This window comes from Podarcis filfolensis, assembly GCF_964270895.1.
Source record: "Podarcis filfolensis genome assembly, chromosome: 3".
In the NCBI taxonomy this organism is placed as follows: Eukaryota; Metazoa; Chordata; class Lepidosauria; order Squamata; family Lacertidae; genus Podarcis; species Podarcis filfolensis.
The window spans coordinates 122,071,069-122,140,911 of NC_139606.1; the positions used below are offsets into that span (position 1 = coordinate 122,071,069).

The window sequence follows — 69,843 nt, forward strand, 5'->3', positions numbered from 1 at the left end:
ACAGATCTTTCTATTACACTTATAGTCAGTATAGCGTTTTCCCAATTAGTCCCACAAGTTCACTTCTCTCCGATCTGGTTATCTCTCAGCCAGCTGTTCTTCTCGCCTCCAAACAGGCTAATCCGCGCAATTGAGCAGGGACTCAGGTACAGTTAGTAGCAGTATCGCATAACAGCAAAGGGAGGGGAGAAAAAGGGGGAGGAAAGATAAACAATAAAAATAACAAATAGGGGAGGTAGGGGGGATAGGGAGAGGTAGGAGGGATAGGGAGAGGAAGGAGGAAGAGGAACCAGCCGAAAAAAATTAAGCAATCTCCATCCCAACGCTGGGCGACATCAAGTTCTTAAATAAACATTAATTTTCTGATATCTCAGTTCTACCTCAAAGACAACTAGCAATCCAAGTCTCTTTCTGAAGTATATCTGTATCTTTTCTGAAGATATAACTTAGATCACCAAATCTTAGTTCGTCAAGTCTTAGTTACTCATATGAGTCAGCATTTAGCATTTTCGTCTCCAATTGAAAGAGAAAAGAAGTCAAACGCCTCACAGGGAAAAAGGGAGACACCTACAGTGGGGTGGTGTCCACGCTAACTTACTTCGCCTTCTCCTCTTTTTTCCCTTTCTTCTTTCACCGTTTTCACACTGAGGCGGTTTCTAATGGCGACGGGGCTTCTCTTCCGGCTCGAAATCCTTTGCGTTCTTTCATGCAAAACCGAGAAGCACCTCCCCTCTTCTCCTCCCCTCCGTTTCGCCAAGGACCTTTTAATCCAACAAGTTTTTCTCTGGCCCCTCTTCTTCTCTCCTATTGCAACAATATTACTTCCCTTAGAAAGATTCTCTCTCGTCCTGAGAGAGCAGCCGAAGGGCAGTGTTTTATCCGCCAGGGCAGCTCACTTTCACTTTCCCCCTGCACTGACGTTGCGCTGCGTCTGCGTTGATTTCGGGATTCAGCTAAACTCCGTTTACTCCTTTTATTCCTCCGAGACTTCCTTGTTAGTATTTGGGCTCTTGGCCACCAAATTCAAGTATTTTCCTTTTTTTTTTTGTGTCGGAGTTCTTGGTTTTGAGAGCGGACCGCTGTTCTCTGCAAGCTCAGGGCTTCGCTAATTGGAGGTGGATAATGGCGTCCCTCGACCTGCAAGATCTCTCCGCCACTCTCTTCACCTCTCTCGAGGCTACCTGGCAGCCGGGTTGATCTTTTTCTGGTCACGCTGGGAACCGGACCTTCTGAACACCCTCCAGAAGTATTTTTGGGGGGTCTCCGCGCCCTGGAGTTGCCCCCTCCCTCCAAAATAGCTCAGGCTCTCACTCCCGGTAAGAACCTTGCTTGCGTCGAGCTCGCGGCACACCGGAAGTCTCCAACATCATTCTAACTTTCATTAATTTTGTAATATTTCTTTAAATAGTCCTTGAACTTTTTCCATTCTTCTTGCGCTGCTTCTCTTCCCTGGTTTCGGATTCTGCTCGTCATTTCTGCCAGGCCCATATAGTCTATCACCTTCATCTGCCATTCTTCCAGTGTGGGTAGTTCTTGTGTCTTCCAGTACTTCGCAATAAGCATTCTAGCTGCTGTTGTAGCGTACAAAAAGAAAGTTATATCCATCTTTAACACCCCCTGTCCGACAATACCCAAGAGAAAGGCCTCTGGTTTCTTAGGGAAAGTATATTTAAATACCTTTTTAAGTTCATTGTAGATCATTTCCCAGAATGCCTTAATCTTCGGGCACGTCCACCAAAGGTGAAAAAATGTACCCTCCTTTTCTTTACATTTCCAACATTTATTATCAGGCAAGTGGTAAATCTTTGCAAGCTTGACTGGGGTTATGTACCACCTATATATCATTTTCATAATGTTTTCTCTTAGAGCATTACATGCCGTAAATTTCATCCCGGTGGTCCACAACTTTTCCCAATCAGCAAACAAAATATTATGACCAATGTCCTGAGCCCATTTAATCATAGCTGATTTAACCGTTTCGTCTTGTGTATTCCATTTCAGCAGCAAGTTGTACATTTTTGACAAATTCTTAGTACTGGGTTCTAACAATTCTGTCTCCAATTTTGATTTTTCCACCTGGAAGCCAATTTTACTGTCCAATTTAAACGCTTCATTTATTTGATGATAGTGCAGCCAATCTCTCACCTTCCCTTTTAATTTCTCAAAACTCTGCAATCTCAATTTGTCCCCTTCCTTTTCCAAAATTTCCCAGTATCTTGGCCACTTCGACTCCATGTTTAACTTTTTAACTGCCTTAGCTTCCATTGGCAACAGCCACCTTGGAGTTTTATTTTCCAGCAGATCTTTATATCTAATCCAAACATTTAATAATGCTTTTCTGACAATATGGTTTTTAAAACTTTTGTGTGCTTTAACCTTGTCATACCACAAATATGCATGCCACCCAAAAATGTTATTAAAACCTTCCAAATCCAAAATGTCTGTGTTTTCAAGAAGTAGCCATTCTTTCAGCCAGCAGAAAGCTGCCGCTTCATAGTAGAGTTTAAAGTCTGGCAGGGCAAACCCCCCCCCCCAATTTATTCTAAATGTTTGTAATTGTTTGTAAGTTTTTAATTTAATATTTCCATCGGCTTCCTCTAATATTTCCTTATATGTTGGCCAAGTCTCTTTTACATTACTCTTTAATGTTGTAGTTGCTTTCACTGGCGAAACCCATTGGGGAGTTTTCTCAATAATTTTTCCTTTTGTTCTTTCCCAGACATCCAATAGAGCCTTTCTTACTATGTGGTTTGTAAAATTTTTGTGTTGTTCTTTTTTATCATAGAATAAGTAGCCGCGCCATCCATATATTTTGTCCCAGCCCTCTAACGTTAGGACTTCATTATCTTTTAATAATATCCATTTTTTTATCCAGCACCAACACGCTGCCTCAAAATACTTCCTTAAATCTATGATTCTATGAATATTACATAGAATCATAGAATTGCAGAGGTCTAATGGTCTTAGTGGACCACAAGCTGAACATGAGTCAACCGTCTGATGGCATCCAGCATGGAATGTGTCCCTCCGTTTTTCAGCATTTTTAGTAGTCTAGCAGTCTCTGCTCTTTTTGCCTTCCCTGGGAGGAAGGTGGAGTGGATGTCTGAAACTCAATGTCAAACTGAAACTCAATCCAGTTAAGACTCAGGCAGTTAGTGGGTGGTGCCCTAGACCAGATGGCTGGGAGATGGCCAGCTCTTAAAAAATTTAAATTGGTTTTACATAAAGTTATACACAATAACTGTAACCTTTCCAAAACATAAACAGTAACAAGGTTCTTTCAGACCTTCCCCCACATGGGTTCCAGTTCTAAAGATGTTCTCTTTTCCCTTTTCCCCGCATCTTTTACCATTATCCATCTATTATGTAACCATAGTAACCAAAGTTCAGTTCACATTACAAGTGTCCTTGTATCCCTGCCCATGATTTTAACTGTCTACAGTGGTCTTTCAAGCATACAGTAAAATTATTCCAGTCTTTTAAAAATACTTGTTCTTCCTGGTTTCTGATCTTTCCCCTTAGTCTCGCCATTTCTGCGCATTCCATCAGTTTGGTCTGCCGCTCTTCTTTAGTCGGTACTTCACCTTCTTTCCATCTCTGGGCCAAAAACATTCTGCCGTCGTTGCGTACATAAACAGTCTCTTATTTTCTTTGGTAATGCATCACATATTATAACAGAAAAGCCTCTGGTTTTCTGACAAAGGGTGAGGGGAGAGACTCCATCAGGCAAGGCCTCCTTCCACCTGCCTTGCCCAACCCTCTGCTTCTCAATGTGTATTGTATTGTTTTGTGTACTGTGGCTTGCCGTTATAGTTTAGATATTATTGTAACCGTTGAGTGGATTTCTGTTTAACTTTTATATGTTATCATTATGTTATACTATTCTAAGTAATAGTTGAATGTTGCTATTTTGATGCAGGCTGCCAATTTTAAAGTTATGTATTATTATCACATTTTTCTATTGCATTAGATTGTTAGAAGATGTACATTTTCTGTTTCTTCAGGTTGTAAACTGCCTTGAGTATTGTAAGATAGAAAGACAGTATACAAATTAAAATTGATCATGTTGATGATGACAAAGGTTTTCTTAAACGCTTTCTTCAACTCAGTATATATCATTTCCCAGAACGCTTTTACCACTCCACAGGACCACCACATATGATAAAAGATTCTATACATTTGAGCTGGTTCTATACATTTTTGCAGGGTTACGTACCAACAGTACATCATTTTCATATAGTTTTCTTTCAACAAACAGCAAGCCGTAAACTTCAAATCCTCATTCCATGACTTTTCCCATGATAAAAATTGTATATTATAACCATCACTGCCCATCACTGATCTAACTTCATCATTTTTAGTATACCATTCTAGGGAGATGGCCTGCTCTTGATGGGGTTACACTTCCTCTGAAGGAGCAGCTTCATAGCTTGGGGGTTCTCCTGGATCCTTTGCTGTCACTCAAGACTCAGGTGGCCTCCGTGGCCCAGAGTGCCTTCCATCAGCTTCGGCTGGTGGCCCAACTACGCCTCTGTCTGGACAGGGATCACCTAACTACTGCTGTTTATGCTCTGGCAACCTCAAGGTTAGCTTACTGCAATGCGTTACACGTTGGGCTGCCTCTGAAGACGGTTCGGAAACTGCAGCTGGTGCAGAATTCAGCGGCCAGGTTGCTCACCGGAGCAAGACGGTTTGAACATATTGCACCAATCCTGGTCCGACAGCACTAGCTGCCAATTCAGTGTGCTGGTTTTGACCTATTAAGCCTTAAACAGCTGAGGACCGGAATTCCTCAAGGACCGCCTCTCTCCATATGAACCTACCCGGACCCTGAGATCATCTGAGGCCCTTCTTCATGTCCCTCCTCTCTGAGAGGTCCAGAGGGCGGCAGCACAGGAACGGGGCCTTCTCTGCAGTGGCTCCCCATTTGAAGAATGCTCTCCCCAGTGAGGTTTGCCGGGTGCCTTTTGTTATACACCTTTAGGCACTGGGCAAAAACATTCCTTTTTAACTAGACCTTTGGTTGATTTGATTGACATCCTATGTCCTTTTAAAATGTAGTTGGGGGGAGGGTTTATTGGGTTGTTGTTTTTATTTTGATGACTCTGTGGTTTTATATTCTGGTTTTATTTTGTGAATTGTCCTGAAAGCCTGTGGGCATAGGGTGGTATGTAAATTTAATAAATAAGTAAAATGCCTCCTCCCAGGATTGTTTCTTCCTCTGGATAAACAGCTCCTGCTGAAGTTGGAGAGGGGTAGCGAGAGCGGCAGTAGCAGACCCAGCACCCCCCTCTTGCGCCCCAGAGGCGCTTGCTCTAAAGGGGAAGGGGAGGCCAAGGCAGCCCCCCTTTTCCTGCTCACACCAACATGTGGACCTTCCCTTCCCCTATTTGGTGAGGCAAGGACCCCTGGAAGGTCAGGTCCCGTCAAAGGCGAGTGGGGTGCAGAGCCCATCTCGCTTCAGGCTGAGGGAGCCAGCAGCGTTGGTCCGCAGACAGCTTTAGGCGGCAGGACTGAACCGCTTCTGGTGCAATGGGACACCATGAGAAGTGCCAGAGCGCACAGAAACACCACAGTGGTACCTATTTCTCTACTTGCGCTGGTGTGCTTTCGAACTGCTAGGTTGGCAGGAGCTGGGACAGAGGAAGGGGAGCTCAGTCATGGGGGTTGGAAGCACAGACCTTCCGCTGGGCAGCCCAAGTCTCAGTGGCTTATAGACCACAGAACCCCCTGCGCCCCACGACCTTCCCTTTTTTGGCGGGAAATTCCCTTATTCCAGCGCCATTTCCCTCTGCTATCGCTGATTGTTAGATATCCCATAGACTGTCCCTGGGACAGGTGAGGCTGCTGATCCCTTCTTTTCAAATCTGAAACGTGACAGCTATGGCAGGATCCTGGGCCGGATGGGTCCCTTTGGCGCGATGCACCTTCCTCAGAGCTCTTCCTGCATGGAGCCTCCAGGGCCAGAGCCAGTCTACCTTAGAGGGCAAAAGGCGCTCTCCTCCTGCTTGGGGGTGCCTGGGTGCCACTGTGGGCGCAGGATCCTGGGCCGGATGGGCCCCTTTGGCGCGATGCACCTTCCTCAGAGCTCTTCCTGCATGGAGCCTCCAGGGGCAGAGCCAGTCTTCCTTAGAGGGCAAAAGGCGCTCTCCTCCTGCTTGGGGGCGCCTGGGTGCCACTGTGGGCGCAGGATCCTGGGCCGGATGGGTCCCCTTTGGCGCGAGGCACCTTCCTCAGAGCTCTTCCTGCATGGAGCCTCCAGGGGCAGAGCCAGTCTACCATAGAGGGCAAAAGGCGCTCTCCTCCTGCTTGGGGGCGCCTGGGTGCCACTGTGGGCGCAGGATCCTGGGCCGGATGGGTCCCTTTGGCATGATGCAGCTGCCTCAGAGCTCTCCCTGGTTTCTGAGGAGTCCTGCATGGAGCCTCCAGGGGCAGAGCCAGTCTACCTTAGAGGGCAAAAGGCGCTCTCCTCCTGCTTGGGGGTGCCTGGGTGCCACTGTGGGCGCAGGATCCTGGGCCGGATGGGTCCCTTTGGCGCGATGCACCTTCCTCAGAGCTCTTCCTGCATGGAGCCTCCAGGGCCAGAGCCAGTCTACCTTAGAGGGCAAAAGGCGCTCTCCTCCTGCTTGGGGGCGCCTGGGTGCCACTGTGGGCGCAGGATCCTGGGCCGGATGGGTCCCTTTGGCATGATGCAGCTGCTTCAGAGCTCTTCCTGCATGGAGCCTCCAGGGGCAGAGCCAGTCTACCTTAGAGGGCAAAAGGCGCTCTCCTCCTGCTTGGGGGAGCCTGGGTGCCACTGTGGGCGCAGGATCCTGGGCCGGATGGGTCCCTTTGGCGCGATGCACCTTCCTCAGAGCTCTTCCTGCATGGAGCCTCCATGGACAGAGCCAGTCTACCTTAGAGGGCAAAAGGCGCTCTCCTCCTGCTTGGGGGTGCCTGGGTGCCACTGTGGGCGCAGGATCCTGGGCCGGATGGGTCCCTTTGGCGCGATGCACCTTCCTCGGAGCTCTTCCTGCATGGAGCCTCCAGGGCCAGAGCCAGTCTACCTTAGAGGGCCAAAGGCGCTCTCCTCCTGCTTGGGGCACCTGAGTGCCACTGTGGGCGCAGGATCCTGGGCCGGATGGGTCCCTTTGGCGCGATGCAGCTGCCTCAGGGCTCTTCCTGGTTTCTGAGGAGTCCTGCATGGAGCCTCCATGGACAGAGCCAGTCTACCTTAGAGGGCCAAAGGCGCTCTCCTCCTGCTTGGGGGCGCCTGGGTGCCACTGTGGGCGCAGGATCCTGGGCCGGATGGGTCCCCTTTGGCGCGATGCAGCTGCCTCAGGGCTCTTCCTGGTTTCCGAGGAGTCCTGCATGGAGCCTCCAGGGCCAGAGCCAGTCTACCTTAGAGGGCAAAAGGCGCTCTCCTCCTGCTTGGGGATGCCTGGGTGCCACTGTGGGCGCAGGATCCTGGGCCGGATGGGTCCCTTTGGCGCGATGCACCTTCCTCAGAGCTCTTCCTGCATGGAGCCTCCAGGGGCAGAGCCAGTCTACCTTAGAGGGCAAAAGGCGCTCTCCTCCTGCTTGGGGATGCCTGGGTGCCACTGTGGGCGCAGGATCCTGGGCCGGATGGGTCCCTTTGGCGCGATGCACCTTCCTCAGAGCTCTTCCTGCATGGAGCCTCCATGGACGGAGCCAGTCTACCTTAGATGGCAAAAGGCGCTCTCCTCCTGCATGGAGCCTCCAGGGGCAGAGCCAGTCTACCTTAGAGGGCAAAAGGCGCTCTCCTCCTGCTTGGGGGCGCCTGGGTGCCACTGTGGGCGCAGGATCCTGGGCTGGATGAGTCCCTTTGGCGCGATGCACCTTCCTCAGAGCTCTTCCTGCATGGAGCCTCCAGGGCCAGAGCCAGTCTACCTTAGAGGGCCAAAGGCGCTCTCCTCCTGCATGCAGCCTCCCACTGCTCTCCCAGATTGTTAGACATCCCGTCGACTGTCCCCGGGACAGGGGAGGCTGCTGGTCCCTTGACAGCTCTGGCCCTGCCTGCCTTGAGCCCTGGCCCCAGAGGCCAGAAAGTGCCAGCCCTCCAGGCCCCCCCGCCCTGCCTTCTGCCCTGCCCATCCTCTTTCCCCCTCCGGCCCCCAGGCTCCCCCCAAAGGAGGTCAGCTGGGCGCGCCCGGCTAGGCAAGGGTTTAGAGCAGCTGAGCCGCCCTCCTAGAGAGGAGGGGAAACGGCGGAGGCGGGTCTTCCGGAGCCCCTCCCTGGCCCCTCTGGCCTCCTCCGGTGAGTCTCCTCTCTCCCCTCGGGTCCTCTAGGGGGGGCTCCTGCAGGGAGGGGCAGGCAGGGCTTGGCCAAGGGGGGCAGCGAGGGGGTTTCTCCAGCTGGGGGTCCCCAGATGGTCTTGGACTACAACTCCCATCATCCCTGAGCCCTGGCCTGGCTAGCGGGGGGTGATGGGAGTTGTAGTCCAGCCACATCTGGGGACCCCCAGCTGGAGAAAGGCTGGTCCAGATGCTGGACTGAGGACCCCGCGGGTCCCCCCCTTCCAGCTCCGCCATGAAACGGAAAACTGCAGCCCAGACCGAAATCGCTCAGATCTGCCTCCCCCAGACTGAGGAGGAAGCCTTGGGGACTCGGAGGGGACCCAAAGGACATCTAGTCCAGCCCTGCAATGCAGGAATCTCAGCTCAGTTCCCCATTGCAGGCGCCATCCACCTTCTGCTCAGAAACCTCCAAGGAAGGAGAGGCCGCCATCTCTCCTGGGGGTGACAGGGCCCAAGAGCTTAGTCGGGATCTCCTTTCTCCAGGAGGGGGGCTCAGGAGGTCTTGCATCCAAGAGGAGAGGCCATGGTGGGAAGGAGGGGCAGGGTGGTCTAATGGTTGGAGTGCCGGACTGAGACAGGGTTCGGTTCGCCACTCAGCCATGAAGCTCCCTGGGGGACCTTGGGTCAATCACCATCTCTTCGCCTCGCCTTCCTCACAGGGTGAAATAGGGAGGAGGAGAATCACGTATTCCACCTTGAGATCCTGGGAAGATGAAAGTGGTCTGTCCATGGGTTAAATCGATCCCAGGGTGCGGGTGGGGTGAAAGAGGCAGCCCCCTCCGAGGGCTGAGAGCAATCGGGGGACCCTCTCTCGGCCCCCTCTGCTCAAGCTCCAGTTCCCCAAGGCCCCTGGCAAGGAGGCTGGGTTGTTAAAGCACTCTAGGAATTGCGGGACAGAGCGCTTTCCTGTCCACTCACCGCATCCTGAAGAAACTACGGTTCCCAGGATTCTGGGGAGGAAGCCGTAGCTCTGGAAAGGGCTCTGGTCGTGCTTGGCAGATGCCCCACAGGTGGAGCCTGGGTGGGGGTCCGGGGTCGTCTTCTTCTCCTGCTTTATAATATAATAATAATAATAATTTAAAGGGCTCTGGTCGTGCTTGGCAGATGCCCCACAGGTGGAGCCTGGGTGGGGGTCCGGGGTCGTCTTCTTCTCCTGCTTTATAATATAATAATAATAATAATTTAAAGGGCTCTGGTCGTGCTTGGCAGATGCCCCACAGGTGGAGCCTGGGTGGGGGTCCGGGGTCGTCTTCTTCTCCTGCTTTATAATATAATAATAATAATAATTTAAAGGGCTCTGGTCCTGCTTGGCGGATGCCCCACAGGTGGAGCCTGGGTGGGGGTCCGGGGTCGTCTTCTTCTCCTGCTTTATAATATAATAATAATAATAATTTAAAGGGCTCTGGTCCTGCTTGGCAGATGCGCGACGGGGTCCGGGGTCTTCTTATGGGCTTTATAATAATAATATTAATTTATACCCAGCCCACCTGGCCGGGTTTCCCCAGCCACTCTGGGCGGCTTCCAACAAAAGATTAAGAATACTTTAAAACATTAGTGAGTAAAAACTTCCCTAAACAGGCCTGCCTTTAGAAACAAGGATCTTTGGAATAATAGGCCCAAATAAATAGGCTGTCTTCTTGTTTCATTTGTGCATCACAAAATGGGCAGAGATGTCCGCAGCCGGGGCTCAGGATGCGGGTTCTTGGTTCGTGAATGGATTTAAACCAAAGCAGGAACAAAGAGGCAGGAGGACAGAAGTGAGTGAGAGCGGTCCCTGTGACCCCCCATGCGCCAGGTCAGGAGCGCCTCTGGCTGGGCTGGGATTCAGCCTCCTCGAGAGTCATTTTCCTCCTCTTCCATCTGAAGTCTCTGGGTGAAGGCGGGAGGAGCCTGTGATTGACAGCAGAGCCAGGCCGGAGTGGGGGTGCAGTTCCTCCGAAAGGCCACCAGGGGCCGGAGCCTCTCTCTCTCTCTCTGATTGGCTGCCCAGCCAGTCAAAGGGGGCGGAGCCAGCACTTTGGGCGGGAAAATAAAAGGAGCCCTTTCTGAGGGAGTTTTTAGTCAGGGACAGAGAAGAGCAAATTATTGATCATTATTATGATTATTTTATCATTTATACCCCTCCCATCCGGCTGGGCTCCCCCAGCCACTCTGGGCAGCTTCCAGCACATATAAAGCCATAGTAAAACGTCGACCCTGAAAAGCGAAGCTTCCCCAAAGAGGGCCTTAAAGTGAGACAGGGCTCCTTTGGAAAGGGGGCAGAAATAGGGATCCGGAGAGGCCTGGACTGAGGGAGGAGAAGTGGCTCTGGATGGAGCCTCTCTGAGGAGAATCTGGTCTCTGGACAGAGGAAGAGCCGCTGGAGCCTCTGGGGAAGGCAGGCAGACAGGCAGACGGATGGACAGACGGGCGGCACATGGGGGGCTGAGTCTGGGGCAGGAGAGGGAGAAGCCGTGGGAAGACCCTCTGAACCAGAGCTGTCCACTTTCAGATTGGAAAAGAAGGGATCCGCAGCCTCCCCTGTCCCGGGGACAGTCGACGGGATATCTAACAATCCGGGATCGCAGCGGGAAGCGGCGCTGGAATAAGGGAATTTCCTGCAAAAAAAGGAAAGGTTGACAGCTATGCTCTGACCGGGGTCTCCTTCCCGTCTGGAGGGGAGAGGTCTTCCCGAAGGAGAAGGGGACCCCGAGGTCGGTAATCTTATTTGGAAAGACCTAAGAGTGTCGGGTCAAGGACGAAAAGGTCCCTTCTAACAATCCGTCTGGAGGGGAGAGGTCTTCCCGAAGGAGAAGGGGATCCCGAGGTCGGTAATCTTATTTGGAAAGACCTCTGCAGTGGCATTGCTCAGAGAATCGGGTCAAGGACGAAACAATATTGTGGAACAATAATGAACATTCAAATTTAAAGAGACCATTCAACATGTACTACTCTGTTTAGGCCTGTGACAGCTTTCTGTTTAGTTTAATAATAACTTAACTTCTGCCTGAAAGAATGCCTCTCCTGACCCAACTTTCTCTCACCAACTTTTTGTGTTAAAAAAAAGCTTTTCTGGTTTGACCAACTCCTGCTTCAGACTGCAAATCACTAGGTTTTCCCTCACACAAGACCCGCACCCCCGACAGCCTGTGGCAAACGGTAGGAATTTGGTGGGTCAACGATAATGAGTCTGCGACATATTAGTTGGTGCTTAGCGGTGGGCTCTGCTCCAGAGGCTCTTCAGAGATTGGGGTCCAAGTGAACCCCTCATGTCAGCACCTTGAACGGAGCCCCATTGTTGTGGGGACTCAGTGAGGTGGGATAGAAATGCCATTAATAAAGAAAGGCAGCCCCGCCAATAATCTGGGTGCTGCCAGATGGGTCTGGCATGACTTCATTTCGAGAAACCCCTGCTGGGTCTTAGTAATCACAGCATCCTTTTCTCAGTCCTCACAGACTGACGGTTTAATTATCTGTTCTAGGACCTTCCCTGGTTGCCTGGTATCAATCTCAAGCTCACCGGTCGGTAGTTTTTCCTGTTTTTGAAGATGGGGACAACATTTGCCCCCCTCCAGTCTGCAGGAACCTCTCCTGTTCTCCAAGAATCCTCAGAGCTCTAGATGAAGGCTCTGAGCTTACATCCCCAAGCTCCTTCAGTACCTTGGATGAAAGTTCAGTCAGGGATATAGTGCAGTCCAGCCCTGGCTCCTAGCAAGACTCAGCCACGCTTGCTCAGGAAACATTTCTCTTCTCCTGACCAAGTATCAGTCTGATAACAGACCAATATGTTTGCTTTGTAGGCTTTGCTAGTACCTCTAAATCGGACCATCAGAACTTGGCAGAATGCAAAAGGATTCCTTCCGATCTCTTGGAGGCTTCATGAGAGCCCAGATGGATGAGCAAGACTCAGCTGACCCTGAAGCGGGAGGAGGCCCTGCCCTCCAAGCTGGGAGCAGTGGGAGATTATGGGAAAACTCAGAGCAGAAGATCCCAGGTGAGGAGGACACCCTCTGCTCAGAGGTGCAGAGCCAGCAGTTGACACAGTCCGGCTCTCAGGAGACCAAAGGACCCCGAGAGGCTTGCGGCCGACTCCACCACCTTGACTGTCAGTGGCTGAAGCCAGAAAGTCATACGAAAGCTCAGGTGCTGGACCTGGTGATCTTGGAGCAGTTCCTGGCTGTCCTTCCGCTGGAGATGGAGAGCTGGGTGAGGGAATGTGGAGCGGAGACCACTTCCCAGGCTGTAGCCCTGGCTGAAGGTTTCCTCCTGAGTCAGGCAGAGGAGAGAAAGCAAGCAGAGCAGCAGGTGAGAGAGACTTTCCTCTGGAAACTCCCAAGGGGCTCCAGGCAAGACAGGGAGCCTTCCAAGATGCTCTCCTAACGGCTCGCCCTCTTTGGAGAAGCAAGGGATGAGATCTGCTCCCCTAAAGTGTTTGCTCCGATCTTTCCTTTTCTAATCCTTCTCCCCATTCTCTGTTTTAAATCCTTGTTACTCTTTTAGGAAAAGGGTCTCTTTGCGGAAATGGGCCTGGATTCCTGTGAGGCAGAAAAGACTCCGTTGGACGCCAGAGGGAGGCCACTGGGTAAGGAGGAACTCGTCTTTCTTCTTATTCTGTGGATCTTGAAACTAATCTTTGGGTTCTGTTCACATTTGGGGGGGAGGCACTTGGGGCCAAAAGCCCAAAGGAGGGCAGATGTATTTTGAAGAACAAAAATTTGAAATGGGTACAATGTCAAAATGCACTCAACAAGCAAGACCTTTTCCATGGCACATCTATGGCACTTATCTCCAAGTGCCGAACCTCTAGTTATAGGTAGGTAGCCGTGTTGGTCTGCCGTAGCTGAAACAAAATAAAAAAATCCCTTCCAGTATCACCTTAGAGACCAACTAAGTTTGTTATTGGTATGAGCTTTCATGTGCATGCACACTTCTTCAGTTACACTGAAACAGACTTCTGAAAGAGACTTCTGTTTCAGTGTATCTGAAGAAGTGAGAGACGCAGGAGCTGATGGCTTGCCATTGACTTTTGTCTTTTGCAGGTGAGAGATGGATGCCCCCCAGACCTCCTCATCCATCTTTTCATGAGAACGGAGGAGAAGCAGCAGCTGTGGAAACAGATCTGGTATGGGGAAAGAGCTTTGTGGGGAAAGAGTCAGAGGAGTGGGGCAGCCAGGGAGCCTCTGGGCCGGAAAGAATTTCTCCTCCTCTTGGCTTCTGTCAAAGCCTCGGTCCTGAACAAAGATGGACAATGCCATTCGAGAAGCTCTATGTACTGACAGGAATGAACAGCCATCTCTCCTTAGCTGGGCTTCGGAATGTCACTATTTTTATGATTTATCAGTAGCTGCAGTTATATTTCTATAGTGATCGTTAGATGCCAAAATCTAATCAGGCTTTTAAGCAGTTGAGAAGCCATAGCAAACAGTGGCCAGGATTCACCTCAGCAGCCCCATCAGCTGTACAAGGGGATTCCCCTCCTACCTTTTTTATAAAATAATATTTATTACTTTTAAACCTTACAAAAAGGAGAAAAGAAAAGAAAAGAAAAAAGCAAAAGCAAAAGAAAGAAAAAACAATACAATTCAATATATAAACAATACGCGACACAACATTAACACAAAGATGGACAATGCCATTCAAGAAGGTTTATGTGCTGACAGGAATGGACAGCCATCTCTCCTTAACTGGGCTTCGGAATGTCACTATTTTTATGATTTATCAGTAGCTGCAGCTATATTTCTATATTGATCTAATCAGGCTTCTAAGCAGTTGAGAAGCTTCCAAGAAGTTGAGAAGCCATAACAAACCGTGGCCGGGATTCACCTCAGCAGCCCCATCAGCTGTAGAAGGGGAATCCCCCTCCTCCCCCTCTCTGTGCCCCCATGAGCCCCTTGAAGTTGGCTGTAGGGCAGAGGGAGGGTCCCATCGCCCCCCAAGCATCGCACAGCAGGAGTAGAGAAGGGATCGTTCTGTCTGGCAGACAGGAATACTTCCACAGACAGAATAATTTGAAGAACAGCATGCGGAGTTCCACCCATTCACACAAAGATTAATATCCATCATTTAAAATGCACAGTAAAATAAATAAACTGAAATGCTAAAATAAGCATCCAGACCTAAAACGTGCAGCAAAATAATCCCATTAAAACAACACAACAATGAATGGGCAGAAAACAACTGAGGAATGTGTAGTAGATAATCTTTATGCTGTCTCAGAAGAGGACCTTTTTCCTTTTCCTTCAGGGTCCTCTGTGCTTTGAAGATGTCGCTGTGTATTTCACCGAGGAGGAGTGGGCGTTGCTGGATCCTGACCAGAGAGCTCTGCATAAGGAAGTCATGGAGGAGAATCGTAGGATTGTGGATTCTCTCAGTAAGGATTCCTGCTGGACTTTAATATATGTTTTGAAATACACCCACCCACCCCTGTGAGAATCCTGCAATATTTTGATGGCGCTTGACAGCATCTGGGATTCTCCTTCCCCACAGCTCACCTTGAATCTACTGTTTTGTCTGCAAATATTCTTGCCCCACATATGCCTTTTTAAACCATGACCAGGCTGGTCTGAGCTGCCCAGACCTTCTTGAATGTAACCTTCCATGTGTTGGCAGAAGTAGCAGCTTCTGTGAGGTTTTCTGCTTTTGCTTCTGTCACTTTCTGGTTGACCAAAGAGACAACTGGCCTTGCAGATGGAGGAGATTCCATGATTAGGCCAAACAAGATCTTTCCCGGAAGATGCCAGGCTGTTTGAATCTCAGGTTCCCATCAATCTGTGTGTCATTGAGAGTCAACAAAGGCAGTGAACCCTGTAGTAAGACCTCAGATCTAACTTCCTTACGTTCTTCATCTATCACAAACTTTCATTAGCAGTCTTCCATAATTTGGGGCTCCATTTCTTCCTGAGGCTCTAATCAGTTTCTCTCTTTGATGCAGGTGCTGATGGATTGGAAATTATGAACAAGGGGAACCGTGACAACATTCACACAGTGGGGAAGTTGTATAAATATTTGGAGTGTGGAGAGAGTTATAGTCTGAGCTCCCATTCTACTTCCCATAAAATATATCCTATTGGGAAAAATCGTTATCGGTACTTGGAAGATGGGAAGACGGTTCGTCAGAAGACATTTCTCACTTTCCCTAAAAGAACTCACAGCAGGGAGAAACCCCATCAGTGTTTGGAATGTGGGAAGAGCTTCAGTCGGAAGGACCATCTCATATCCCATCAAAGTATTCATACAGGGGAGAAACCATATCAGTGCTTAGAATGTGGGAAGAGCTTCAGTCGGAAGGACCATCTCATATGCCATCAAAGAAGTCATACAGGGGAGAAACCATACAAGTGCTTAGAATGTGAAAAAAGCTTCAAACTGAAGAGACATCTCACTTATCATCAAGCAATTCACAATCGGGAGAGACCATATCAGTGCTTGGAGTGTGGGAAGAGCTTCAGTTGGAAGGACCGTCTCATATACCATCAAAGGATTCATATAGGGGAGAAGCCATATAAATGCTTTGAATGTGGAAGGGGCTTCAGGAAAAGGGTCCATCTCACTTCCCATCAAAGTATTCATACAGGGGAGAAACCATATCAGTGCTTGGAATGTGGGAAGAGCTTCAGTCGGAAGGACCATCTCATATCCCATCAAAGTATTCATACAGGGGAGAAACCATATCAGTGCTTAGAATGTGGGAAGAGCTTCAGTCGGAAGGACTGTCTCATATCCCATCAAAGTATTCATACAGGGGAGAAACCATATCAGTGCTTGGAATGTGGAAAGAATTTTAGTCGGAAGGGTACCCTTACTTCACATGAAAGAATTCACAGAGGAGAGAAACCATATAAATGCTTTGAATGTGGAAGGGGCTTCGTTAGGGGCTGCCAGCTCACTTCCCATCAAACAATTCACACTGGGGAGATACCCCATCAGTGCTTAGAATGTGGGAAGAGCTTCACTAGCAAGAATGGTTTCACTTCTCATCAAAGAATTCATACAGGGGAGAAACCGTATCAGTGCTTGGAATGTGGAAAGAGCTTCAGTCACAGGCCGGGTCTCACTTCCCATCAAAGAATTCATACAGGGGAGAAACCGTATCAGTGCTTGGAATGTGGAAAGAGCTTCAGGCAGAAAGCTAAGCTCACAGATCATCAAATAATTCATACAGGGGAGAAACTATATCAGTGCTTGGAATGTGGAAAGAGCTTCAGTAGGAAGAGAAGTCTCACTTGCCATCAAAGAAGGCATACAAGGTATGAACCCTATAAATGCTAGGAGTGTGGAAAGAGCTTTAGTCGCAAGGATAGACTTACTTCCCATCAAAGAATTCATATAGAGGAGAAGCCATATAAATGCTTTGAATGTGGAAGGGGCTTCATTAAGGGCTGCCAGCTCACTTCCCATCAAAGAATTCATACAGGGGGGAAACCCTATAAGTGCTTGGAATGTGGAAAGGGCTTCAGGCGGAAAGCTAAGCTCACAGATCATCAAAGAATTCATACAGGGGAGAAACCATATCAGTGCTTGGAATGTGGAAAGAGCTTCAGTCAAAAGCATAATCTCATAGCCCATCAAAGAATTCATACAGGGGAGAAACCCCATCAGTGCTTAGAATGTGGGAAAAGCTTTAATCGCAAAAATAGTCTCACTTCCCATCAAAGAATTCATACAGGGGAGAAACCATATCAGTGCTTGGAATGTGGGAAGAACTTTAGTCGCAAGGATAGACTCACTTCCCATCAAAGAATTCATATAGAGGAGAAACCATATCAGTGCTTAGAATGTGGGAAGAGCTTCAGACGGAAGGACCATCTCATACCCCATCAAAGAATTCATACAGGGGAGAAACCATATCAGTGCTTGGAATGTGGAAAGAATTTTAGTCGGAAGGATACCCTTATTTCACATGAAAGAATTCACCGTGTGGAGAAACCATATCAGTGCTTAGAATGAGGGAAGAGCTTTAGTCGACAGAATAGTCTCACTTCCCATCAAAGAATTCGTACAGGGGAGAAGCCATATCAATGCTTGGAATGTGGAAAGAGCTTCAGTCAGAAGGATACCCTTACTTCCCATCAAACAATTCACCGTGAGGAGAGACCATATCAGTGCTTGGAATGTGGAAAGAGCTTCAAATGGAAGAAAAGTCTCACTTTCCATCAAGGAACTCACAGCAGGGAGAATCATGGTATTTGAAGATGGGTCTCCTATGTCCTCTCAATCTCCTCTTTTCTGGGCTAAGCCTACCCAGCTCCTTCTCTCGTTCCTTAAAAGGCTTGGTTTCCAAATGCTTGATTATATTGTTCACCCTTCTCTGCACAGATTCCAACTTCTCAATATCCTCCTTTGATTGTGACATCCAGAATTGAGCACAGGACTCCAGGTGTGGTCTGACCAAGGTAGAAAGGAACATAGCATTACTTCCCATGACCTGGACATTAGACGTCTGTTGAGATAGCCTGAAATAGCATTACCTTATTTTGCTACTGACTCACCTTGTTGACTCACGTTAAGCTTTTGGTGTCCTAAGAGCCTTAGATCCTTTTCACATATGCTGCTGGCAAACTGTTAGGATATTTCCGTTCCACCTTAAAAGGGAGCAGGATGTTTTGTATAACAGCCTGCGTAAGTTCCTGTCTCACAGGATGTTTATGCTATATGTTCCTTTCGTTTTCTGTCTGTCTTGCCTGAGCAGTCGGAGGAGACGGTCATGATTTCTTTGTTCTGACCAATGCCTAATAAACTGGAAATATGCAGTTCTGCTCTCATGCTGTGCAACTTCTGTTGTGTGAATTCTGCTGAAAGAGTGTGCTCTAAGCCAGAGGCTTAGTGTCGCTGAATTGCTGATATTGCCTGACTACGGGAGGTCGATGGATCGTCCGGCATCCGAGCTTGGGGCCTCAGATGGATCTTATCTCCCTGGCAGTATCCCAACAACAGGTTTCGGGCCCAGATTCACGGCACTTGCAGGAGAGTAAGACTGCGACAGACTGCTGAAAGGTATGTGTGGGAAAAGCGAAAGAAGAGGCTTTTCTGTTGCCGCGGCAGCGTCTTTGATGTCCGGCTGGCCTAATTGGCCTGGGAGCCGAGCCAAGCAGGCTTCGTGATTTATGGGTGCCAAGATAAGGGGTCTCTGAAGTGAAGAAGACTCACGGCTGACGTTAAAAGCTGGAATGGAGTTTTTCCAAGCCTCTGAAGCTGCTGAGTGTCCTAAATTAAATCGGGACAATTATGAGACCTGGGCAAGATGGTGTGAGAGTTTGCTGCGTCAGTTTGGAGTCTGGCATACTGTATTTGAGCCCACTCCAGTTCCTCGGACAGAGAAATGGCAGGGCCAGGATTCGAAGGCCATGGATATTATTGTCTTATCCGTCTCTCTGGAGGAAATAAAGACGCTTGCTGGAAATCTCACGGCACGTGACATGTGGGATGCTTTGAAAAAGGCCCACCAGCCAATAATCCCAGCCCAGTGTTTGAATGCATCGGAGGTCCTGGCTGTTTCCCAGAATGCGAGTGAATGCAGAGATGCCGAGGGCACCGGTTGCAAGCTGCAGGGGGAGCTGACTGTGATGTCATCCCAGGCAGCATTCCAGCCTCCAGGGGGAGCCAAAGCGTTGGCAGCTGTGAAGTGCTGGAACTGTGGGAACCAAGGTCATACTCAGAAGTTTTGTCGAAAGGCTGGAAACAAACAAAGGAAAAAGCCTGCAGGTGGCCCGAAGCAGAAGGGGAGTGGAAAGCCAGGGAAGAACACGGCTTTGTTTGCTGGCACAGCTCCACCAAAGGCTAAAGGCAAGTCTGATGGCCAGGAGCAGGGGGGCAAGCTGCAAAAGCCCACGCTGGTGGAAAACAAGGTTTTGTTTGCCAGCAAATCTGCTTCGAAGGGGAAGGCCAGGTTTATTGTTGACTCAGGTTGCACGCGCCATCTCAGCAAAGACCGCCATCTGTTTGTCTCCTTCACACCTCAAGATGGAGAGGTCCAGCTGGCTGATGGAAGGACTTTGCAAGCTACAGGAGTTGGAACTGTGAAACTTGCAAGTCTGAATACGACCATTAGCAATGTACTTTTTGTTCCAGGAGCTGCGGACAATTTGCTTAGTGTCCCACAGCTCAATGGGCGTGGTTTTGAAATTACCTTCAAGAGGACTGTCTGTGTCATCAGAAAAGGCAAAGAGGACATTTTGCATGCAAAGTTGTTGGATGGTTTGTTCTGTCTAACTTATGATGATGTTCCTGTTATATCTAATGCTGATACTTGTTGTGTTGCACAAACTAACAAGGTTCTTCATGCAGGTTGCATTCATGATGCACATCGAAGATTTTGTCACCTCTCTTGGCAAGCGCTAGCCAAGATGCCTGAGTTGGTTGAAGGTTTGGACATCAAACCTTGTAAATTTCACATGAAATGTGTATCTTGTGCAGAGAACAAGGTGAAGGTTGCTCCAAAAGGCAAGGAGTCTAGCAGGCAGGCTTCCAAACCCTACCAGTTAGTTCATGCAGACCTGGTAGGTACTCTAGCGCCCTCTTTGGGAGGAGCAAGGTACTTCATGGTTCTAATTGATTCTTTTTCCAGGTACATTCATGTGTTTATGCTCGAGCAGAAATCGCAAGCATTTCCTAAGTTCAAGGCATTCTGTGCTTGGTTGGAGAATGCTCATGGTAAACGTATTGGCTGTCTGTTTACTGATCGGGGCGGGGAGTTCACTTCTCAGCAGTTTGAAGCTTTCCTGACTGAGAAGGGAATCCAGCATGACTTGTCGACGCCTAGATCGCCATGGATGAATGGGCTTGCGGAGAGAGCAAATCAAACGTTGCTGCAAGGAATAAAAACCTTGTTGCATGATGCCAACCTCCCTGAGAAGTTTTGGGGGGAAGCTCTCTCGAATTTTGTTTATACTTTTAACCGCAGACTGTCATCACCTATTGGCTGCACTCCCTATGAGAAAATGTTTGGTAAGCAGCCTAATGTCAAACACATGAGAATCTTTGGTTCTGACATGTGGGTACACACCCCACAAAGCAACAAGCTTGGGAAGCGTGGGGCACATGGTTTGTTCATGGGGTACGATAAAGGTGCATACAGAGTATGGATGACTAACTCAAAATCCATAAAGTTCACAAGGAGTGTTGAGTACAATCCTAAGTGGGGGGAAAATGTGGGAATTTTCCAGAGTTACCCAGAGGAGGATGAAGGTGATGTGAAGAAAGCGGATCATGCTGAGAAAGATGAGGAAACTGAGGATGATGATGATGATGATGATGATGATGATGATCAGAGTTCGGATTCCAGTTCAGTGGGCGGCGCTGCTGCTGCTGTCAGTGACAGTGATGACACAGCAGACTACAAGAGCGCAAAGGCCTCAGTCAGACCATCTGATGCGTCTGACAATGAACTGGAGGAACCACTGTTCACCATTGGTCATTTTTCTCCTAAGAAAGAGGAGATGAGTCCAGAAGACTTGCGTCTGGTTCGCAGGTCTGAAAGGGCGACCAAAGGCAAACCTCCAAAGAGATTTGCTGATGAGTTTGCTAAGACGGCAACTGCTGTTCTTAGTAGCTCAGAGAAGGTGTGGGAACCTTCAAGCTTCAAAGAGGTCCAGGAGTTAACCTCTAAAGATGCTGAGCCTTGGCTTAATGCCATGAAGGCTGAAGTTGATTCCTTGAACAGGAACCAAACTTGGGAACTGGTACCGGTAGTCCCAGGGATGAGACTGGTTGGCAGCAAATGGGTCTTCAAGGCCAAGACAGACCAGAATGGCAAGGTTGTCAGACACAAAGCCAGATTGGTTGCCAGAGGTTTTTCACAGGTACCAGGGCAGGATTACCACGAGACCTACTCACCCACGGTCAAATATGAGAGCATTCGGCTAATGCTCAAGATCGCTGCGGAGGAGAAACTGCATGTTTCCCATCATGACATTAATACAGCTTTTTTGTACGGGATTTTGAACGAGGAGCTGTACATGCTTCCACCTGACGGGATGCAGATACAGAAGGGAATGGTCTGTAAACTGCGGAAATCCTTATATGGTCTCAAGCAGAGTGCCAGGTGTTGGAACACAAAACTCACTGAAACGTTGCTTTCTCTAGGTTTTCACCAGGGCAAAGCTGATCCGTGTGTGTTTGTCAAGGAGGAGGGGCAAAACAAACTGTATTGTTTATGTTTTGTTGATGATCTTCTGATGTTTTGGAAGAATCAGGCTTTCTACCAAAGCACCCTAGCTCAGCTGAAGGAGCACTTTGACATGAAGGATCTTGGTGAGGTATCCAACTATCTTTCTCTGCAGGTGGAGAGGGACCAAGCAGGTAATTTTCTGGTACACCAAACACAGAAAATTGCTGATGTATTAACCAGGTTGAATTTGGTTGATGCAAACCCAGCAGACACACCGATGGTGACAGGTTACCAGGTAGACAGTACTGCTGAAGCGTTTTCTGACACAACGCTGTACAGATGCATTCTAGGCAAGTTGAATTTCATTGCTAGATGTTCAAGACCTGACATTGCTGTAAGCACTAACCTGCTTAGCAGACATGCTAACAATCCTACTGTTCAGGATTGGAAAGCTCTGAAGCGCATAGCCCGGTATTTGAAAGGGACTATGCACTACAGGCTGAGGTTTACCAGTCAGAAGACTGGAGGTCTTGAAATCTTTGCAGATGCAAGTTTTGGAAGTGACACCACGGATGGTACAAGCACTTCTGGAGTATGCTACGTGTACAACCACTGCCTGTTTGACTGGTTGTGCAAAAAGCAGACGACAGTTAGCCTAAGTTCCTGTGAAGCAGAACTCAATGCTCTGTCATTTTCACTCATGGATTGTGAATGGTTGATGCAACTGTTTAAGGACATTGGGGTTTCTGTGAAATGTCCTATACAAGTGTATCAAGACAATAGATCTTGTTTGGCTTTGCTGAACTCAGAGAGTTGCAAGCAAAGGACCAAGTACTTGCAGATTAAGCTACATCGAGCAAGAGAGTGTATTCAGAAAGGACTCATTCAAGTGTCCTACATGCCAGGAAATGAAATTCCTGCTGATCTGTTGTCTAAGGTTGTTAACAGAGAACAACTTAAGGTTTACGTACAAAGGTTGCAATTGGGTTGAACCACAGGTACTACAGGTTACACGGAAAGGGGGAGGATGTTAGGATATTTCCGTTCCACCTTAAAAGGGAGCAGGATGTTTTGTATAACAGCCTGCGTAAGTTCCTGTCTCACAGGATGTTTATGCTATATGTTCCTTTCGTTTTCTGTCTGTCTTGCCTGAGCAGTCGGAGGAGACGGTCATGATTTCTTTGTTCTGACCAATGCCTAATAAACTGGAAATATGCAGTTCTGCTCTCATGCTGTGCAACTTCTGTTGTGTGAATTCTGCTGAAAGAGTGTGCTCTAAGCCAGAGGCTTAGTGTCGCTGAATTGCTGATATTGCCTGACTACGGGAGGTCGATGGATCGTCCGGCATCCGAGCTTGGGGCCTCAGATGGATCTTATCTCCCTGGCAGTATCCCAACGTGGTGTTTTACATAGAATCATAGAATTGTATTTTTTTTAAACTTTTAATAAATTTTTATTCAATACGCGTTAAAATACATACATAATCACGACAAAAGAAAATACAAAAGAGAAAAACAAATACATCTATCCAAGGAAAAGCAATTAGAGAATATTTTGTCTCTTTTCATATTTACAGTTATTTATACCTCTGTAAAATGCTATTCATGATAACACAGTGAAATGAAATGTAAGATATCAGAATAAAGAAAAAGGGAACAAAAGGAGAATAAAAAAGTAAAAAAAACAGGTCATATATTGTAATGGTTATATGGGGTTGCTCGTGCGTAAGTTGCCGCCACTCCTGGCTAGGTTGCCTGGTTAAACCTTTTCCTGGCTGGACAGCCCTTCACTTTGTGGCTGTTCAGTCGCTAGCAGAATCCGTCAGTGGGCGTTTCTTGAACTTCTTCCAGCAAAGAAGTTCTTTGACGCCAAGTCTACGCCTACTTTCCCTTCGCGGAAGTCTTCTGCGCAGGGTGGGTGTGGGTAGCGGAGGACCTGTGCTCTCCCCGCTGGTCTCCGGCAAAGAGTCCTGGAGCCCCCTCTCCGATTCCCCCATCCGCCCCCCTTTATCCCTGGTGTTACGCTGATTTCCTTCCCCAGCTGATGAGTTCCCTCTCTCCCTGCTGGGCCCTTCTCCGGCATCGCTTGGGAGCCTTGCCTCCACTTCTGGCTCCGATGTCAGTTCCCTGACATCCACCTCCCCCCCAGGACCCCCTCCACCCCTGGCCCGACCTTTTGACCCAACTTCGTCCCTTTCCTCGGCCGACGATGCGGGGAATCCCCGGAAGGAGCTGTCGCCATCCTCTGAGGATTCAAACTCCGCTTCCCACCCGCTCCGATCTCTTCCCGTGGGGTGGCCCTCCCAGTCCGATTCTTCTTCCTCTGACGCCTCTCCTCCCTCCTCTTCGGAGGCAGGAAAACCCACAAAATCCTATTCATCATCTGTGGTTCCAAATTGCGCCTCCCAGAATCTCGCTAGTGGTTTGGGTTTATCTGGGAACAGGCTGTGGAACTCCTCCATAAGATACCCATCATTGATAGCCTCCGCGGGGACCCACGTGTTTTCTGACTCGGGTTCTCCCTCCCAAGCTACCAAGTACTCCACCTGGCGCCCTCGCCATCTTGAATCGAGTATTTCCATGGCTCGGTTGTGGTGTTCCCTCTCCTCTACCTGCGGGTAGGTGGTGACTTCTCCCTCTCGCCCTGGGAATTCCCGCCCCTCCCTGTACGGTGAGAGTAGGGACCTATGGAACACTGGGTGTATTTTCATGCTGTCCGGCAACTTGAGCTTGAATGCCACGGGGTTCACCTGCTGTGTTACCTCAAAAGGAGTACGCTACAACAGCAGCAAGAATACTTATTGCAAAGTATTGGAAGACACAAGATCTACCCACTTTGGAAGAATGGCAGATGAAGGTGATGGACTATATGGGATTGGCAGAAATGGCTGGCAGAATCCGAGACCAGGGAGAAGAGTCGGTGGAAGAAGATTGGAAGAAATTTAAAGACTATCTACAGAAATATTGTAAAATTAATGAATGTTAGAATGATGTTGGATTGAAATTAAGTGGTTTGCAGCTGTAATGCTTTAAGAGAATATGAAAAAAAAAAGGATTATAAATAGATAATAATATAATGGTAAGGATTTGCTGAACCAACAATTTGTGGTGGAATACAAAAAAGGGAGGTACGAGGAGGTCCAGGAAACAAGTTAAAGGAAAATAAGCAATTGAAAATTTATGTGTTTTTAATTATTTTTATTCTGTATTTTTGTTATTTATCTGTTTTTTTTCTTTTTCACTTTATTGTAATACTTTAAAAAATCTTAATAAATATCTTATTTTTAAAAAAAAAGGTCCCAGCCGCCTTGGCCGCAACTTCTTGCACCCTCCCTTAAAAGGTAACCCTTGGGTTGACAACCACACCCGGTCTCCCACCCGTATGGTCTCCCCTTCCCGACGGTGCTTGTCTGCCTGCCTCTTGTAAATTTCCTTGGCCCGTTCCAAGTTCATCTTAAGTTGCTGGTGCAAGGCCTCCATTTCTTCCACAAACTGCTCTGCCGCAGGTACGCTCCACCCTTCCTCCCCCCTCCCCGGGAAGGCCCTGGGGTGACACCCATAATTGGCCATGAACGGGCTCATTCCCGTGGACACATGTTCAGCGTTATTGTACGCAAATTCGGCCAGCGCTAGTTTCTCTACCCAATCGTTCTGTCTCTCGCTGACGTAGCAGCGTAGGTATTGCTGGAGTATACTGTTCGCTCTTTCTGCTTGCCCGTTGGTTTCCGGGTGTCTCGCTGTCGAGAAGCCCACCTCGACCTGCACCAAGCTCATGAGCTTCCTCCAGAACCGGGAAGTAAATTGTTTCCCGCGATCCGAGACAACCCTCGAGGGAGCCCATGCAGCCTGAAGATGTGATCTACAAACAACCTGGCTGTTTCCTCTGCCGTTACCGCATGCGAGCAAGCGATGAAATGGCACATTTTTGTTAGCAGGTCGACTACTACCATGACTGCTGTCTTCCCCCTTGACTTGGGCAAATCTGTCATAAAATCTATGGATACCACCTCCCAGGTCTTCCCGGCGTGGGTAAGGGTTCCAGTAACCCTGCGGGTGCAGCCCTCTCCCCCTTTGCCCTCTGGCAGCGGTCGCACCCCCGCACATATTCCCGTACATTCCCTCACCCTTGGCCACCAGAACTGCCTGGTGACAAGCAACATGGTTTTGTGTCGACATAAATGCCCCGCTGTTGGGTTGTCGTGGAGTTGTTTGAGTACCCTTCCCCTCAAGGTCTCCCCCGGTACGTACAGCTCTCCCTTGTAGTACAGTAGCCCTTCCTTTTCCTCAAACCCTCCATGGTTTTCCCTTCCGTCCCGGAGTTCCCTGATTTTTGTTTGAGCGAATTTGTCGTTTCTAGTAAGCCCGGCTAGTTCTCGTTTCCCAACCAACACTCCCCCACACACCCATCGGTTCTCGGGGAACACGTGTCTGACTTCTGGCGGTCCCTCTCCTTCCATGTACTCCGGCTTCCGGGAGAGAGCATCTGCTCTTACGTTTTCCTCTCCCGGCACGTACCGGATCTCGAAGAAAAACTTGGAGAACTCCTGTGCCCATCGAACCTGTCTCTGGTTGAGTACTCGCACAGTCCTCCAGTATTCCAAGTTCTTGTGATCCGTACAAACCTGGATCTTGTGCTGCGCCCCTATTAGCAGATGTCTCCGTCGTTGAAATGCTGCATAAATTGCAAGCAGTTCGCGGTCATACACCATGTAGTTTTGCTCCGACTTGCTCAGCTTCCTCGAGAAAAAGGCACACGGCCTCCAGCCCTGCTGGGCCCCTGGCTGCAATAGTACCGCTCCGATGGCCCGGTCTGACGCGTCGGTCTCCAGCTTCATTGGCTTCTGCAGATCCACGTGCAGGAGCTGCTCTTCCGAAGCGAACGCCTTCTTCAGCCTTTCAAAGGATTGCTGGGCACTTTCTATCCAGACGAACTTCTTTTTGCTATGAGACAATCTGTGATGGGCACTGTCAAGTGGGCGAAGTTCTTGATGAACTTCCGGTAGAAGTTGCTGAACCCTAGGAACCTCTGCACGTCCTTCCGGGTTTTGGGGGTCTTCCATTCCAGCACTGCCTGCACCTTGCTGGGGTCCATAGCTAGGCCCTTGTCTGACAACTTGTACCCCAGAAACTCGACTGGCGTGAAATTGGCATTTTTCCAGTTTGACCCACAACTGGTGCTTCTGCAGTCTCTTTAGCACTTCCCTGACGTCTCTGACATGTTGTTTCTCATTGTCCGAATAGATTAAGACGTCGTCCAAAAAGGCTACGCAGTTCTTGTACAGCAGGGGCCCCAACACGTGGTGCATGAAAGCTTGAAAACAGGCGGAGCCTGACTGTAATCCAAATGGCATAACTAAGTACTCAAAGTCCCCAGGGGGGTGAACATGGTGGTTTTCCATTCGTCCCCCTCCCTCATCCTAATCAAATTGTACGCTCCCCTGAGGTCCAGCTTGGTAAAAAATTTCCCCTGCCAGTGTGGGGGTCCTGCCAGTGTGGCTACGTGAAAGGCAATGGTCTCTGTGTGCCTGGAAACCCTCATTCTCATTGGTGGGGTCTGGTGCGTCACTTCCCCTCCCAGAAGTTCTCTGCCATCGATGGTGGTCACTTGCAAGGGAAAATCCAGGGGCAGCAGGTGGAGTTGGTGCTCCAGAGCGAAGTTCTTGCTGAAGAAATTGCAGGAGCTGCCTGAATCTAGCAGCCCCTTCACCTTAACTGGGTGCCCATTCGGGAGTTCTAGCACCACTTCTATGGCTATAGCTGCCTTGGGGGGGTCTGGCTGGGGCACTTCTATTGGTTGCTGGCCTGGCTGCTGTGCCCGCTGATTGGCAGCCAAGCATTGGCGTTTCCCTGCGCCTGCCCCTTTTCCCCCTCCTCCTCACAGCCAGCATCTCCCACCATCCCTTGCCATGCCTTTCTTTGAGGGCAGACCCTGGCAAAATGTCCTGGCCGTTGGCAGAGGAAACACTTCTTGGTGGTTTTCCAATCCTTTCCCTCCCTCTTGCGACCTTCACTGGAGTTTGAAACCTCGCGCGCGCGCGCGCCATCTATTTCCATTGGCTCAGCCGGCTGGGAAGGCTGCCTCGGCATTTCAGGAATGCGGTAGTCATGGCAACGTTCCCCTCTCCCTTCGCGCTTCTCCTGAGCCCGCGCTTCCTGTATTACTCCTATTGCAAGCACAGCCTTGGTCAGCTGATCCATCGACTGCGGGCGGGGCGCGCGGGAAAGCTCGTCCTTCACCGTTGGGGACAACCCCTCCTCAAACAACATTTGAATGGGTTCAGAGTCCAGATCCCACCCGAGCCGGTGGATCAGCATCGCAAAACGCGACCAGTGGTCTCTAACTGATTGGCTCCCCTGCTTGCACCCCATCAATTCCCGTCGAGTCACATTTCGCTGCACTTCACTGGAATACATTGCATCCATCGCTCCAAAAAATTTCCTATGGTCCTTCAAGGCAGCATTTTGCGTCGCCATTAGGGGCCTGATCCATTCCCGGGCCCCATCCTGTAGATGCCTGACAATATAGGCTACCCTTTCCCCATCATCAGCAAAGTCATTATGCTGCAGTTCCAAAGCGTACTCTATTTCCGTTCGGAACGAGTTATAGTCCTGGGGCTTCCCCCCAAACTTGTGCACCAGTCCCGGTACCTTCCTTGCGACAGGGGTGGGTCTGACCTGTGCATCCTGATTCCGCCTTTCGTCTAGCCGCGCCGTCAACAGGGCCACATGCTGTTCCAAATCTCGGTTCCTCTCCACCAGATTTTGCACTCCAGCTGCTTGCTCCGTGGCGCCGGCTCCTCCAGTTTGGCTCATGGTGCTGCCTGCCTGTCGCTGTGCACAAGCAACGTCAGGGACTGACGGATTGCTGTAATGGTTATATGGGGTTGCTTGTGCGTAAGTTGCCGCCACTCCTGGCTAGGTTGCCTGGTTAAACCTTTTCCTGGCTGGACAGCCCTTCACTTCGTGGCTGTTTCAGTCGCTAGCAGAATCCGTCAGTGGGCGTTTCTTGAACTTCTTCCAGCAAAGAAGTTCTTTGACACCAAGTCTACGTCTACTTTCCCTGCGCGGAAGTCTTCTGCACAGGGTGGGTGTGGGTAGCGGAGGACCTGTGCTCTCCCCGCTGGTCTCCGGCGAAGAGTCCTGGAGCCCCCTCTCCGATTCCCCCATCCGCCCCCCTTTATCCCTGGTGTTACGCTGATTTCCTTTCCCAGCTGATGAGTTCCCTCTATCCCTGCTGGGCCTTTCTCCGGCATCGCTTGGGAGCCTTGCCTCCACTTCTGGCTCCGATGTCAGTTCCCTGACATATAGGGTTTTTTTTTTAAAGTAGATAAGTACTCACAATACATAGCCATTTCCCATCTATATTTACATTCAATTGTATAATTTCGTCTTGTCCTTATCTACCTTAAACAAATTGTTTCTTTTGAAAGGAAAAAGAAAAAGAAAAGAAAAGAAAAAAACGACTTCCACTGTTTACCTCACGCGTTTTTAACAATCCGTTCTTCAGAGCCTCTGTTCTTCATATTTTCCCTTTGGGTTTCCTTAATGTCTCACTTTGTATCTTTTTTTATATTACGCACAAGATTATTCTAAACACAACCAGATTTTTGTAGTTGAGCCCTGATTTTGTAAATAATCATTTAAACACTCCCATTGCTTCATAACCATAGTTTTGGATTTTCTCCTTATTATATCTGTCAATTTTGCTAATTCCAGGTACTCGCAAAGTTTCCCCAACCATTCTCTTTTCGTTGGGATGCTTTCCTCTTTCCAGTTACTAGCAATCAAATTTCTTGCCGCTGTTGTCGCGTATAGAAATAAGTTAATTTTCTCTTTGGGGATATCTTTATCTAAGATTCCTAATAAATATGCCTCTGCCTTTTTTTTATGTGATGTCCTTATCAATTTTTTTATTTCGTCATGGATCATGTCCCAAAAGATTTTAATCTTTGGGCATGTCCACCACATGTGATATAATGTACCTTTTGTTCTGTTACATTTCCAACATTTGTCGTTGTTCCTTTTATTTATTTTTGACAATCTGTCAGGGGTTAGCTACCATCTGTGGTGCATTTTTCTGAAATTCTCCCTTAATAAATCACAAGCAGTAAAATTTACATTTTCCTCCCGAAAAGTTTTCCATCTTTCCAGATCTATCTCATATCCCAAATCGTGCTCCCATTTTAACATGTTTTCCCCTTTCGTCTCTTGTTCTAGGGTGGTTTTCATTAATAGTCTATACATTTTTGCAAGTATTTTTTTGATCGCTCTGTAGTATTTCCTTTTCTAATTTTGAGGTTTTATTTTCAAATCCCCCCCCCCTTTTTATGTCTTTTTCATAAGTTGCTTTTAATTGATAATATTGTAACCAATTTATTCTAAATGTTTGTAATTGTTTGTAAGTTTTTAATTTAATATTTCCATCGGCTTCCTCTAATATTTCCTTATATGTTGGCCAAGTCTCTTTTACATTACTCTTTAATGTTGTAGTTGCTTTCACTGGCGAAACCCATTGGGGAGTTTTCTCAATAATTTTTCCTTTTGTTCTTTCCCAGACATCCAATAGAGCCTTTCTTACTATGTGGTTTGTAAATTTTTTGTGTTGTTCTTTTTTATCATAGAATAAGTAGCCGCGTGTCAGGGAACTGTCATCTGAGACGAAGGAGGTGAAAGGGCTCATGGAGGGTGAGAGAGACCACTCAGCGGAGGAGGGGACCAGCAGGGGGAGAAGTGGAGTTACAAGGGAAAGTGAGTCGGAGGGAGGGCTCAGAGATACTTCAAGCGAGAACAGTGGAGAGGTTTCAGGACCTCCCGTAGGAACACCCACTCCTCGGCGGAAACTGTCACGCCGAGAGTCCAGAAGACGCGTTTCCGTTAAGGAGCTTTTATGCTGGAAGAAGTTCCGTAAACGCCCACTGTCCGATTCAACGAGCGATTGATGGAGCCATGCTTAAGGAGCTCCATCACAGACAGAGGTTTGGGAACTTAGCCAAACTCTGAGGGATCAGGATTTTACGCACAAGCAGCTCACCATCCCATCACAGCAATCGGACAGTCCCTGAAAGCAGCTTGTGCAGAGAGGCATCATGAGCAACCCAGCCGGAGCCGGAGGAGCAGCAGGAGCTGGAGAAGGTCCAACTCTGGAAGAAAGGTACAGAGTTTTGGAACTCCAGCTAGCAATGCAAACGGCGAGGCTAGAAGAAAGGAGGGCGCAGGATGCAGAAAAGGCAAAAGGCGCTACACTAGCAAGAAAGATGCCAGGAATGGTGCAGAAGTTTGGGGGGGACCCCAGGAACTACCAAGCCTTTAGGACAGAGATGCAGTATGCTCTCGAACTGCAGTTTAACGACTTTCCCGATGAGGCATCGCGAGTGGCGTTTGTGATTGGCCATCTCGAAGGGGGGGCAAGAGACTGGGTCCGGCCCCTGATGGCAGGGAATAGTGACATGCTGAAGGACGCGAGGAAGTTTTTTCGCGCCATGGATTTGATGTTTTCCAGCGAGATTGAACAGGGACTGGTGCGCAGACAATTGATGGCTTGCAAACAGGGGAGCCGATCGGTTCGTGAGTACTGGACTGAGTTTACAATGTTGATACATAAATTGGGGTGGGACCTATCGGCGGAACCCATTCAAATGCTCTTTGAAGAGGGGCTTTCTTCGGCGGTGAAAGACGAACTTTCCCGGGCGCCCAGGGCGGAGTCTATGGACCAGCTGACCAAATCAGCGCTGACCATTGGAGCGCGCCAGGAGGCAAGAGCCTTGGAGAAGCGGGAGGGGAAAGGAGAGCGTTGGAGGGATTTCCGCATTCCAGAGATTCCAGAACCCAGTTTCCCGCCCGGAGAGCCGATGGAAGTTGGAACAGCGCGCGCGCGCGCAGTTTCAAATCCCAGTGAAGGGAGGAAGAAGGAGGGAAAGAGCGCCAAGAAATGTTACCTCTGCCAGCAGCCAGGTCACTTTGCCAGAGTCTGCCCGCAAAGAAAGGAATGGCAAGGGATGGCGGGAGCTGTTGGGGGGAAGGAGGAGGAAGTCCAGGAGCCAGTAAAAGCCAACGCCTGTCTGCCTCTGTCAGGGCACTGCAGACAGGCCAAGGAGCAGTAAAAGTGCCCACTCCGGAACCTCCAAGACCAGCTCTAGTAATAGAGGTGCTGCTAGAGCTGGCAAACGGATACCCACTAAAGACCAAGGCGCTGTTGGACTCAGGCAGCTCCTGTAATTTTATGAGCAAGGAGTTTGCAGCTGAACACCAGATACAGACACTCCCTTTAAGCAACCCCCTGCAGGTCACCACGATCGATGGGAGGGAGCTGTTGGGGGGAGAAGTTAGCCTACAGACCGTCCCAATGGTTATGAGGGTGGCAAGGCACACTGAAAGGATAGCGTTCAATGTAGCCACCCTGGGAGGGGCGCCAGTCATTTTGGGAATGAGCTGGCTAGCGTTGCATGACCCGCTAGTGGGCTGGCATCAGAGAGTGGTCTCCTTTGGGTCAGCACATTGCCTGGAACACTGCAAAGAGGGAAAGGTGCCAGAAGGGGCAAAAGCCTCCCTAGCAGGGATGGAAGTGGCGGACAAAGGGAAGGTGCCCAAACAATACGCTGACCTGAGCAAGGTCTTCAGCGAAAGGGAAGCAGATAAACTACCACCGCATAGAGACTTTGACTGCCAAATTAACCTGGTCCCTGGGGCCCAGCTCCCCGTGGGCAAGCTGTACGCCATGTCAGACAGGGAAATGCAGGAGTTGAGGGAGTTTATTGACAAAAACCTGAAGAGAGGTTTCATCAGAGAGTCCAGAGCGGTGGGGGGCAGCCCAGTGTTTTTTGTGGACAAAAAAAACACGGATAAACCGAGATTGATCGTGGACTACCGGCGGCTAAATGCCGTGTCAGAACCAGTGACTTTCCCCATGCCCAGGATTGATGACATTTTGACCAGGGTGAGGAAGGGAAAGATATTCACGAAACTGGACCTGAGAGGAGCGTACAACCTGATACGAATAAAGAAGGGGGATGAATGGAAGACAACGATGTTCACCCCCCTAGGGGCTTTCGAATATCTCGTTATGCCCTTTGGATTACAAGCAGGCTCCGCCTGTTTTCAATCGCTCATGAACCATGTACTGGGACCTTTGCTCTACAAGAATTGCGTGGCCTTCCTCGATGACGTGCTGATATATTCAGAGAATGAGGAGCAGCACGTAAAGGATGTCAGGGAAGTGCTGAGCCAGCTGCAAGCAAACCAGTTGTGGGTGAAATTGGAGAAGTGTCAGTTCCACGCCAAGGAGGTGGATTTCCTGGGGTACCGCTTATCAGACAAGGGATTAGCCATGGATCCAGGCAAGGTACAGGCGGTGCTGGAATGGAAGACACCGAAAACGAAAAAAGATGTGCAAAGGTTCTTAGGGTTTGGGAACTTTTACCGTAAATTCATCAAGAACTTTGCCCACTTAACGGCTCCCATCACGGACTGTCTAAGCAGCAAGAAGAAATTCGTTTGGACGGCGGAGGCGGAGCACGCTTTTGAGGAATTGAAAAAGGCATTCGCTTCGGAAGAACAGCTCCTGCATGTGGATTTACAAAAACCCATGAGAGTGGAAACTGATGCCTCAGACCGGGCGGTGGGGGCGGTGCTGCTTCAGCCAGGGAGCAATAAGTCGGAATGGAGACCGTGTGCCTTCTTTTCGCGTAAGCTGAACAAATCCGAGAGGAATTACACGGTATATGACCGAGAACTACTCGCCATTCACGAAGCGTTCCGGAGATGGAGACACTTACTAATTGGCGCACAGCATAAGGTGCAAGTGTGTACGGACCACAAGAATTTGGAGTATTGGAGAACGGCACGAGTGCTCAACCAACGACAAGTGAGATGGGCCCAGGAGTTCTCCAAATTCCATTTTGAAATCTGCTATGTGCCAGGTCCAGAAAACATCAGAGCGGACGCTCTCTCTCGCAAACCTGAATATTTGGAGGGGGAGGGAGCGCCAGAAGAGAGACATATTATCCCAGAGGACCACTGGGTGTGTGGTGCGGCCTGGGTGGGACAAAGAGAACTGGTAGAGGGAACGGTAAATGATGAGTACGCCCAGGAGAAGCTCAGAGGTTTAAGGAGAGAGGGAGAAGACCCCGGAGGTTTTGAAGAAAGAAACGGGGCATTGTATTACAAAGGGGCGCTATATATACCCGAAGGGGAATTGAGGGGGAGAGTACTCAAACAGCTGCACGACAATCCCACAGCGGGGCATTTTGGGCAACACAAGACCATGTGGTTGGTGACCAGGGAGTTTTGGTGGCCCAAGGTGAGGGAGGATGTACGGGAGTATGTGAGAAGGTGTGACCAATGCCAGAGAGCCAAAGGAGAAAGGCGGGCACCAGCGGGGTTATTAGAACCGTTACCCACACCAGAACGACCGTGGGAGGCGGTGTCGATAGATTTTATGACTGATCTGCCCAAATCCCAGGGGGAAACCGCCATACTAGTCGTGGTAGACCAGTTAACTAAGATGGGTCACTTTGTAGCTTGCTCACATGCAGTCACGGCGGAAGAGACAGCAAAATTGTTTGTAGAACATATTTTTAGGCTGCATGGCGCCCCCTTGAGGCTGGTTTCCGACAGAGGGAAACAGTTCACGTCCAGATTCTGGAGGAAGCTTATGAGCTTGTTGCACGTAGAGGTCAACTTTTCGACTGCCAGGCACCCTGAGACCAATGGGCAGGCGGAGAGGGCAAACGGTATCCTTCAACAATACCTGAGGTGTTATGTCAATGACAGAGAAAACGATTGGGTCGAAAAGTTGGCACTAGCGGAATTTGCTTACAATAATGCAGAGAATGTGTCCACAGGGATGAGCCCCTTTTTGGCTAATTATGGGTGCCACCCCAGGGCGTTTCCAGGGGAAGGAGGAGAGAGATGGAGTGTTCCGGCCGCTGAACTTTTTGTAGAAGAAATGGAAGCGATCCATCGTCAACTCCAACACAACTTAGAAAGGGCCAAAGAAGAATATAAGAGGCAGGCAGACAAGAGCAGAAGGGAAGGTGAAACAATTAGGGTGGGGAGTCGGGTCTGGCTATCAACCCAAGGGTTGCCGTTCAAGGGGAGTTGCAAGAAATTGAGACCCAAAAGATTGGGACCATTTGAGGTCATCCAACAGGTCAACCCAGTGGCTTTCAGACTCCGGTTACCGAACCACATGAAACTGCACCCAGTATTCCACAGGTCATTACTGTCACCATACAGGGGGGAAGGTGAAGGGGTGTCCACACGGGGGCCAGCCATAGAAGAAAGGGAAAGCCGCAACTATGTGGCGGAAATCATCGACTCCAGGTGGAAGGGTAATCAGGTGGAGTATTTGGTCGCGTGGGAAGGGGAACCGGAGTCGGAAAACACCTGGGTGAAGGCAGAGGAGGTCCATGACGAGGTCTTGATCGAAACGTTCCACCAAAGGTTCCCCAGGAAACCTCAGACAGTAGCGAGGTTCCGGAGGGAGTACTTTGGCACCACCGACGATGAGGAGGAACTGGAGGGATTCAGGGAATCGGAGTTGGAAGGGGGTACAGACTCCGAGGAGGAGGAGTACTTGGAAACCGGGAACAGCAAAAGGTGGAGGGAAGTGTTCGAAACTTCGGAAGATGAGGGAGGTTCCTTCAGGGGTTTTGCTCCCTCGCCTCCCGCAGAGGAGGGGAGGGAAGGGGGCGAAGGGGGCCCTAGAGGGGAGGTGGATGTCAGGGAACTGTCATCTGAGACGAAGGAGGTGAAAGGGCTCATGGAGGGTGAGAGAGACCACTCAGCGGAGGAGGGGACCAGCAGGGGGAGAAGTGGAGTTACAAGGGAAAGTGAGTCGGAGGGAGGGCTCAGAGATACTTCAAGCGAGAACAGTGGAGAGGTTTCAGGACCTCCCGTAGGAACACCCACTCCTCGGCGGAAACTGTCACGCCGAGAGTCCAGAAGACGCGTTTCCGTTAAGGAGCTTTTATGCTGGAAGAAGTTCCGTAAACGCCCACTGTCCGATTCAACGAGCGATTGATGGAGCCATGCTTAAGGAGCTCCATCACAGACAGAGGTTTGGGAACTTAGCCAAACTCTGAGGGATCAGGATTTTACGCACAAGCAGCTCACCATCCCATCACACCGCGCCATCCATATATTTTGTCCCAGCCCTCTAACGTTAGGACTTCATTATCTTTTAATAATATCCATTTTTTTATCCAGCACCAACACGCTGCCTCAAAATACTTCCTTAAATCTATGATTCTATGAATATTACATAGAATCATAGAATTGCAGAGGTCTAATGGTCTTAGTGGACCACAAGCTGAACATGAGTCAACCGTCTGATGGCATCCAGCATGGAATGTGTCCCTCCGTTTTTCAGCATTTTTAGTAGTTTAGCAGTCTCTGCTCTTTGAGGAAGGTGGAGTGGATGTCTGAAACTCAATGTCAAACTGAAACTCAATCCAGTTAAGACTCAGGCAGTTAGTGGGTGGTGCCCTAGACCAGATGGCTGGGAGATGGCCAGCTCTTAAAAAATTTAAATTGGTTTTACATAAAGTTATACACAATAACTGTAACCTTTCCGAAACATAAACAGTAACAAGGTTCTTTCAGACCTTCCCCCACATGGGTTCCAGTTCTAAAGATGTTCTCTTTTCCCTTTTCCCCGCATCTTTTACCATTATCCATCTATTATGTAACCATAGTAACCAAAGTTCAGTTCACATTACAAGTGTCCTTGTATCCCTGCCCATGATTTTAACTGTCTACAGTGGTCTTTCAAGCATACAGTAAAATTATTCCAGTCTTTTAAAAATACTTGTTCTTCCTGGTTTCTGATCTTTCCCCTTAGTCTCGCCATTTCTGCGCATTCCATCAGTTTGGTCTGCCGCTCTTCTTTAGTCGGTACTTCACCTTCTTTCCATCTCTGGGCCAAAAACATTCTGCCGTCGTTGCGTACATAAACAGTCTCTTATATTCTTTGGTAATGCATCACATATTATAACAGAAAAGCCTCTGGTTTTCTGACAAAGGGTGAGGGGAGAGACTCCATCAGGCAAGGCCTCCTTCCACCTGCCTTGCCCAACCCTCTGCTTCTCAATGTGTATTGTATTGTTTTGTGTACTGTGGCTTGCCGTTATAGTTTAGATATTATTGTAACCGTTGAGTGGATTTCGTTTAACTTTTATATGTTATCATTATGTTATACTATTCTAAGTAATAGTTGAACGTTGCTATTTTGATGTAGGCTGCCAATTTTAAAGTTATGTATTATTATCACATTTTTCCATTGCATTAGATTGTTAGAAGATGTACATCTTCTGTTTCTTCAGGTTGTAAACCGCCTGGAGTATTGTAAGATAGAAAGACAGTATACAAATTAAAATTGATCATGTTGATGATGACAAAGGTTTTCTTAAACGCTTTCTTCAACTCAGTATATATCATTTCCCAAAACGCTTTTACCACTCCACAGGACCACCACATATGATAAAAGGTTCTATACATTTGAGCTGGTTCTATACATTTTTGCAGGGTTACGTACCAACAGTACATCATTTTCATATAGTTTTCTTTCAACAAACAGCAAGCCGTAAACTTCAAATCCTCATTCCATGACTTTTCCCATGATAAAAATTGTATATTATAACCAAAGTCTCTTGCCCATCACTGATCTAACTTCATCATTTTTAGTATACCATTCTAGGGAGATGGCCTGCTCTTGATGGGGTTACACTTCCTCTGAAGGAGCAGCTTCATAGCTTGGGGGTCCTCCTGGATCCTTTGCTGTCACTCAAGACTCAGGTGGCCTCCGTGGCCCAGAGTGCCTTCCATCAGCTTTGGCTGGTGGCCCAACTACGCCTCTGTCTGGACAGGGATCACCTAACTACTGCTGTTTATGCTCTGGCAACCTCAAGGTTAGCTTACTGCAATGCGTTACACGTTGGGCTGCCTCTGAAGACGGTTCGGAAACTGCAGCTGGTGCAGAATTCAGCGGCCAGGTTGCTCACCGGAGCAAGACGGTTTGAACATATTATACCAATCCTGGTCCGACAGCACTGGCTGCCAATTCAGTGTGCTGGTTTTGACCTATTAAGCCTTAAACAGCTGAGGACCGGAATTCCTCAAGGACCGCCTCTCTCCATATGAACCTACCCGGACCCTGAGATCATCTGAGGCCCTTCTTCATGTCCCTCCTCTCTGAGAGGTCCAGAGGGCGGCAGCACAGGAACGGGGCCTTCTCTGCAGTGGCTCCCCATATGAAGAATGCTCTCCCCAGGGAAGTTCCCCCAAGCGCCTTTGTTACACACCTTTAGGCACCGGGCAAAAATGTTCCTTTTTAACCAGGCCTTTGGTTGATTTGATTGACATCCTATGCCCTTTTAAAATGTGTTTGGCGGGAGGTTTTATTGCGTGGTTGGTTTTTTTTTGTGAATTGCCCTGAAAGCCTGTGGGCATAGGGCGGTATATAAATTTAATAAAGAAGTAAAATGCCTCCTCCCAGGATTCTTTCCCCCTCTGGATAAACAGCTCCTGCTGAAGTTGGAGAGGGGTAGCGAGAGCGGCAGTAGCAGACCCAGCACCCCCCTCTTGCGCCCCAGAGGCGCTTGCTCTAAAGGGGAAGGGGAGGCAGCCCCCCTTTTCCTGCTCACACCAACATGTGGACCTTCCCTTCCCCTATTTGGTGAGGCAAGGACCCCTGGAAGGTCAGGTCCCGTCAAAGGCGACTGGGGTGCAGAGCCCATCTCGCTTCAGGCTGAGGGAGCCCATGTTGGTCTGCAGACAGCTTTAGGCGGCAGGACTGAACCGCTTCTGGTGCAATGGGACACCATGAGAAGTGCCAGAGCGCACAGAAACACCACAGTGGTACCTATTTCTCTACTTGCGCTGGTGTGCTTTCGAACTGCTAGGTTGGCAGGAGCTGGGACAGAGGAAGGGGAGCTCAGTCATGGGGGTTGGAAGCACAGACCTTCCGCTGGGCAGCCCAAGTCTCAGGGGATTATAGACCACAGAACCCCCTGCGCCCCAAGACCTTCCCTTTTTTGGCGGGAAATTCCCTTATTCCAGCGCCATTTCCCTCTGCTATCGCTGATTGTTAGATATCCCATAGACTGTCCCTGGGACAGGTGAGGCTGCTGATCCCTTCTTTTCAAATCTGAAAGTTGACAGCTATGGCAGGATCCTGGGCCGGATGGGTCCCCTTTGGCGTGATCCACCTGCCTTGGGCTCTTCCTGCATGGAGCCTCCAGGGCCAGAGCCAGTCTACCTTAGAGGGCAAAAGGCGCTCTCCTCCTGCTTGGGGGTGCCTGGGTGCCACTGTGGGCGCAGGATCCTGGGCCGGATGGGTCCCTTTGGCGCGATGCACCTTCCTCGGAGCTCTTCCTGCATGGAGCCTCCATGGACAGAGCCAGTCAACCTTAGAGGGCAAAAGGCGCTCTCCTCCTGCTTGGGGATGCCTGGGTGCCACTGTGGGCGCAGGATCCTGGGCCGGATGAGTCCCTTTGGCGCGATGCACCTTCCTCAGAGCTCTTCCTGCATGGAGCCTCCAGGGGCAGAGCCAGTCTACCTTAGCGGGCAAAAGGCGCTCTCCTCCTGCTTGGGGATGCCTGGGTGCCACTGTGGGCGCAGGATCCTGGGCCGGATGGGTCCCTTTGGCGCGATGCACCTTCCTCAGAGCTCTTCCTGCATGGAGCCTCCAGGGCCAGAGCCAGTCTACCTTAGAGGGCCAAAGGCGCTCTCCTCCTGCTTGGGGGTGCCTGGGTGCCACTGTGGGCGCAGGATCCTGGGCCGGATGGGTCCCTTTGGCATGATGCAGCTGCCTCAGAGCTCTTCCTGCATGGAGCCTCCATGGACAGAGCCAGTCTACCTTAGAGGGCAAAAGGCGCTCTCCTCCTGCTTGGGGATGCCTGGGTGCCACTGTGGGCGCAGGATCCTGGGCCGGATGGGTCCCCCTTGGCGCGATGCACCTTCCTCAGAGCTCTTCCTGCATGGAGCCTCCAGGGGCAGAGCCAGTCTACCTTAGAGGGCAAAAGGCGCTCTCCTCCTGCTTGGGGGTGCCTGGGTGCCACTGTGGGCGCAGGATCCTGGGCCGGATGGGTCCCCTTTGGCGCGATGCACCTTCCTCAGAGCTCTTCCTGCATGGAGCCTCCAGGGCCAGAGCCAGTCTACCTTAGAGGGCAAAAGGCGCTCTCCTCCTGCTTGGGGGTGCCTGGGTGCCACTGTGGGCGCAGGATCCTGGGCCGGATGGGTCCCTTTGGTGCGATGCACCTTCCTCAGAGCTCTTCCTGAATGGAGCCTCCAGGGGCAGAGCCAGTCTACCTTAGAGGGCAAAAGGCGCTCTCCTCCTGCTTGGGGATGCCTGGGTGCCACTGTGGGCGCAGGATCCTGGGCCGGATGAGTCCCTTTGGCGCGATGCACCTTCCTCAGGGCTCTTCCTGCATGGAGCCTCCAGGGGCAGAGCCAGTCTACCTTAGCGGGCAAAAGGCGCTCTCCTCCTGCTTGGGGATGCCTGGGTGCCACTGTGGGCGCAGGATCCTGGGCCGGATGGGTCCCCTTTGGCGCGATGCACCTTCCTCAGAGCTCTTCCTGCATGGAGCCTCCAGGGGCAGAGCCAGTCTACCTTAGCGGGCAAAAGGCGCTCTCCTCCTGCTTGGGGATGCCTGGGTGCCACTGTGGGCGCAGGATCCTGGGCCGGATGGGTCCCTTTGGCGCGATGCACCTTCCTCAGAGCTCTTCCTGCATGGAGCCTCCAGGGCCAGAGCCAGTCTACCTTAGAGGGCCAAAGGCGCTCTCCTCCTGCTTGGGGGTGCCTGGGTGCCACTGTGGGCGCAGGATCCTGGGCCGGATGGGTCCCTTTGGCATGATGCAGCTGCCTCAGAACTCTTCCTGCATGGAGCCTCCATGGACAGAGCCAGTCTACCTTAGAGGGCAAAAGGCGCTCTCCTCCTGCTTGGGGATGCCTGGGTGCCACTGTGGGCGCAGGATCCTGGGCCGGATGGGTCCCTTTGGCGCGATGCACCTTCCTCAGAGCTCTTCCTGCATGGAGCCTCCAGGGGCAGAGCCAGTCTACCTTAGCGGGCAAAAGGCGCTCTCCTCCTGCTTGGGGGTGCCTGGGTGCCACTGTGGGCGCAGGATCCTGGGCCGGATGGGTCCCTTTGGCGCGATGCACCTTCCTCAGAGCTCTTCCTGCATGGAGCCTCCAGGGGCAGAGCCAGTCTACCTTAGAGGGCAAAAGGCGCTCTCCTCCTGCTTGGGGGTGCCTGGGTGCCACTGTGGGCGTACGATCCATAGTTGTCAACCTTCCCTTCTTTGGCAGGAAATTCCCTTATTCCAGTGCCATTTCCCGCTGCTATCCCAGATTGTTAGACATCCCATAGACTGTCCCTGGGACAGGGGAAGCTGCTGATCCCTTATTTTCAAATCTGGAAGTGGACAGCTATGGCAGGATCCTGGGCCGGATGGGTCCCTTTGGCGCGATGCACCTTCCTCAGAGCTCTTCCTGCATGGAGCCTCCAGGGCCAGAGCCAGTCTACCTTAGAGGGCAAAAGGCGCTCTCCTCCTGCTTGGGGGCGCCTGGGTGCCACTGTGGGCGCAGGATCCTGGGCCGGATGCGTCCCTTTGGCGCGATGCAGCTGCCTCAGAGCTCTCCCTGGTTTCTGAGGAGTCCTGCATGGAGCCTCCAGGGGCAGAGCCAGTCTACCTTAGAGGGCAAAAGGCGCTCTCCTCCTGCTTGGGGATGCCTGGGTGCCACTGTGGGCGCAGGATCCTGGGCCGGATGGGTCCCTTTGGCGCGATGCACCTTCCTCAGAGCTCTTCCTGCATGGAGCCTCCAGGGGCAGAGCCAGTCTACCTTAGAGGGCAAAAGGCGCTCTCCTCCTGCTTGGGGATGCCTGGGTGCCACTGTGGGCGCAGGATCCTGGGCCGGATGAGTCCCTTTGGCGCGATGCACCTTCCTCAGAGCTCTTCCTGCATGGAGCCTCCAGGGGCAGAGCCAGTCTACCTTAGCGGGCAAAAGGCGCTCTCCTCCTGCTTGGGGATGCCTGGGTGCCACTGTGGGCGCAGGATCCTGGGCCGGATGGGTCCCCTTTGGCGCGATGCACCTTCCTCAGAGCTCTTCCTGCATGGAGCCTCCAGGGGCAGAGCCAGTCTACCTTAGAGGGCAAAAGGCGCTCTCCTCCTGCTTGGGGATGCCTGGGTGCCACTGTGGGCACAGGATCCTGGGCCGGATGAGTCCCTTTGGCGCGATGCACCTTCCTCAGAGCTCTTCCTGCATGGAGCCTCCAGGGGCAGAGCCAGTCTACCTTAGCGGGCAAAAGGCGCTCTCCTCCTGCTTGGGGATGCCTGGGTGCCACTGTGGGCGCAGGATCCTGGGCCGGATGGGTCCCTTTGGCGCGATGCACCTTCCTCAGAGCTCTTCCTGCATGGAGCCTCCAGGGGCAGAGCCAGTCTACCTTAGAGGGCAAAAGGCGCTCTCCTCCTGCTTGGGGATGCCTGGGTGCCACTGTGGGCGCAGGATCCTGGGCCGGATGAGTCCCTTTGGCGCGATGCACCTTCCTCAGGGCTCTTCCTGCATGGAGCCTCCAGGGGCAGAGCCAGTCTACCTTAGCGGGCAAAAGGCGCTCTCCTCCTGCTTGGGGATGCCTGGGTGCCACTGTGGGCGCAGGATCCTGGGCCGGATGGGTCCCCTTTGGCGCGATGCACCTTCCTCAGAGCTCTTCTTGCATGGAGCCTCCATGGACAGAGCCAGTCTACCTTAGAGGGCAAAAGGCGCTCTCCTCCTGCTTGGGGGCGCCTGGGTGCCACTGTGGGCGTACGAAGGAGTGGGAAGGAGGGGCAGGGTGGTCTAATGGTTGGAGTGCCGGACTGAGACAGGGTTCGGTTCGCCACTCAGCCATGAAGCTCCCTGGGGGACCTTGGGTCAGTCACCATCTCTTCGCCTCGCCTTCCTCACAGGGTGAAATAGGGAGGAGGAGAATCACGTATTCCACCTTGAGATCCTGGGAAGATGAAAGTGGTCTGTCCATGGGTTAAATCGATCCCAGGGTGCGGGTGGGGTGAAAGAGGCAGCCCCCTCCGAGGGCTGAGAGTAAGTGGTAGACCCTCTCTCAACAGCCCCCTCTGCTCAAGCTCCAGTTCCCCAAGGCCCCTGGCAAGGAGGCTGGGTTGTTAAAGCACTCTAGGAATTGCGGGACAGAGCGCTCTCCTGTCCACTCACCGCATCCTGAAGAAACGACGGTTCCCAGGATTCTGGGGAGGAAGCCGTAGCTCTGGAAAGGGCTCTGGTCGTGCTTGGCAGATGCCCCACAGGTGGAGCCTGGGTGGGGGTCCGGGGTCGTCTTCTTCTCCTGCTTTATAATATAATAATAATAATAATTTAAAGGGCTCTGGTCGTGCTTGGCAGATGCCCCACAGGTGGAGCCTGGGTGGGGGTCCGGGGTCGTCTTCTTCTCCTGCTTTATAATATAATAATAATAATAATTTAAAGGGCTCTGGTCCTGCTTGGCGGATGCCCCACAGGTGGAGCCTGGGTGGGGGTCCGGGGTCGTCTTCTTCTCCTGCTTTATAATATAATAATAATAATAATTTAAAGGGCTCTGGTCCTGCTTGGCAGATGCCCCACAGGTGGAGCCTGGGTGGGGGTCCGGGGTCGTCTTCTTCTCCTGCTTTATAATATAATAATAATAATAATTTAAAGGGCTCTGGTCCTGCTTGGCAGATGCCCCACAGGTGGAGCCTGGGTGGGGGTCCGGGGTCGTCTTCTTCTTATGCTTTATAATATAATAATAATAATACCGTATTTTTCGCACCATAGGGCGCACCGGACCATAGGGCGCACCCAGTTTTTTTGGGGGGAAATAAAGGGGAAAAATTATTTCCCCCCCAGGCGCGGGGCTGGGGCGGGGAAAGCTCGAGCTTCCTCCGACCCCAGCCCCCAAACAGGCAACTCTCCGCAAGCAGCGGGACCGCTCCCGCTGTTTGCGGAGAGGTCCGCGAAGCCTGGGCGCGCTGATCTCAGCGCGCGCAGGCTTCGGCATGCAGGCAAGTCTCCGCAAGCAGCGGGAGCCCAGCGCTGGGCTCCCGCTGCTTGCAGAGAGGTGTGCGAAGCCTGGAGAGCGTGAGGGGTCGGTGCGCACCGACCTCTCTCACTCTCCAGGCTTCAGCGAAAGCCTGCATTCGCACCATAGGACGCACACACATTTCCCCTTCATTTTTGGAGGGGAAAAAGTGCGTCCTATGGTGCGAAAAATACGGTAATTTAAAGGGCTCTGGTCCTGCTTGGCAGATGCCCCACAGGTGGAGCCTGGGTGGGGGTCCGGGGTCGTCTTCTTCTTCTGCTTTATAATATAATAATAATAATAATTTAAAGGGCTCTGGTCCTGCTTGGCGGATGCCCCACAGGTGGAGCCTGGGTGGGGGTCCGGGGTCGTCTTCTTCTTCTGCTTTATAATATAATAATAATAATAATTTAAAGGGCTCTGGTCCTGCTTGGCAGATGCCCCACAGGTGGAGCCTGGGTGGGGGTCCGGGGTCGTCTTCTTCTCCTGCTTTATAATATAATAATAATAATAATTTAAAGGGCTCTGGTCCTGCTTGGCAGATGCCCCACAGGTGGAGCCTGGGTGGGGGTCCGGGGTCGTCTTCTTCTTCTGCTTTATAATATAATAATAATAATAATTTAAAGGGCTCTGGTCCTGCTTGGCAGATGCCCCACAGGTGGAGCCTGGGTGGGGGTCCGGGGTCGTCTTCTTCTCCTGCTTTATAATATAATAATAATAATAATTTAAAGGGCTCTGGTCCTGCTTGGCAGATGCCCCACAGGTGGAGCCTGGGTGGGGGTCCGGGGTCGTCTTCTTCTCCTGCTTTATAATATAATAATAATAATAATTTAAAGGGCTCTGGTCCTGCTTGGCAGATGCCCCACAGGTGGAGCCTGGGTGGGGGTCCGGGGTCGTCTTCTTCTCCTGCTTTATAATATAATAATAATAATAATTTAAAGGGCTCTGGTCCTGCTTGGCAGATGCGCGACGGGGTCCGGGGTCTTCTTATGGGCTTTATAATAATAATATTAATTTATACCCAGCCCACCTGGCCGGGTTTCCCCAGCCACTCTGGGCGGCTTCCAACAAAAGATTAAGAATACTTTAAAACATTAGTGAGTAAAAACTTCCCTAAACAGGCCTGCCTTTAGAAACAAGGATCTTTGGAATAATAGGCCCAAATAAATAGGCTGTCTTCTTGTTTCATTTGTGCATCACAAAATGGGCAGAGATGTCCGCAGCCGGGGGTCAGTACAGTTTGTGGCTTCTTGGTTCGTGAATGGATTTAAACCAAACCAGGAACAAAGGGGAAAGAGGACCGAACAGGAGATCAGTCCCCGTGGCCCCCCAAGCGCCAGGTCAGGAGCGCCTCTGGCTGGGCTGAGATGAGTTTCCTCGAGAGTCATTTTCCTCCTCTGCCATCTGAAGTCTCTGGGTGAAGGAGGAAGGAGCCTGTGATTGACAGCAGAGCCAGGCCGGAGTCGGGGTGCAGTTCTCCTCAAACGCCACCAGGGGGCCGGAGCCCCCCCTCTCTCTGATTGGCTGCCCAGCAACCAGTCAAAGGGGCGGAGCCAGCACTTTGGGCGGGAAAAGAAAAGGAGCCGTTTCTGAGGGAGTTTTTAGTCAGGGATTATTATGATGATGATTTTATCATTTATACCCCTCCCATCCGGCTGGGCTCCCTCAGCCACTCTGGGCGGCTTCCAGCACATATAAAGCCATAATAAAACCCTGAAAAGCGAAGTTTCCCCAAAGAGGCCTTAAAGTGAGATAGGGCTCCTTTGGAGAGATAGAAGCAGAAAGAGGGATCCAGAGAGGCCTGGACTGAGGGAGGAGAAGTGGCTCTGGATGGAGCCTCTCTGAGGAGAATCTGGTCTCTGGCCAGAGGAAGAGCCGGTGGAGCCTCTGGGGAAGGCAGGCAGACAGGCAGACGGATGGACAGACGGGCGGCACATGGGGGGCTGAGTCTGGGGCCGGAGAGGAGAAGCCGTGGGAAGACCCTCTGAACCAGAGCTGTCCACTTTCAGATTGGAAAAGAAGGGATCCGCAGCCTCCCCTGTCCCGGGGACAGTCGACGGGATATCTAACAATCCGGGATCGCAGCGGGAAGCGGCGCTGGAATCAGGGAATTTCCTGCAAAAAAGGGGAGGTTGACAGCTATGCTCTGACCGGGGTCTCCTTCCCGTCTGGAGGGGAGAAGGGGACCCCGAGGTCGGCGAGCTTCTTTGGAAAGACCTCCGCAGTGGCATTGCTCAGAGAACCGGGTCAAGGACGAAAAGCTCCCTTCTCTGGAGGCAAAGAATGAGGCTGCGCCCAAAGCTTTTCACGGAAACTTCTGCCATTACTAGGGAAAGGAGCAGCAAGGCCGGGAAGCATATGGCCCCCTCTTTTGCACACCTCAACGTCTCCCTCAAGTGGAAGAACCGATCTGGAGAGACGCTGTGTTTAGGCCTTTGACATCTTTGAGTTTAGTTTAAGAATAACTTAACTTCTACCTGAAAGAATGCCTCTCCTGACCCAACCTTCTTTCACCAACATTTTGTGTTAAAAAAAAAGCTTTTCTGGTTTGACCAACTCCTGCCTCAGACTGCAAATCACTAGGTTTTCCCTCACACAAAAGCCCCCCCCCCCAGCCTGTGGCAAACGGTAGAAATTTGGTGGGTCACCGATAATGAGTGAGTCTGTGACATAACAGTTGGTGCTTAGCGGTGGGCTCTGCTCCAGAGGCTCCTCAGAGATTGGGGTCCAAGTGAACCCCTCATGGCAGCACCTTGAACAGAGCCCCATTGTTGTGGGGACTCAGTGAGGAGGGGTAGACGCATGGATGCCCCCGGGAGATCCTTGGAGAAAAAGGTGGGACAGAAATGCCATAATAAAGGCAGCCCAGCCAATAATCTGGGAGCTGCCAGATGGGTCTGGCATGACTTGTTTTCGAGAAACCCCTGCAGCTCAGCAGGTCCTGGAGATCGGAATTCACTTGAAGAAGCCAGGTGTCCAGTTACTCCCACTTTTCCGATCCTGGACTTCAGCTCCCTCCTTACATCATTTATTCTTTGATTACTAGGTTGGGCATCACTTTCCTTATGCAGCCACACTGTTTTCCTTAGATGCCTCTCACTTTTCTTTCCTGTTGGGACTGCCTGCATTTGGGCCTTCAATATTTCACCTTGAAGAAGCTCCCATTTCTTTTAGCATTTCAGAACATAGGATCTCGCCCAGTATCTCCTTAAGCCTTTTAAAATTGGCCACCTTAAAGTGAATTCCTGACTACACTCAGCTTTCGTTTCCCTCTGTCTCAGGAAACCTCAAGAGGACATGATCACTTCCGAGTTTCCCAGTACTTCCACTTTGTTGATCAGTTTCCATCTGTTGGTGAGGACCAGGTCCAAGATAGATGATCCCCTTCTTGTTTCTTCCACCTTCTGGGTCATGAAATTGTCAGTGAGGCAATTCTGCATGGTCTCTTTCCATAGACCAGGGCTAGAGGCTTACTTCTCTTTCTTCTTACTTTTTTCCTGTTAATGGAAGTTCAGAGTCGGGGCTGTGCTGCAGTCCAGCCCTGGTTCCTAGCAAGACTCAGCCACGCTTGCTCAGGAAACATTTCTCTTCTCCTGACCATGTGTCAGTCTGATAATAGACCAATATGTTTGCTTTGTAGGCTTTGCTAGCACCTCTAGATTGGACCATCAGAACTTGGCAGAATGCAAAAGGATTCCTTCCGATCTCTTGGAGGCTTCATGAGAGCCCAGATGGATGAGCAAGACTCAGCTGGCCCTGAAGCGGGAGGAGGCCCTGCCCTCCAAGCTGGGAGCAGTGGGAGATTATGGGAAAACTCAGAGCAGAAGATCCCAGGTGAGGAGGACACCCTCTGCTCAGAGGTGCAGAACCAGCAGTTGACGCAGTCCGGCTCTCAGGAGACCAAAGGACCCCGAGAGGCTTGCGGCCGACTCCACCACCTCAACTGTCGGTGGCTGAAGCCAGAAAGTCATACGAAAGCTCAGATGCTGGACCTGGTGATCTTGGAGCAGTTCCTGGCTGTCCTTCCGCTGGAGATGGAGAGCTGGGTGAGGGAATGTGGAGCGGAGACCAGTTCCCAGGCTGTAGCCCTGGCTGAAGGTTTCCTCCTGAGTCAGGCAGAGGAGAGAAAGCAAGCAGAGCAGCAGGTGAGAGAGACTTTCCTCTGGAAACTCCCAAGGGGCTCCAGGCAAGACAGGGAGCCTTCCAAGACGCTCTCCTAACGGCTCGCCCTCTTTGGAGAAGCAAGGGATGAGATCTGCTCCCCTAAAGTGTTTGCTCCGATCTTTCCTTTTCTAATCCTTCTCCCCATTCTCTGTTTTAAATCCTTGTTACTCTTTCAGGGAAAGGGTCTCTTTGCGGAAATGGGCCTGGATTCCTGTGAGGCAGAAAAGACTCCGTTGGACGCCAGAGGGAGGCCACTGGGTAAGGAGGAACTCGTCTTTCTTCTCATTCTGTGGATCTTGAAAATAATCTTTGGGTTCTGTTCATCATTAGGGGGGGAGGCACTTGGGGCCAAGAGCCCAAAGGAGGGCAGATGTATTTTGAAGAACAAAAATTTGAAATGGGTACAATGTCAAAATGCACTCAACAAGCAAGACCTTTTCCATGGCACATCTATGGCACTTATCTCCAAGTGCCGAACCTCTAGTTATAGGTAGGTAGCCGTGTTGGTCTGCCGTAGCTGAAACAAAAAAAATCCCTTCCAGTATCACCTTAGAGACCAACTAAGTTTGTTATTGGTATGAGCTTTCATGTGCATGCACACTTCTTCAGTTACACTGAAACAGGCTTCTGAAAGAGACTTCTGTTTCAGTGTATCTGAAGAAGTGAGAGACGCAGGAGCTGATGGCTTGCCATTGACTTTTGTCTCTCGCAGGTGAGAGATGGATGCCCCCCAGACCTCCTCATCCATCTTTTCATGAGAACGGAGGAGAAGCAGCAGCTGTGGAAACAGATCTGGTATGGGGAAAGAGCTTTGTGGGGAAAGAGTCAGAGGAGTGGGGCAGCCAGGGAGCCTCTGGGCCGGAAAGAATTTCTCCTCCTCTTGGCTTCTGTCAAAGCCTCTGTCCTGAACAAAGATGGACAATGCCATTCGAGAAACTCTATGTACTGACAGGAATGAACAGCCATCTCTCCTTAACTGGGCTTCGGAATGTCACTATTTTTATGATTTATCATTAGCTGCAGTTATATTTCTATAGTGATCGTTAGATGCCAAAATCTAATCAGGCTTTTAAGCAGTTGAGAAGCCATAGCAAACAGTGGCCAGGATTCACCTCAGCAGCCCCATCAGCTGTACAAGGGGATTCCCCTCCTACCTTTTTTATAAAATAATATTTATTACTTTTAAACCTTACAAAAAGGAGAAAAGAAAAGAAAAGAAAAAAGCAAAAGCAAAAGAAAGAAAAAACAATACAATTCAATATATAAACAATACTCGACACAACATTAACACAAAGATGGACAATGCCATTCAAGAAGGTTTATGTGCTGACAGGAATGGACAGCCATCTCTCCTTAACTGGGCTTCGGAATGTCACTATTTTTATGATTTATCAGTAGCTGCAGCTATATTTCTATATTGATCTAATCAGGCTTCTAAGCAGTTGAGAAGCTTCCAAGAAGTTGAGAAGCCATAACAAACAGTGGCTGGGATTCACCTCAGCAGCCCCATCAGCTGTAGAAGGGGAATCCCCCTCCTCCCCCTCTCTGTGCCCCCATGAGCCCCTTGAAGTTGGCTGTAGGGCAGAGGGAGGGTCCCATCGCCCCCCAAGCATCGCACAGCGGGAGTAAAGAAGGGATCGTTCTGTCTGGCAGACAGGAATACTTCCACAGACAGAATAATTTGAAGAACAGCATGCGGAGTTCCACCCATTCACACAAAGATTAATATCCATCATTAAAATGCACAGTAAAATAAATCAACTGAAATGCTAAAATAAGCATCCAGACCTAAAACGTGCAGCAAAATAATCCCATTAAAACAACACAACAATGAATGGGCAGAAAACAACTGAGCAATGTGTAGTAGATAATCTTTATGCTGTCTCAGAAGAGGACCTTTTTCCTTTTCCTTCAGGGTCCTCTGTGCTTTGAAGATGTCGCTGTGTATTTCACAGAGGAGGAGTGGGCGTTGCTGGATCCTGACCAGAGAGCTCTGCATAAGGAAGTCATGGAGGAGAACCGTGCGACTGTGGACTCTCTCAGTAAGGATTCCTGCTGGACTATAATATATGTTTTGAAATACACACACACACCCCTACCTACACCTGTGAGAATCCTGCAATATTTTGCTGGCGCTCGACAGCATCTGGGATTCTCATTCCCCGCAGCTCACCTTGAATCTACTGTTCTGTCTGCGAATATTCTTGCCCCACATATGCCTTTTTAAACCACGACCAGGCTGGTCTGAGCTGCCCAGACCTTCTTGAATGTAACCTTCCATGTGTTGGCAGGAGTAGCGGCTTCTGTGTGGTTTTCTGTTTTTGCTTCTGTCGCTTTCTGGTTGACCAAAGAGACAACTGGCCTTGCAGATAGATGGAGGAGATTCCATGATTAGGCCAAACAAGATCTTTTCCGGAAAATGCCAGGCTGTTTGAATCTCAGGTTCCCATCAATCTGTGTGTCATTGACAGTCAACAAAGGCAGTGAACCCTGTAGTAAGACCTCAGATCTAACTCCCTTCCGTTCTTCATCTATCACAAACATTCATTAGCAGTCTTCCATAATTTGGGGCTCCATTTCTTACTGAGGCTCTAATCAGTTTCTCTCTTTGTTGCAGGTGCTGATGGATTGGAAATTATGAACAAGGGGAACCGTGACAACATTCACACAGTGGGGAAGTTGTATAAATATTTGGAGTGTGGAGAGAGTTATAGTCTGAGCTCCCATTCTACTTCCCATAAAATATATCCTATTGGGAAAAATCGTTATCGGTACTTGGAAGATGGTAAGACGTTTCGTCAGAAGACACTTCTCACTTTCCCTAAAAGAACTCACAGCAGGGAGAAACCCCATCAGTGTTTGAAATGTGGGAAGAGCTTCAGTCACAGGGCTGTGCTCAAGGCCCATCAAAGAATTCATACAGGAGAGAAACCCTATAAATGCTTGGAATGTGGGAAGAGCTTCAAACTGAAGAGGCATCTCACTTATCATCAAGCAATTCACAGTCGGGAGAGACCATATCAGTGCTTGGAGTGTGGGAAGAGCTTCAGTTGGAAGGACCGTCTCATATACCATCAAAGGATTCATATAGGGGAGAAACCATATAAATGCTTTGAATGTGGAAGGGGCTTCAGGAAAAGGGTCCATCTTACTTCCCATCAAAGTATTCATACAGGGGAGAAACCATATCAGTGCTTGGAATGTGGGAAGAATTTTAGTCGGAAGGATAACCTTACTTCACATGAAAGAATTCACAGAGGGGAGAAACCATATAAATGCTTTGAATGTGGAAGGGGCTTCGTTAGGGGCTGCCAACTCACTTCCCATCAAACAATTCACACTGGGGAGAAACCATATCAGTGCTTGGAATGTGGGAAGAGCTTTAGTCGCAAAAATAGTCTCACTTCCCATCAAAGAATTCATACAGGGGAGAAGCCATATCAATGCTTGGAATGTGGAAAGAACTTCACTAGCAAGAATAGTTTCACTTCCCATCAAAGAATTCATACAGGGGAGAAACCGTATCAGTGCTTGGAATGTGGAAAGAGCTTCAGTAGGAAGAGAAGTCTTACTTCCCATCAAAGAATTCACCGTGAGGAGAGACCATATCAGTGCTTGGAATGTGGAAAGAGCTTCAAATGGAAGAAAAGTCTCACTTTCCATCAAGGAACTCACAGCAGGGAGAATCATGGTATTTGAAGATGGGTCTCCTATGTCCTCTCAATCTCCTCTTTTCTGGGCTAAGCCTACCCAGCTCCTTCTCTCGTTCCTTAAAAGGCTTGGTTTCCAAATGCTTGATTATATTGGTCACCCTTCTCTGCACAGATTCCAACTTCTCAATATCCTCCTTTGATTGTGACATCCAGAACTGAGCACAGGACTCCAGGTGTGGTCTGACCAAGGCAGAAAGGAACCTAGTATTACTTCCCATGACCTGGACATTAGATGCCTGTTGAGATAGCCTGAAATAGCATTAGCTTATTTTGCTACTGACTCACCTTGTTGACTCACGTTAAGCTTTTGGTGTCCTAAGACCCTTAGATCCTTTTCACATGTGCTGCTGGCAAACGTGGTGTTTTACATAGAATCATAGAATTGTTTTTTTTTTTTTTAACTTTTAATAAATTTTTATTCAATACGCGTTAAAATACATACATAATCACGACAAAAGAAAATACAAAAGAGAAAAACAAATACATCTATCCAAGCAAAAGGAATTAGAGAATATTTTGTCTCTTTTCATATTTACAATTATTTAAACCTCTGTAAAATGCTATTCATGATAACACAGTGAAATGAAATGTAAGATATCAGAATAAAGAAAAAGGGAACAAAAGGAGAATAAAAAAGTAAAAAAAACAGGTCATATATTGTAATGGTTATATGGGGTTGCTCGTGCGTAAGTTGCCGCCACTCCTGGCTAAGGTTGCCTGGTTAAACCTTTTCCTGGCTGGACAGCCCTTCACTTCGTGGCTGTTCACTCGCTAGCAGAATCCGTCAGTGGGCGTTTCTTGAACTTCTTCCAGCAAAGAAGTTCTTTGACGCCAAGTCTACGCCTACTTTCCCTGCGCGGAAGTCTTCTGTGCAGGGTGGGTGTGGGTAGCGGAGGACCTGTGCTCTCCCCGCTGGTCTCCGGCAAAGAGTCCTGGAGCCCCCTCTCCGATTCCCCCATCCGCCCCCCCTTTATCCCTGGTGTTACGCTGATTTCCTTCCCCAGCTGATGAGTTCCCTCTCTCCCTGCTGGGCCCTTCTCCGGCATCGCTTGGGAGCCTTGCCTCCACTTCTGGCTCCGATGTCAGTTCCCTGACATCCACCTCCCCCCCAGGACCCCCTCCACCCCCGGCCCGACCTTTTGACCCAACTTCGTCCCTTTCCTCTGCCGACGATGCGGGGAATCCCCGGAAGGAGCTGTCGCCATCCTCTGAGGATTCAAACTCCGCTTCCCACCCGCTCCGATCTCTTCCCGCGGGGTGGCCCTCCCAGTCCGATTCTTCTTCCTCTGACGCCTCTCCTCCCTCCTCTTCAGAGGCAGGAAAACCCACAAAATCCTCTTCATCATCTGTGGTTCCAAATTGCTCCTCCCAGAATCTCGCTAGTGGTTTAGGTTTATCTGGGAACAGGCTGTGGAACTTCTCCATAAGATACCCATCATTGATAGCCTCCGCGGGGACCCACGTGTTTTCTGACTTGGGTTCTCCCTCCCAAGCTACCAAGTACTCCACCTGGCGCCCTCGCCATCTTGAATCGAGTATTTCCGTGGCTCGGTTGTGGTGTTCCCTCTCCTCTACCTGCGGGTGTGTGGTGACTTCTCCCTCTCGCCCTGGGAATTCCCGCCCCTCCCTGTACGGTGAGAGTAGGGACCTATGGAACACCGGGTGTATTTTCATGCTGTCCGGCAACTTGAGCTTGAATGCCACGGGGTTCACCTGCTGTGTTACCTCAAAAGGAGTACACTACAACAGCAGCAAGAATACTTATTGCAAAGTATTGGAAGACACAAGATCTACCCACTTTGGAAGAATGGCAGATGAAGGTGATGGACTATATGGGATTGGCAGAAATGACTGGCAGAATCCGAGACCAGGGAGAAGAGTCGGTGGAAGAAGATTGGAAGAAATTTAAAGACTATCTACAGAAATATTGTAAAATTAATGAATGTTAGAATGGTGTTGGATTGAAATTAAGTGGTTTCCAGCTGTAATGCTTTAAGAGAATATGAAAAAAAAAGGATTATAAATAGGTAATAATATAATGGTAAGGATTTGCTGAACCAACAATTTGTGGTGGAATACAAAAAAGGGAGGTACGAGGAGGTCCGAGAAACAAGTTAAAGGAAAATAAGCAATTGAAAATTTATGTGTTTTTAATTATTTTTATTCTGTATTTTTGTTATTTATCTGTTTTTTTTTCTTTTTCACTTTATTGTAATACTTTAAAAAATCTTAATAAATATCTTATTTTAAAAAAAAAAGGTCCCAGCCGCCTTGGCCGCAACTTCTTGCACCCTCCCTTAAAAGGTAACCCTTGGGTTGACAACCACACCCAGTCTCCCACCCGTATGGTCTCCCCTTCCCGACGGTGCTTGTCTGCCTGCCTCTTGTAAATTTCCTTGGCCCGTTCCAAGTTCATCTTAAGTTGCTGGTGCAAGGCCTCCATTTCTTCCACAAACTGCTCTGCCGCAGGTACGCTCCACCCTTCCTCCCCCCTCCCCGGGAAGGCCCTGGGGTGACACCCATAATTGGCCATGAACGGGCTCATTCCCGTGGACACATGTTCAGCGTTATTGTACGCAAATTCGGCCAGCGCTAGTTTCTCTACCCAATCGTTCTGTCTCTCGCTGACGTAGCAGCGTAGGTATTGCTGGAGTATACTGTTCGCTCTTTCCGCTTGCCCGTTGGTTTCCGGGTGTCTCGCTGTCAAGAAGCCCACCTCGACCTGCAACAAGCTCATGTCCTGGGACATTGTATAGAATGTCCTGGGACATGTTCTATACAAGATCTCAAAGTAGCTGTATTACTACAAAGGAATTTCAGAAATAGACTGGAAAGAGAAGCTGCTGAATTGCAACTCATTACCAAACTTAAAACCATGGAGAGACCTGGTCTGAACAAAGACATTGGATTCTTATCTCATTATACATGACAAAGCCATTTTTCACCTTCTCACCCCTTGCTTTTTCCTGTAAGACCTATTGCAGTCGTTAAGAGTCGTCAACAGGCTCATCACAGCTATCTGCCAACCACCCATTCCCACCACCCTTCTGAGTAATACCCCTCCCCACCTTCTCACTATATAGAAGGATCTGGCAACTTCTGTTTCAGTGTATCTGAAAAAGTGTGCATGCACACGAAAGCTCATACCAAGAACTAACTTAGTTGGTCTTTAAGGTGCTACTGGAAGGGGGGGGGAATTTTTTTTTTGTTTTGACTGGAAAACTGTATTCCATGTCTGAGGACGAACTGCAAGAACTCAGGGAGTTCATAGATCACAACTTGAAGCGGGGGTTCATCCAAGAATCCAAAGCAGTGGGGGGCAGTCCCGTGTTTTTCGTGAAGAAGAAGGACACGCCCCAACGCAGACTCATAGTTGATTATAGGATCATCAATTCCAGGACGAAGCCCACAACATTCCCCATGCCCAAGATCGACGACCTGCTCGCGACGGTGAGGAAGGGACGACTCTTCACCAAGTTGGATCTACGAGGGGCGTACAATCTCATACGCATGCGGGAGGGCGATGAGTGGAAGACGGCCATGTTTACACCTTTAGGCACCTATGAATATCGCGTAATGCCTTTTGGTCTGCAAAATGGCTCCCATACCTTCCAAGCTTTCATGCATCACGTGTTAGCGGGACTCCTCTACAAGAAGTGCGTCTGCTTCCTGGACGACATCCTGGTCTTCTCGGAATCGCAGGAGGCTCACGAGAGGGACGTCAAGGAGGTCCTGCAGAGGCTACGGGAGCACAGACTTTACGCCAAACTAGAGAAGTGCCAGTTCGACATGACGGAGGTGGATTTCCTGGGCTACAAGCTGTCCGACAAGGGACTCGCCATGGACAGCACCAAGGTCCGCGCGGTGTTGGACTGGAAGAGCCCGCGCAATCGGAAGGAGGTCCAGAAGTTCGTCGGCTTCGCCAACTTTTATCGCAAGTTCATCAAGGGGTTCGCGAAGGAGACGGCGGCCATCACGGACACCCTCAGCTCCAAGAAGAAGAAGTTCAGTTGGACGGACCAGGCGGAGCAGTCCTTTCGGAGACTCAAGCGTCTCTTCGCGTCCGAAGAACAGCTGCTACATGTAAACCCCAGCAGACCAATGAGGGTTGAGACGGACGCCTCGGACAGAGCGGTGGGGGCCGTCCTGTTGCAGCAAGATCCGCAAGATCCGCAAGGGGAATGGAGGCCGTGCGCATTCTACTCCAGGAAACTCAGCAAGGCGGAACAGAACTACACCATCTGGGACAGGGAGTTGCTGGCCATTCATGCAGCTTTCAAGGCGTGGCGGCACTTCCTCGTCGGAGCCAGACACACAGTGCAAGTCCGCACGGACCATAAGAACCTGGAGTACTGGCGCACGGCGCGGTTCCTGAACCAGAGACACATCCGCTGGGCGGAGTTCTTTGCGGATTTCGATTTCCGGATAGAATACATCCCGGGAGACAACAACGTCATGGCGGATGCACTATCCAGGAAGCCGCAGTATCTCGAGGAAGCGGCACCGGTGGCGGCCAAACACATTTTCGCACCGAAAGCGTGGGCGTGCGCTTCAGCCGCCGTGGACCTGGACGCGGTGCGTCGAGCGCTGCAGACGGATTCGTTCGCACAATCCAAGATGGAGGAGGTGCGAAGAGGCACAGCGAAGGACGACGAGTTCCAGATACGAGACGGACTGCTCATCCGCAAAGGGGCTCTCTACGTACCCGGAGACGACCTCCGCGCAAAAGTCCTGCAGCAGTTACACGACGCGCCCAGCGCGGGGCACTTCGGCAAGGACAAGACGGCGGAATTAGTAACCAGAGACTTTTGGTGGCCCAAGGTGAGGGGAGAAGTCGCGGATTACGTCTCCAGGTGTGACACCTGCCAAAGGGCCAAGCCAGTACACAGGAAGCCGGCGGGTCTGCTAGAACCCCTACAGACGCCGCTCGAACCGTGGGAGAAAGTGGCCCTGGACTTTGTCACAGATCTGCCCAGTTCGCGAGGCAAAATAGCGGTACTCGTGGTCGTAGACATGTTCACCAAGATGGCGCACTTTATTCCGTGCGCGAAAGTGGCCACAGCGGAACAGACCGCCAAGCTGTTCATAGACCACGTGTTCAAAGCTCACGGCTTGCCGCGGTCCATCCTGTCCGACCGGGGTTGCCAATTCGTCTCGAGCTTCTGGCAGAAGCTGCTGGGCATCCTGAACGTCAAGATCAACTTAGCGTCGGCACGACACCCGCAGACCAACGGACAAGCGGAGAGGGTCAACGCCATCATGCAGCAGTACCTGCGATGCTATGCCAATCAACAACCCTAGACCTGGGTGGACTACCTACCGCTGGCCGAGTTTGCCTACAACGACACAAAGCACGGGTCTACAGGAGTGACACCGTTCTTCGCCAATAATGGGCGGCATCCCAGAACTTTCCCGGGGTTAGAGACGAAGGGGGAGGGGGAGCCAAGGGGAGCAGAGCACTTAGCAGCAGAGTTACAGGAGGTCCACGAGCAACTCCGAAGGCAATTGGAACTGGCGAAACACGCCTACAAAATGCAGGCAGACAAGCACAGGAGGGTCGGGGAGGACATCCAGGTGGGGGACTGGGTCTGGTTAGCAGCCCAGGCAGTGCCGGCCAGGACGCTAGCTAAGAGGAAGCTCAAACACAAGCAGCTGGGGCCTTACCAGGTAGCGGCGCAAATCAATCCAGTGGCCTTCCGGTTGACACTCCCGGAGGGCTCCAGAATGCACCCAGTCTTTCATAGGTCAGTGCTCACACCCTACAGGGCACCCCACAGGTTTCAGGCGCCAGGGAACGCGCCAGACCCACTTAACGAATCTCCGAAGAGGGAGGGGTCACGGAGTGCGACGCCACTCAACGAGGTCACGGAGATTTTGGACTCGAGGTGGGGGGAAGAGGGGGTGGAATATCTCCTAGCCAGGGAAGGTAGCCCAGCCAGCCCCAACAGATGGGTACCGTGCTATGCCGTGGAGGAGCACTACCTCAAAGACGAGTTCCATGCACTCTTCCCACACAGACCTATGCCGGCAGAGTATTTCGACGACTGGCTTTTCACACCCACACTTTCAGCCAGTACGTTCCAGGGTTTTCCATCAGCTGAAGAGACGCCGCCGGAAACAAGTTCCCCGGAGGGGTCATTCTCGGGGTTTGCCACAGACCGCTCCTATTGGTGGGACACTCAACCGGAGGTGGGGTGGCGCAGGGAGCTGCTGCGGGGACCTTTACACGCAGTCTCACCAGAGGTACCCGGGGGAGGGGAGGACATGGACGTGTTGGGGGAAGATCCTGGATTCGAGCACAACAGCAGGGAGATGGAAGCAGAAGAAATCAATGTCGACAAGCCCGTTGCGGTCTGGCCGGATCCTGCGGACCGGCTGCACACCGGGGGGGAAGAATGGTATCCCGCACTCACACCCACAGCACTGGAGCACCCGGAACCCACACCCGAAGAGGGGGAGGGGGGAAGGGGGGGCTTCGAGGGGGGGATGGATGTCAGGGAATCAGGAGCAGGAGCACTGGGGAGAGAGGAATTGGAGAGCGAAGGGGAAGAATCCGAGGGCAGCGTAGGAGAGTATGACAGTGGCCCGAGAGATTCCATGAGCTTCTCCAGCGAATCAGAAGATTCCCAGAAGGGGGCGCCGATGGTCAGGGCAAGGGGGGTCCCAGGGGGGACGCACCCGGAACAAGGATCCAGAGGGGAACCCCAAAGTAGCAGTGGGGGATCGGGACCAGTTTCCCCACCAGAGCGTAGTGGGGGGGAAGAGTCACATGTGTCAGGACCAGCGTCTCCTCCAGCGGAGAGAGGAGATGAGTCAGGGCTGACCACGCCTCCATCGGAGAGTGGGGGAATGGAGGGGAGGTCAGTTGCAGCTAGCCCCCCCGAAGGGGGAAGCAGTGACGGCAGCAGTGAAACGGTCATGAGGAAAGCTGTTGGCTGGGCGCGCGCGCCAAGTTCAAATGTGCAGGCGCGGGGGACAGCAGGAGACCCGGATGGGGAACCAGCTCCTAAAGCCCGCCGGAGGGAGGGAGAAGGCTCAGGGGAATCAGCGTCAGAAGAGTCTAGAAAAGGCGAGACCCCGGCGGGCAGGCGGACCCAGAGGAGGAAAGAGCAGCGGAAAAGGTGGAGCAAGGCGAGGGTCTTAAACTGGTGTACAGGGGGAGGAGATTCAGACGGAGCATCAGCGGTCTGACAGTTGAGACGTAGAGCTGCGCGCTGCGGCTCTGGAAGTGAAAATGAACTTCAATAAAGACTTTTGTACTTAACAACGAAGCAGCGTTGGTCCTTTGTGAGCTGGGACCTTGGGCAGCTCTGACACCCGCGATCCGAGACAACCCTCGAGGGAGCCCATGCAGCCTGAAGATGTGATCTACAAACAACCTGGCTGTTACCTCTGCCGTTACCACATGCGAGCAAGCGATGAAATGGCACATTTTTGTTAGCAGGTCGACTACTACCATGACTGCTGTCTTCCCCCTTGACTTGGGCAAATCTGTCATAAAATCTATGGATACCACCTCCCAGGTCTTCCCGGCGTGGGTAAGGGTTCCAGTAACCCTGCGGGTGCAGCCCTCTCCCCCTTTGCCCTCTGGCAGCGGTCGCACCCCCGCACATATTCCCGTACATTCCCTCACCCTTGGCCACCAGAACTGCCTGGTGACAAGCAACATGGTTTTGTGTCGACATAAATGCCCCGCTGTTGGGTTGTCGTGGAGTTGTTTGAGTACCCTTCCCCTCAAGGTCTCCCCCGGTACGTACAGCTCTCCCTTGTAGTACAGTAGCCCTTCCTTTTCCTCAAACCCTCCATGGTTTTCCCTTCCGTCCCGGAGTTCCCTGATTTTTGTTTGAGCGAATTTGTCGTTTCTAGTAAGCCCGGCTAGTTCTCGTTTCCCAACCAACACTCCCCCACACACCCATCGGTTCTCGGGGAACACGTGTCTGACTTCTGGCGGTCCCTCTCCTTCCATGTACTCCGGCTTCCGGGAGAGAGCATCTGCTCTTACGTTTTCCTCTCCCGGCACGTACAGGATCTCGAAGAAAAACTTGGAGAACTCCTGTGCCCATCGAACCTGTCTCTGGTTGAGTACTCGCGCAGTCCTCCAGTATTCCAAGTTCTTGTGATCCGTACAAACCTGGATCTTGTGCTGCGCCCCTATTAGCAGATGTCTCCATCATCGAAATGCTGCATAAATTGCAAGCAGTTCGCGGTCATACATCGTGTAGTTTTGCTCCGACTTGCTCAGCTTCCTCAAGAAAAAGGCGCACGGCCTCCAGCTCTGCTGGTCCCCCTGCTGCAACAGTACCGCTCCGATGGCCCGGTCTGACGCGTCAGTCTCCAGCTTCATTGGCTTCTGCAGATCCACGTGCAGGAGCTGCTCTTCCGAAGCGAACGCCTTCTTCACCCTTTCAAAGGATTGCTGGGCACTTTCTGTTCTTTTTGCTATGAGACAATCTGTGATGGGCGCTGTCAAGTGGGCGAAGTTCTTGATGAACTTCTGGTAGAAGTTGCTGAACCCTAGGAACCTCTGCATGTCCTTCCGGGCTTTGGGGGTCTTCCATTCCAGCACTGCCTGCACCTTGCTGGGGTCCATAGCTAGGCCCTTGTCTGACAACTTGTACCCCAGAAACTCAACCTCTCTTGCGTGAAATTGGCATTTTTCCAGCTTGACCCACAACTGGTGCTTCTGCAGTCTCTTTAGCACTTCCCTGACGTCTCTGACATGTTGCTTCTCATTGTCCGAATAGATTAAGACGTCGTCCAAAAAGGCTACGCAGTTCTTGTACAGCAGGGGCCCCAACACGTGGTGCATGAAAGCTTGAAAACAGGCGGAGCCCGACTGTAATCCAAATGGCATAACTAAGTACTCAAAGGCCCCCAGGGGGGTGAACATGGTGGTTTTCCATTCGTCCCCCTCCCTCATCCTAATCAAATTGTACGTTCCCCTGAGGTCCAGCTTGGTAAAAATTTTCCCCTGCCTTACCCGTGTTAAAATGTCGTCAATCCTGGGCATTGGGAAGGTCACGGGTTCTGACACCAGGTTGACAGCCCGGTAGTCCACAACTAGCCTGGGCTTATTAGTATCCTTTTTGTCCACAAAGAACACCGGACTGCCCCCCACTGCCTTTGATTCTCTTATGAAACCTCTTTTCAGGTTCTTGTCTATAAATTCCCGCAACTCCTGCATTTCCCGGTCTGACATGGCATACAGTTTGCCCACCGGCAGCTGAGCACCTGGGAGTAAGTTGATTTGGCAGTCAAAGGGCCTATGGGGGGGTAGTCTATCCGCCTCCTTCTTGCTGAAGACCTCCTGCAGGTCAGCATATTGTGGTGGTACCTCCCCTTTTGGCTCCACCGCCATCCCAGCCACCCTGGCCACGGTCATCCTTGGGTTCCCCCCCCCCAGACAGTGTTCCAAGCAGTGAGCTGACCCAAAGGTGACCGTCCGCTGATGCCATGCCACTACTGGATCATGTAGTGCCAGCCAGCTCATCCCTAATATTATTGGGGGTCCTGCCAGTGTGGCTACATGAAAGGCAATGGTCTCTGTGTGCCTGGAAACCCTCATTCTCATTGGTGGGGTCTGGTGCGTCACTTCCCCTCCCAGAAGTTCTCTGCCATCGATGGTGGTCACTTGCAAGGGAAAATCCAGGGGCAGCAGGTGGAGTTGGTGCTCCAGAGCGAAGTTCTTGCTGAAGAAATTGCAGGAGCTGCCTGAATCCAGCAGCCCCTTCACCTTAACTGGGTGCCCATTCGGGAGTTCTAGCACCACTTCTATGGCTATAGCTGCCTTGGGGGGGTCTGGCTGGGGCACTTCTATTGGTTGCTGGCCTGGCTGCTGTGCCTGCTGATTGGCAGCCAAGCATTGGCGTTTCCCTGCGCCTGCCCCTTTAACCCCTCCTCCTCACAGCCAGCGTGTCCCACCATCCCTTGCCATGCCTTTCTTTGAGGGCAGACCCTGGCAAAATGTCCTGGCCGTTGGCAGAGGAAACACTTCTTGGTGGTTTTCCAATCCTTTCCCTCCCTCTTGCGACCTTCACTGGAGTTTGAAACCTCGCGCGCCATCTATTTCCATTGGCTCAGCCGGCTGGGAAGGCTGCCTCGGCATTTCAGGAATGCGGTAGTCATGGCAACGTTCCCCTCTCCCTTTGCGCTTCTCCTGAGCCCGCGCTTCCTGTCTTACTCCTATTGCAAGCACAGCCTTGGTCAGCTGATCCATTGACTGTGGGCGGGGCGCGCGGGAAAGCTCGTCCTTCACCGTTGGGGACAACCCCTCCTCAAACAACATTTGAATGGGTTCAGAGTCCAGATCCCACCCGAGCCGGTGGATCAGCATCGCAAAACGCGACCAGTGGTCTCTAACTGACTGGCTCCCCTGCTTGCACCCCATCAATTCCCGTCGAGTCACATTTTGCTCTACTTCACTGGAATACATTGCATCCATCGCTCCAAAAAATTTCCTAAGGTCCTTCAAGGCAGCATTTTGCGTCGCCATTAGGGGCCTGATCCATTCCTGGGCCCCATCCTGTAGATGCCCGACAATATAGGCCACCCTTTCCCCATCATCAGCAAAGTCATTATGCTGCAGTTCCAAAGCGTACTCTATTTCCGTTCGGAACGCGTTATAGTCCTGGGGCTTCCCCCCAAACTTGTGCACCAGTCCCGGTACCTTCCTTGCGACAGGGGTGTGTCTGACCTGTGCATCCTGATTCCGCCTTTCGCCTAGCCGCGCCGTCAGCAGAGCCACATGCTGTTCCAAATCTCGGTTCCTCTCCACCAGATTTTGCACTCCAGCTGCTTGCTCCGTGGCGCCGGCTCCTCCGGTTTGGCTCATGGTGCTGCCTGCCTGTCGCTGTGCACAAGCAACGTCAGGGACTGACGGATTGCTGTAATGGTTATATGGGGTTGCTTGTGCGTAAGTTGCCGCCACTCCTGGCTAGGTTGCCTGGTTAAACCTTTTCCTGGCTGGACAGCCCTTCACTTCGTGGCTGTTTCAGTCGCTAGCAGAATCCGTCAGTGGGCGTTTCTTGAACTTCTTCCAGCAAAGAAGTTCTTTGACACCAAGTCTACGTCTACTTTCCCTGCGCGGAAGTCTTCTGCACAGGGTGGGTGTGGGTAGCGGAGGACCTGTGCTCTCCCCGCTGGTCTCCGGCGAAGAGTCCTGGAGCCCCCTCTCCGATTCCCCCATCCGCCCCCCTTTCTCCCTGGTGTTACGCTGATTTCCTTTCCCAGCTGATGAGTTCCCTCTCTCCCTGCTGGGCCCTTCTCCGGCATCGCTTGGGAGCCTTGCCTCCACTTCTGGCTCCGATGTCAGTTCCCTGACATATAGGTTTTTTTTTTTAAAGTAGATAAGTACTCACAATACATAGCCATTTCCCATCTATATTTACATTCAATTGTATAATTTCGTCTTGTCCTTATCTACCTTAAACAAATTGTTTCTTTTGAAAGGAAAAAGAAAAAGAAAAGAAAAGAAAAAAATGACTTCCACTGTTTACCTCACGCGTTTTTAATAATCCGTTCTTCAGAGCCTCTGTTCTTCATATTTTCCCTTTGGGTTTCCTTAATGTCTCACTTTGTATCTTTTGTTATATTACGCACAAGATTATTCTAAACACAACCAGATTTTTGTAGTTGAGCCCTGATTTTGTAAATAATCATTTAAACACTCCCATTGCTTCATAACCATAGTTTTGGATTTTCTCCTTATTATATCTGTCAATTTTGCTAATTCCAGGTACTCGCAAAGTTTCCCCAACCATTCTCTTTTCGTTGGGATGCTTTCCTCTTTCCAGTTACTAGCAATCAAATTTCTTGCCGCTGTTGTCGCGTATAGAAATAAGTTAATTTTCTCTTTGGGGATATCTTTATCTAAGATTCCTAATAAATATGCCTCTGCCTTTTTTTTATGTGATGTCCTTATCAATTTTTTTATTTCGTCATGGATCATGTCCCAAAAGATTTTAATCTTTGGACAAGTCCACCACATGTGATATAATGTACCTTTTGTTCTGTTACATTTCCAACATTTGTCGTTGTTCCTTTTATTTATTTTTGACAATCTGTCAGGGGTTAGGTACCATCTGTGGTGCATTTTTCTGAAATTCTCCCTTAATAAATCACAAGCAGTAAAATTTACATTTTCCTCCCGAAAAGTTTTCCATCTTTCCAGATCTATCTCATATCCCAAATCGTGCTCCCATTTTAACATGTTTTCCCCTTTCGTCTCTTGTTCTAGGGTGGTTTTCATTAATAGTCTATACATTTTTGCAAGTATTTTTTTGATCGCTCTGTAGTATTTCCTTTTCTAATTTTGAGGTTTTATTTTCAAATCCCCCCCCCCTTTTTATGTCTTTTTCATAAGTTGCTTTTAATTGATAATATTGTAACCAATTTATTCTAAATGTTTGTAATTGTTTGTAAGTTTTTAATTTAATATTTCCATCGGCTTCCTCTAATATTTCCTTATATGTTGGCCAAGTCTCTTTTACATTACTCTTTAATGTTGTAGTTGCTTTCACTGGCGAAACCCATTGGGGAGTTTTCTCAATAATTTTTCCTTTTGTTCTTTCCCAGACATCCAATAGAGTCTTTCTTACTATGTGGCTTGTAAATTTTTTGTGTTGTTCTTTTTTATCATAGAATAAGTAGCCGCGCCATCCATATATTTTGTCCCAGCCCTCTAACGTTAGGACTTCATTATCTTTTAATAATATCCATTTTTTTATCCAGCACCAACACGCTGCCTCAAAATACTTCCTTAAATCTATGATTCTATGAATATTACATAGAATCATAGAATTGCAGAGGTCTAATGGTCTTAGTGGACCACAAGCTGAACATGAGTCAACCGTCTGATGGCATCCAGCATGGAATGTGTCCCTCCGTTTTTCAGCATTTTTAGTAGTCTATAGCAGTCTCTGCTCCTTTTGCCTTCCCTGGGAGGAAGGTGGAGTGGATGTCTGAAACTCAATGTCAAACTGAAACTCAATCCAGTTAAGACTCAGGCAGTTAGTGGGTGGTGCCCGAGACCAGATGGCTGGGAGATGGCCAGCTCTTAAAAAATTTAAATTGGTTTTACATAAAGTTATACACAATAACTGTAACCTTTCCAAAACATAAACAGTAACAAGGTTCTTTCAGACCTTCCCCCACATGGGTTCCAGTTCTAAAGATGTTCTCTTTTCCCTTTTCCCCGCATCTTTTACCATTATCCATCTATTATGTAACCATAGTAACCAAAATTCAGTTCACATTACAAGTGTCCTTGTATCCCTGCCCATGATTTTAACTGTCTACAGTGGTCTTTCAAGCATACAGTAAAATTATTCCAGTCTTTTAAAAATACTTGTTCTTCCTGGTTTCTGATCTTTCCCCTTAGTCTCGCCATTTCTGCGCATTCCATCAGTTTGGTCTGCCGCTCTTCTTTAGTCGGTACTTCACCTTCTTTCCATCTCTGGGCCAAAAACATTCTGCCGTCGTTGCGTACATAAACAGTCTCTTATTTTCTTTGGTAATGCATCACATATTATAACAGAAAAGCCTCTGGTTTTCTGACAAAGGGTGAGGGGAGAGACTCCATCAGGCAAGGCCTCCTTCCACCTGCCTTGCCCAACCCTCTGCTTCTCAATGTGTATTGTATTGTTTTGTGTACTGTGGCTTGCCGTTATAGTTTAGATATTATTGTAACCGTTGAGTGGATTTCTGTTTAACTTTTATATGTTATCATTATGTTATACTATTCTAAGTAATAGTTGAATGTTGCTATTTTGATGCAGGCTGCCAATTTTAAAGTTATGTATTATTATCACATTTTTCTATTGCATTAGATTGTTAGAAGATGTACATTTTCTGTTTCTTCAGGTTGTAAACCGCCTGGAGTATTGTAAGATAGAAAGACAGTATACAAATTAAAATTGATCATGTTGATGATGACAAAGGTTTTCTTAAACGCTTTCTTCAACTCAGTATATATCATTTCCCAGAACGCTTTTACCACTCCACAGGACCACCACATATGATAAAAGGTTCTATACATTTGAGCTGGTTCTATACATTTTTGCAGGCTTACGTACCAACAGTACATCATTTTCATATAGTTTTCTTTCAACAAACAGCAAGCCGTAAACTTCAAATCCTCATTCCATGACTTTTCCCATGATAAAAATTGTATATTATAACCATCACTGCCCATCACTGATCTAACTTCATCATTTTTAGTATACCATTCTAGAGAGATGGCCTGCTCTTGATGGGGTTACACTTCCTCTGAAGGAGCAGCTTCATAGCTTGGGGGTTCTCCTGGATCCTTTGCTGTCACTCAAGACTCAGGTGGCCTCCGTGGCCCAGAGTGCCTTCCATCAGCTTCGGCTGGTGGCCCAACTACGCCCCAGTCTGGACAGGGATCACCTAACTACTGCTGTTTATGCTCTGGCAACCTCAAGGTTAGATTACTGCAACGTGTTACACCTTGGGCTGCCTCTGAAGACGGTTCGGAAACTGCAGCTGGTGCAGAATTCAGCGGCCAGGTTGCTCACCGGAGCAAGACGGTTTGAACATATTATACCAATCCTGATCCGACAGCACTAGCTGCCCATTCAGTGTGCTGGTTTTGACCTATTAAGCCTTAAACAGCTGAGGACCGGAATTCCTCAAGGACCGCCTCTCTCCATATGAACCTACCCGGACCCTGAGATCATCTGAGGCCCTTCTTCATGTCCCTCCTCTCTGAGAGGTCCAGAGGGCGGCAGCACAGGAACGGGGCCTTCTCTGCAGTGGCTCCCCATTTGAAGAATGCTCTCCCCAGTGACGTTTGCCGGGTGCCTTTTGTTATACACCTTTAGGCACTGGGCAAAAACATTCCTTTTTAACTAGACCTTTGGTTGATTTGATTGACATCCTATGTCCTTTTAAAATGTAGTTGGGGGGAGGGTTTATTGGGTTGTTGTTGTTTTTATTTTGATGACTCTGTGGTTTTATATTCTGGTTTTATTTTGTGAATTGTCCTGAAAGCCTGTGGGCATAGGGTGGTATGTAAATTTAATAAATAAGTAAAATGTCTCCTTCCAGGATTGTTTCTTCCTCTGGATAAATAGGAGGCCCCATTAGCTAAAGTGCTGCTTCAGGTTAAGAACATTTTCAGGTTAAGAACGGACCTCCGGAACGAATTAAGGTCTTAACCTGAGGTACCACTGTAAATAAGTAGAATGTCTCCTCCCAGGATTCTTTCCCCCTCTGGATAAACAGCTCCTGCTGAAGTTGGAGAGGGGTAGCGAGAGCGGCAGTAGCAGACCCAGCACCCCCCTCTTGCGCCCCAGAGGCGCTTGCTCTAAAGGGGAAGGGGAGGCAGCCCCCCTTTTCCTGCTCACACCAACATGTGGACCTTCCCTTCCCCTATTTGGTGAGGCAAGGACCCCTGGAAGGTCAGGTCCCGTCAAAGGCGAGTGGGGTGCAGAGCCCATCTCGCTTCAGGCTGAGGGAGCCCATGTTGGTCCGCAGACAGCTTTAGGCGGCAGGACTGAACCGCTTCTGGTGCAACGGGACACCGTGACAACTGCCAGAGCGCACAGAAACACCACAGTGGTACCTATTTCTCTACTTGCGCTGGTGTGCTTTCGAACTGCTAGGTTGGCAGGAGCTGGGACAGAGGAAGGGGAGCTCAATCATGGGGGTTGGAAGCACAGACCTTCCGCTGGGCAGCCCAAGTCTCAGGGGATTATAGACCACAGAACCCCCTGCGCCCCACGACCTTCCCTTTTTTGGCGGGAAATTCCCTTATTCCAGCGCCATTTCCCTCTGCTATCGCTGATTGTTAGATATCCCATAGACTGTCCCTGGGACAGGGGAAGCTGCTGATCCCTTATTTTCAAATCTGGAAGTGGACAGCTATGGCAGGATCCTGGGCCGGGGGGGGGTCCCCTTTGGCGCGATGCACCTTCCTCAGAGCTCTTCCTGCATGGAGCCTCCAGGGCCAGAGCCAGTCTACCTTAGAGGGCAAAAGGCGCTCTCCTCCTGCTTGGGGCGCCTGGGTGCCACTGTGGGCGCAGGATCCTGGGCCGGATGGGTCCCTTTGGCGCGATGCACCTTCCTCAGAGCTCTTCCTGCATGGAGCCTCCAGGGCCAGAGCCAGTCTACCTTAGAGGGCAAAAGGCGCTCTCCTCCTGCTTGGGGCGCCTGGGTGCCACTGTGGGCGCAGGATCCTGGGCCGGATGGGTCCCTTTGGCGCGATGCACCTTCCTCAGAGCTCTTCCTGCATGGAGCCTCCAGGGCCAGAGCCAATCTACCTTAGAGGGCAAAAGGCGCTCTCCTCCTGCTTGGGGATGCCTGGGTGCCACTGTGGGCGCAGGATCCTGGGCCGGATGGGTCCCTTTGGCGCGATGCACCTTCCTCAGAGCTCTTCCTGCATGGAGCCTCCAGGGGCAGAGCCAGTCTACCTTAGAGGGCAAAAGGCGCTCTCCTCCTGCTTGGGGATGCCTGGGTGCCATTGTGGGCGCAGGATCCTGGGCCGGATGGGTCCCCTTTGGCGCGATGCACCTTCCTCAGAGCTCTTCTTGCATGGAGCCTCCAGGGGCAGAGCCAGTCTACCTTAGAGGGCAAAAGGCGCTCTCCTCCTGCTTGGGGATGCCTGGGTGCCACTGTGGGCGCAGGATCCTGGGCCGGATGGGTCCCCCTTGGCGCGATGCACCTTCCTCAGAGCTCTTTCTGCATGGAGCCTCCATGGACAGAGCCAGTCTACCTTAGAGGGCAAAAGGCGCTCTCCTCCTGCTTGGGGATGCCTGGGTGCCACTGTGGGCGCAGGATCCTGGGCCGGATGGGTCCCTTTGGCGCGATGCACCTTCCTCAGAGCTCTTCCTGCATGGAGCCTCCATGGACGGAGCCAGTCTACCTTAGAGGGCAAAAGGCGCTCTCCTCCTGCTTGGGGGTGCCTGGGTGCCACTGTGGGCGCAGGATCCTGGGCCGGATGGGTCCCTTTGGCATGATGCACCTTCCTCAGAGCTCTCCCTGGTTTCTGAGGAGTCCTGCATGGAGCCTCCATGGACAGAGCCAGTCTACCTTAGAGGGCAAAAGGCGCTCTCCTCCTGCTTGGGGGCGCCTGGGTGCCACTGTGGGCGCAGGATCCTGGGCCGGATGGGTCCCTTTGGCATGATGCACCTTCCTCAGAGCTCTCCCTGGTTTCTGAGGAGTCCTGCATGGAGCCTCCATGGACAGAGCCAGTCTACCTTAGAGGGCAAAAGGCGCTCTCCTCCTGCTTGGGGGCGCCTGGGTGCCACTGTGGGCACAGGATCCTGGGCCGGATGGGTCCCTTTGGCGCGATGCACCTTCCTCAGGGCTATTCCTGCATGGAGCCTCCAGGGCCAGAGCCAGTCTACCTTAGCGGGCCAAAGGCGCTCTCCTCCTGCTTGGGGATGCCTGGGTGCCACTGTGGGCGCAGGATCCTGGGCCGGAGGGGTCCCTTTGGCGCGATGCACCTTCCTCAGAGCTCTTCCTGCATGGAGCCTCCAGGGCCAGAGCCAGTCTACCTTAGAGGGCAAAAGGCGCTCTCCTCCTGCTTGGGATGCCTGGGTGCCACTGTGGGCGCAGGATCCTGGGCCGGATGGGTCCCTTTGGCGCGATGCACCTTCCTCAGGGCTATTCCTGCATGGAGCCTCCAGGGCCAGAGCCAGTCTACCTTAGAGGGCCAAAGGCGCTCTCCTCCTGCTTGGGGGCGCCTGGGTGCCACTGTGGGCGCAGGATCCTGAGCCGGATGGGTCCCTTTGGCGCGATGCACCTTCCTCGGAGCTCTTCCTGCATGGAGCCTCCATGGACAGAGCCAGTCTACCTTAGAGGGCAAAAGGCGCTCTCCTCCTGCTTGGGGCGCCTGGGTGCCACTGTGGGCGCAGGATCCTGGGCCGGATGGGTCCCCTTTGGCGCGATGCACCTTCCTCAGAGCTCTTCCTGCATGGAGCCTCCAGGGCCAGAGCCAGTCTACCTTAGCGGGCCAAAGGCGCTCTCCTCCTGCTTGGGGGTGCCTGGGTGCCACTGTGGGCGCAGGATCCTGGGCCGGATGGGTCCCTTTGGCGCGATGCACCTTCCTCAGAGCTCTTCCTGCATGGAGCCTCCAGGGCCAGAGCCAGTCTACCTTAGAGGGCAAAAGGCGCTCTCCTCCTGCTTGGGGATGCCTGGGTGCCACTGTGGGCGCAGGATCCTGGGCCGGATGGGTCCCTTTGGCGCGATGCACCTTCCTCAGAGCTCTTCCTGCATGGAGCCTCCAGGGCCAGAGCCAGTCTACCTTAGAGGGCAAAAGGCGCTCTCCTCCTGCTTGGGGCGCCTGGGTGCCACTGTGGGCGCAGGATCCTGGGCCGGATGGGTCCCTTTGGCATGTTGCACCTTCCTCAGAGCTCTTCCTGCATGGAGCCTCCATGGACGGAGCCAGTCTACCTTAGAGGGCAAAAGGCGCTCTCTTCCTGCATGGAGCCTCCAGGGGCAGAGCCAGTCTACCTTAGAGGGCAAAAGGCGCTCTCCTCCTGCTTGGGGCGCCTGGGTGCCACTGTGGGCGCAGGATCCTGG

The 69,843-nt window shown here is 50.6% G+C and overlaps 2 protein-coding genes across 2 annotated transcripts; both read left to right on the top strand.

Annotated features, from left to right (window-relative positions):
- The first annotated feature begins 11,957 nt into the window (after positions 1-11,957).
- On the top strand, positions 11,958-35,758 carry LOC310758585 (uncharacterized protein). Its single transcript, XM_083605264.1, has 7 exons — positions 11,958-12,581; positions 12,777-12,858; positions 13,316-13,398; positions 14,520-14,646; positions 15,208-16,033; positions 16,371-17,850; positions 35,645-35,758. The coding sequence occupies exons 1-6, from the start codon at positions 12,120-12,122 to the stop codon at positions 16,426-16,428; spliced, it is 1,638 nt and encodes a 545-aa protein (XP_083461390.1). The 5' UTR covers positions 11,958-12,119; the 3' UTR covers positions 16,429-17,850; positions 35,645-35,758.
- A 10,242-nt stretch (positions 35,759-46,000) lies between these two features.
- Positions 46,001-51,680, top strand: LOC310758562 (uncharacterized protein). The gene is made up of 6 exons (XM_083605197.1): positions 46,001-46,080; positions 47,064-47,568; positions 47,764-47,845; positions 48,300-48,382; positions 49,503-49,629; positions 50,205-51,680. The coding sequence occupies exons 2-6, from the start codon at positions 47,107-47,109 to the stop codon at positions 51,284-51,286; spliced, it is 1,836 nt and encodes a 611-aa protein (XP_083461323.1). The 5' UTR covers positions 46,001-46,080; positions 47,064-47,106; the 3' UTR covers positions 51,287-51,680.
- Positions 51,681-69,843: the final 18,163 nt, after the last annotated feature.

Excerpts from the sequence above, each read along its gene's own strand:
- LOC310758585 (XM_083605264.1), top strand. The coding sequence starts at position 12,120 with ATGCAAAAGGATTCCTTCCGATCTCTTGGAGGCTTCATGAGAGCCCAG. Across the intron at positions 13,399-14,519 it reads CAGCTGTGGAAACAGATCTG|GGTCCTCTGTGCTTTGAAGA; the intron begins GTATGGGGAAAG and ends CTTTTCCTTCAG. Across the intron at positions 16,034-16,370 it reads ACAGGGGAGAAACCATATCA|TGCTTGGAATGTGGAAAGAG; the intron begins GTGCTTGGAATG and ends AAACCGTATCAG.
- LOC310758562 (XM_083605197.1), top strand. The coding sequence starts at position 47,107 with ATGCAAAAGGATTCCTTCCGATCTCTTGGAGGCTTCATGAGAGCCCAG. Across the intron at positions 47,569-47,763 it reads GAAAGCAAGCAGAGCAGCAG|GGAAAGGGTCTCTTTGCGGA; the intron begins GTGAGAGAGACT and ends TTACTCTTTCAG. Across the intron at positions 49,630-50,204 it reads TGCGACTGTGGACTCTCTCA|GTGCTGATGGATTGGAAATT; the intron begins GTAAGGATTCCT and ends TCTTTGTTGCAG.